General features: G+C 41.6%; 1 protein-coding gene, 1 long non-coding RNA gene, 2 other non-coding genes and 1 pseudogene across 4 annotated transcripts; 3 read left to right on the top strand and 2 right to left on the bottom strand.

The window, feature by feature from the left end:
* Positions 1-10817: 10817 nt before the first annotated feature.
* On the bottom strand, positions 10818-12197 carry LOC130471544 (uncharacterized). Its single transcript, XM_056841740.1, has 2 exons — positions 11718-12197; positions 10818-11621 (listed from the first exon to the last, which is right to left on the bottom strand). The coding sequence occupies exons 1-2, from the start codon at positions 12195-12197 to the stop codon at positions 10818-10820; spliced, it is 1284 nt and encodes a 427-aa protein (XP_056697718.1).
* Positions 12198-13257: 1060 nt separating this feature from the next.
* LOC130460448 (uncharacterized) lies at positions 13258-13358 on the top strand (annotated as a pseudogene).
* A 27940-nt stretch (positions 13359-41298) lies between these two features.
* TRNAF-GAA (transfer RNA phenylalanine (anticodon GAA)) lies at positions 41299-41371 on the top strand. The gene has a single exon. It is a non-coding gene; the product is annotated as a tRNA-Phe (tRNA).
* Positions 41372-41590: 219 nt separating this feature from the next.
* On the bottom strand, positions 41591-41664 carry TRNAT-AGU (transfer RNA threonine (anticodon AGU)). Its single transcript has one exon. It is a non-coding gene; the product is annotated as a tRNA-Thr (tRNA).
* Positions 41665-59555: 17891 nt separating this feature from the next.
* LOC110775337 (uncharacterized) lies at positions 59556-61408 on the top strand. Its single transcript, XR_002529716.2, has 2 exons — positions 59556-60419; positions 61152-61408. It is a non-coding gene; the product is annotated as an uncharacterized lncRNA (long non-coding RNA).
* The last annotated feature ends 10681 nt before the right edge of the window (positions 61409-72089 follow it).

Raw genomic sequence — 72089 nt, forward strand, 5'->3', positions numbered from 1 at the left:
TTAAGACACGTAGGTCTTGCTTGTTGAACATGACATAAGAATGGACTATTGTTAGAAGTTTCTAGACAATGAAGTTCATGGGCCAAAGATGGATTTTATGACCTACCTATTTCACAAGAATTTGAGGAAATATGGCTATATTTACTCAAAGTGAAATATGTGAAATGCTTTAATGCGATTCACAAAAGGGTATAAAATCAACTTGGCAAGAATTTTGGAACATCTAGGCTGGGTCAAGGTGATGTTTGCATAAGCCAAGAAAGATTATCTAGATTGTTTATATGGAAATATGACAATTGAAGCTCCATAAGAATATGGTATGTCCAAATGGAGAAATCGGAATCTATTTCGATTAACGATAATCACGACTATTTTCCTATATAGTTTCTAAATGATACTCTCAAGTGACTTTCACACTAAACAAAGTTGTCAAAGCTAAGGACAAGATGTCATAAGGATTGAACTTCAGTCCAGTACATCTTTTCAGTACATATATATCTAGGGTTGTCGAACCCAGTGGGAGTTAGTGTTTACATCAAACAAACTCAAGGATAGATATATGTTTCTTTATGAGGGACTCATAGAAACAAAAGGTATTGATTCTACCACAAATCTGAGAACATATGGTTGTTGCTTAAGATAATGTCTTTTAGGAAACCATTATATTTCCAAAAAGGCAAGTGGGAGAAAAATGACCTCGAATGGACTTCGAGTCTAGCAACAAACAAATGTAGGATACTTAGGAGTCTTTGGAAAAGCTCCGTACTTAGAAGCCTTTGGAAGTGCTTCAGGAAGACTTTAGAAGTGCTTCAAGAGAATCCTAATACTCAAAGGACTTGAGTAATGTCTTTATAGACACTAACGTTTGATGTTCAATACCTAGGTAAATCGTATAAGGAATAGAATTCAACCAAGATAGATACGTAGTTATCTTGAGGAATGAAAACTATGAAGACTTTGGAAAGTGCTTCAAAAACATACGACTTACAGGTTAGCTACGACGAATTAAAAATTCCCAAGTATGGTTTGAGGCCATCAGAAACATAAGTATGGTTCGAGGCCATACAAAATGGTTTGAGGCCATTTCATCCAAAGTACCTTCATCTTGAAGAATCAAATCTATGATTTGGTTGATTTCCATAAAGGGTTCACTCCCATTGGTTGCAAACATGTTTTCTAAACATGCAACGTTGATTTTCATAAAGGGTTTACTCCCATTGGTTGCAAACATGGTTTTAAAACATACAAAGATGATATTGTATACACACACAAAACAGAAGCTAGATTGGTGGTTAAAGATTGTAAACAACTTCACGGCGTTGATAATGTTGAAATCTTTTTCACCAAGTCGGAATGCTTGAACTATTTTGGATAAATCTAGCAATCATTGCATATGGCATGGCAATTGGAAAACGAAACACCTTATTCAATTGGACTTGTAGAAAGGAATTGTGTACATCACACAATGTAAAAGTTTTGGATGCTAGATAAAAGAGCAAGCTTAAGAAATCTAATCGTAGATTAAAGCATGCAAGTGGGAATTGGACCATATTTGTCTAAAAGGCTATTGAGCAATCATAGCTTTATGAAAATATGGATCATCTTATAGATGAGGAGTTTAGTGGGAGATAAGTCCAGTTTATTGGTTCTATATATGAGATACATATCTCTGTATTGAAAATGACATTCAAATTCTAAATGGTTAGATTTGAAAGTATTTTATTAGAACCATGGCGAAACTTAGAACATACTGGGTTAAAGATCTATTGGATAGGATCTAAAGCGTTGTTTGGATTCGGTAAAAGTAATTACTAAAACAAACACAATGGAGAGACTCAAAAGAGACTCTCATCCTATATGATTAAGTCTAAGTTATGAATGCTTTAACTAAGTATAAAGCTAGGCTGTTATCACTAAAGTTAAGCATGAAGGACCTTGAAGAGGTGCCTTCACCTTGTATCACATGGCGATTCCAAGATTTTAGCAAGATTCAGTGTCTCTTAAAACAGAATGAAGCTAAAAGTTATATGTATGGATTTTAAAATGCGAATGGTTTTTGCATTACTATCAATCATGTATAATGTGATATATAGATCGCCAAGATAATTCGTGAACATTGGATCGTGACGAGTTTATACCAATCTCTATTGATCTGGGTCAAAGATCATTGGAACAGTATCAAGAACATCCAATACATTTGGATATGTAGGATGAGCACTTTATAAGAGGAAGTGAAGATAACTAAAGTTTTGATGCTACATGCATTTGCCTAAGCAAAAGTTGAATCTTGTTGTTAGGCAAACCACAAACATACACGGGCAATTAGGCGTCGTGATTAAAAGGTGGTAATATAGGTTCTAAACCATATGTGATGCATGGGAAACTGAATCAATGATTAGTTTCCAAGTTCTCAGTTGAAAGATGTATCTCCCACATCTATGTGAACTGGTTGGAGTATTCCAAAAAGGAAGCATCATTTGAAATTCTACATAATTGAAATAAATTCATTATTGCCTAAGAAGCAATAAAAGGGAATTGTTTTTAGTGGGAGTTATTCAATGAACTCAGGTTGATCACAAGTCTGCTACCTGGATGATTTTCTAATTTAGATATGATTATCATTCTAAACAGCAACGAAAGACTAGATCATTCTAGAAACATATTCAAAGATCTTTTCATCTTACATCGAAAGGCTTTCGATAGAAAAGATGCTAAGGATAGCAAAGTATGATAAACTAAACCTCTGCATTGAATGATACACAACATTTATATGCAGATATGGAATCAAGTTTGAGTTCCATGAATGTTTTAAGTATTGGTTGAAAGGCCTATATCTGTAAAACATTAAATGCTTGATTTTGGGTTAGAGGCCCACAAATTGGTAAGCATTTGGTTTAAACATTTATCATTTATGAAATTATATTTCATAGTTCATTTAATCTTGGTTTAGTATTAAATGATAAGTCCATGTGGTTCAAATCATTTAAATGGGATGTCAAGATGGATTCTTCGACAAAGAAACACCCATAAGTGAACTTGAATATTGAAATCACAAAAGGATCCCTAATCCAGGTCATTGAAAGGTGGACGACCAATGACTAATGAAGATTAGATTTCAAGTAGATTACTTAGTTCTGTTTCTTGAACTAGAGTGACTGGATGTCAGAATCTTTTGCATAGATACTTATTGGATCTTGTATCGGATTGACCATGAGAACACTTTAAGAGATTAAAGTCATGTCATAGGTAGTTCTCATTAATGGTGATTGGAAACCGTTCCTCAGAACATGAGCGATTATGTCTGCTCGTTTGAGAATTAGTTCGCTTTGATACTAGCTAAACGTCGCACCGTAAAAGGAGGCTATAAAAGCAGTTATTGGGCGTACTATGAATCAAAGTGAGTGTTCATAGATTACAAGAATGGATTGTCCTCCTATCTTTGATAGGATATGGTGTTGTTGTGTAACAAGGCCTCTCGGAGAGTTAGATACTGTAAAATGCATGGCCGTGCTCAGAATGGTTAGGCTTAACCTTCTGCAAAAGTTTGACAGTTGAACTCTGTAATCCGAGAAACACTTCTGGACCTAATAAGGATGGCTTGGATCTTACCTTATGTTCAGTAAGTAACACTAAGTGACAAAGGAATGTGGATGCACACTTGTCTGAATGACAAGTGGGAGATTGAAAGAAATATGTCCTTCACCCAAGGTGCATTAAGTCTAATACCAAAGGTTCAGATTAATTGCGAACAATTAATTCAGTGAGATCAAGTGATCGGAACAGCTAGCTGGAGCAATGCTTCCGATCAGTGAGTTCTAATGGATATTGAACTCACAACTTACTCTTGACTAAACCTACAAGGTCACACCAATGACACGTAACAGATCACTGGATTAAATGAATCGGAAATTCATTTAATAGCCTTTCGGGAGTTAAGTTGGAAACGTATTATACGATACGACCTTGCATCAGAATCGTATATCGTATCGCGAATATTCGTAAGCTAGGCGAGACGAATAAATCGTATCGTACGACGATGATTCGTCGTATACGAAACGATAAATAATATATCGGAAATATATTTAATCGCGAATACGAGGAGCGGCCCACGAGCCGAGTGCACGAAGCACTCAAGGCCCATGGGCGCGCGCACGACTAGGCGAGCAAGCAAAACAAATGCAGCAGCAACGAGGCCCTTGTGGCGCGGAGCTGTGCGCGTGCGTGGGGGCCAAGACCACGACACAGCAGCAGCGCGGCCCACGGCCCACTGGCTGTGCGTGTCCGTGTGTTTGGCGTGCGGGCTTGCTAGCCGGCCTTGCCTCATGGCTTGGTCGGTTAGTAAGGTGAGAGGTGTATTTTCCGTCGTTGATAGAAAACAACCTATGCAAACAATATTTATAAAATCACTCAACTAACCGGCTAGCGGTAAGCGAAGGGATCGTCCCAATGAAACGGTGGTTAATGAGCTTTAAAGTCAATCTAGTTCGAACAAGGATTTGGTTTTGAATTGTCACTTTTAAGAATCTAAAAACAAAGAATTATGCTAAATTGAATCAAGAAAGGGAAACGTTAGGGAGTCGGGGATAGGCTAGGGAAACCGGGGGAAATGAACTCAACTATTTAGCAATGGTGATCATGCAACGAAATGGTGATTAGGCAAATGGCATCTAAAGACGAACCCGCCACCTCTCGGATAGGGAACGCTAAGCGTGTAATCCACAGAAGAGCTTTCGCCTAATCCTAGATTAAACTAACTAGCATATAATAGGCACCTCCATTTGATCACACAAGATGGGACCACAATCTCTTGCCAAACCTATCCTATGGTTCCACGTGACTCTAATCGAATAGCATTTCCAACTACCACTCAACTAGCATGGATATCCTATCATCAAATCATATTTAATCACATGAATCAACCAACAATCAATCAACAATTTCCCCTAATTAAGCCCCTACATTCTCCCCTTACCCTAACCTAATTCTACTCACTAGTCATTCTAGAAATCAAGCAATCCATTAAGAATAAGCTAGCAAGCATGATATTGAAGGAGTAGGAGAAGAGAATTAAGAGTTCAATTGCACAATCAAATCACAAATTGAAAATCAAAGTAACTTCAATCAATGAAATCAAGAATTCAAGAAATTAAGGAATTGAAGAACAATCAACAACAAAGCAAGAGCAAGAATTAAGAAACTAAGAATTAAATTGCAAAATTGAAGAAGAGTTAAGAAGGATTACAAATTGAAGCTTGAATGGAGGAGAGTTTCTCTCTGTAGAATTGCTGAAAATCTACTTTTTAGAATCTCTAATTATCAACTAAAATTCTACACTTAACAAAATAATCAAAAAATCTATTTATAAGTTTCCCCAAATAGAAGCCAAAATTCGAATAAGAGCAGCCCGCGCAAGCATTCGGTCGCACAGAACTTTTGTGCGACCGAACGTAAAAGATTCATTCGAGCACATGTTGGGTCCTGTGCGAGCGAAGGCAGCGAAGAACATTTCCTTCGTCATGTGTGACCGAACGAAGAACCCTGTTCGGTCGAATGGGGTTTCTTGGCTCATAATTCCTCTGCAGCACGATTCGCTCGAACGAAATGCCTTGTGTGGGCGCACAACTCCTGTGCGGTCGAACAACAGAGCACGTTCGATCGCACAAAACCTGTGTTGTCGAATTACCAGGGTTGTGAGGTCGTTTTACAATCTTGGGACATTCTGTCTCAGAAATCCATTTTGTGCGACCGAACAACAAGGGCATTCGATCGCACAAAACTGGAAATTCCATGAACTCCATTTGCACTACTCTATTCGGGCGCACAAAACGCCACTCGACCGCACAAGCCCTGTTTTGGCTCGAATTCACTTGTTTTCCATCATTTTTCATCAAGATCACCTATAAAGCACAAGATGGAACAAAACTTATAAATCTCACACAAAAAGCTATAAAAACTATAAAAAAAAGCATAAAAACTAACATAGAATCCGAAGCTAAGAGCGACATAAATGTCGCTCATCAAACTCCCCCAAGCTAAGCGTTTGCTAGTCTCTAGCAAACTAAACGCAACTAAGGAAGAATGAGCAACTAATCAGATTCTAAAAATTTACCAAAATCAAAATCTAGCAAATCTAATCAAGGCAAGACTAAAATGGAAAACACAAACCAAGAAAAGAAAGAAAGAAAAGAAGAAGAAAAGAAAAGAGAAGAAAAGAAATTAAACTACAAAATTCAAGATGGGCTTTATTATGGAACAAGTATAGAAGAACGCTAATATTACTAATCAAATAAATGAGTACACGCTAACTAATGTCCTAAACCGAGTGAAAGATTCGAGCATCAAGCAAAGTGAACTAAGGGCAAACACTAGTCAATCCCCCTACATCCGGGCATACCACGTCAAATCTCTAGATCTTATCCACCCTTGAGAATAGCGTCTCAAGACACCGCGAAGGCGCCAGAAAATCACCATTAGGCTACCCGACATCTTAGCATGACAACCTTGTTCCTTAAGCTTGACCAAATCCTCCCTCCACCGACAATGACTCAACTCTAAAGGGTCAAGAGGGCTTTTAGGGCGTAACGTAGGCTAGGGGTAAGGCGCGAAACAAATTTGGCCATTTGGTGCTCATACCTAAAGTGAAGCGCAATGATAGAACTAAACTCAAGCATTTTGAACCAAACACAAACTCGTACCACTTATTTGGGGTACCCCCAAGTTTATTCAACAACAATTCTAAACTACAACTCTTTTTGCACTTTTCTTGATTTGATTTTCTCTTTTTTTTTGTGTTTCAAATGAAACTTTTCTCATGCCTTGTTTTTTTTCTCTATTTTTGGCTTTTTCAAAACTTTTGCTTTTGCTTATTTATTCACTATATACAACATACTTCACAAACTTTTCCATTCATGCCAATAACAATCATTCCTCATCTTTGCATATTCATTCAAAACCAACAAACATCATAACACAAAGCTTCACTATCACTTCTAAGGGTTAAAACAAAACAAAGGCTATTAGGCTTGTAATGTGCTTATAAGAAATGAAGGGTCAAGGCTCAAATGGCTAGCAAAGGGGCAAATAAACAAAAACATATGAGAAAAATAAGAAAATAGAGTCCTAAACTAAAAAGAAAAATAGTCACCGAAAGAAATGCCTCTATCGTCCCCTAAAGTAGTTCGGTCGCGGTCTTGGGAAGGAAATGGTCAAACTCGGGAGACAAGAAAGTCAATGCTAAGGATCCATGCCACTCAATATATGAAAATGTGTTTGGGCTTAGTTTTGAGCATGAACCTCAGAAGGGAGCAAATACCATTCTCTCCGGCTTCAAATCACTAGAGAAATCGACACCATCTTACCACAAGACAAGAGTACATGACGCATGCTACCCATAGTTCAACCAACTTTCTTGACACCAAGTCCTAGACTCGACCCAAGACATTAAGAACCGTGTAAAAATCTACCAATTAGGAATAAAAGCATTCTAATCTACAAGTTCCAATTTTATATGCCCCAATCAAGAATTTTGCCTAAGAAAACCTAGAAAAACTTGCCTTGACAAAAAGGAAATCAAAACAAAAGAAAAAGGAAGAAAATAAGAAAACACACCAAAAAGGGAAACAAAAAGAAACAAACAAAACAAACAAAAAGAAAAGAAACTAAAATCAAACTAAATCAATCTAAAAACAAAGAAACAAGCACATAATGGTATGATTCATAGCAATGAGCATCTACAAGTAGCCAACCACACAACAAAACTCCCCCCAAGATAGAATTAGGCCATGTCCTCACGGCCTAAAACCAAGCAAGGAGGGGCACAACTACCCATCCAACCAAAAGCCCCAACATGATGTATGCCCGTCCCCCAAAGTATGCAATAGAGTTAGAAGGATGTTACCGGAATTGTCGTGGGAGCAAGTCCCGCAAAGAGCCGTTAAAACCTGAACAAACTCACCAAAATAAAGACGGGTAAGGCAAAAGGTGGAAAGTGTGAACCCACCGCAATGTAACATACCAAAACAATGCATAGAAGCCTTGGGGTGCCTCCCTGGAGCGCTCGTTTAACGTCATTAGCTTGACGAATCCCCCCCAAATTCATTGGGGGGTCCTTGAGATCCAAGGAAGCAAAAGATCCAATAGAGTCTCCCAAGAAATAGTGTTGGAGCCGATGCCCATTCACTTTGAAGGACCCGGAATCATCATTCCGAATCTCGATAACACCATGGGAGAAAACCCGAACAACATCGAACGAACCGCTCCACTGGGACTTTAGTTTTCCCGGAAACAACTTCAAACGAGAGTTATAAAGGAGGACCTTCTCCCCCTCCTTGAACTCTCTCTTCTCAATCTTGGCGTCATGATATTGTTTAGAACGCGCCTTGTAGATGCTTGCCGAGTCATAGGCATTCATGCCGAGTTCTTCTAACTCATGGAGATCGAGCAAGCGCCGCTCACCCGCACTAGTGAGCTCAAAATTCAAAGTTTTGATGGCCCACATGGCCTTGTGCTCATGCTCCACCGGCAAGTGGCAATTCTTGACATAAACAAGTTTGTAGGGAGTCATCCCAATTGGCGTCTTGAAAGCTGTTCTATACGCCCATAAGGCGTCATCAAGTTTGATTGACCAATCCTTGCGGTTTTTGGCAACCGACTTCTCCAAGATAGACTTGATCTCCCTATTGGTGACTTCCACTTGACCGCTAGTTTGAGGGTGATAGCCCACACCAACTTTGTGACGGACACCATACTTCCGCAAGAGAGCCTTGAACTTACCATGGGCAAAATGGGACCCTCCATCACTAATCAAAGCCCGAGGAACCCCAAAACGCGGAAAGATGATCTTTTTGAAGAGGTTGACTACCACTTTATGATCATTAGTGGGAGATGCAATGGCTTCCGCCCACTTGGAAACATAGTCAACCGCTACAAGAATGTAGAGGTTGCCATAAGAAGAAGGGAAGGGACCCATGAAGTCGATTCCCCACACATCGAACACTTCCAACTCTAGGATGGATTTTGTGGCATTTCATGTCTCTTGGAAATATTACCCGATCTTTGATAACGATCACAAGATTTGACAAATGCCCAAGCACCCCGAAAAAGGGTAGGCCACCACAACATGCTTTGAAGAATCTTGGAAGCGGTTCTATCACCTCCCATATGGCCACCACAAGGGGGAGTGACACATACGAAGGACACTAGGGAACTCTTCATCCGGAACACATCTCCTTAAGAGGCCATCCGGGCACCGCCTCAACGAAGTGGGCTCATCCCAAATATAGCGCCTAGAATCATACTTCAACTTGTGGCGCTCTTGAGTGGTGAGATCTTCCGGGATCGCCCCACAAGCCAAGTAATTAACGATGTCTACAAACCAAGGGAGTTAGGAACTCCCAACCATATACAAAGTATCATCTCTCAAAGCATCCTCGATTGGGACATCATCCGGAGCAACACTCCCAAGTTTTAGCCTAGATAGGTGGTCGGCCACCACATTCTCGGCTCCTTTCTTATCTCTTATCTCAATATCGAATTCTTGAAGGAGTAGAACCCAACGAATGAGTCTCGGTTTGGCCTCCTTATTCGCCATAAGATAGCGAATAGCCGCATGATCCGTGTATACAATTGTCCTTGACCCAACTAAATAGGTCCAAAACTTCTCAAATGCATGCACAATGGCGAGAAATTCTTTCTCGGTAGTGGTGTAGTTGGCTTGAGCTTGATTGAGAGTCTTTGACATATAATAGATCACATGGAGCTTTTTGTCCTTTCGTTGACCAAGAACTCCCCCAACCGAGAAATCACTTGCGTTGCACATCAATTCGAAAGGTAGAGACCAATCCGGAGCTTGAACTATGGGAGTAGAAATAAGGGCACTCTTGATTGTGTTAAAGGCCTTGAGACATGCGGAATCAAAGTGAAAATCACACTCTTTTTGGAGGAGGTTAGTAAGAGGTCGAGCAATTGAGGAAAAATATTTAATGAATCGCCTATAGAATCCGTCATGCCCAAGAAAGGACCGGATCCCCTTAACATTCACTGGGGAAGGCAACTTCTCTATGACTTCGATTTTTGCTCTATCAACCTCGATCCCATGGTGAGAGACTTTGTGCTCTAGAACAATTCCTTCCTCCACCATGAAGTGGCATTTTCCCCAATTGAGCACCAAGTTAACTTTCTCACACCTCGCAAGGCACTTCCCAAGATTGATAAGGCATTCATCATAGGTGGATCCTCCCACCGAAAAGTCATCCATGAACACCTTCATTTCTTCTTCAAGCATATCACCAAAAATACTCATCATACACCTTTGGAACGTCCCTGGGGCATTGCAAAGCCCAAATGGCATCCTTCTATAGGCAAAAGTCCCATAAGGGCAAGTAAATGTAGTTTTCTCTTGGTCTTCCGGGTTTATGGGGATTTGAAAGAACCCGGAATAACCATCAAGAAAGCTAAAATACTTGTGTTTGGTTAGACGTTCAAGCATTTGATCAATAATTGGTAGAGGAAAGTGGTCCTTCTTAGTGGATAGATTGAGTTGGCGATAGTCAATACACATGCGCCACCCGGTTACCGTCCGGGTGGAAATGAGTTCTCCATGTGAATTTTTGACTACCGTCATCCCTCCCTTTTTTGGAACCACATGGACCGGGGATACCCATCGACTATTAGAAATAGGATAGATAATCCCGGCCGCCAAAAGCTTCATTATTTCCTTCTTAACCACCTCTCCCATAGGTGGATTAAGTTTTCTTTGCCTCTCAAGATGTGGTACGGCGTTGTCCTCAAGCTCTATATGATGCATGCAAAGGGTTGGGCTAACACCTTTCAAATCTCCAATAGTGTAGCCCAAAGCCCTTTGATGACTTCAAGACATGAGTGAGCTTGAGCACTTGCTCGTCATCTAAAGAGGAATTGATAATCACGGGGTAAGAAGAGTTGGGTCCGAGAAATGCGTACCTCAAGCTCGAAGGTAGAGGTTTTAGCTCTACCTTGGGAGATTCCTTACCAATTTCGGCTTCATCCAAAGCTTCTTTCCCATCCAACACAAGCATGCATTGCTCGGGTTGAGCGCAAGGTGGTGGGGCATCCAAGAGCTCCTTGTAGTTAGCCACTTCGACCCCTAAAGTACCTAAACCATGTCTATTCAAAAGAACAAGCTCAAGTGGATCATTAGTGGTGAGCAAGTGCTCGTGCATGTCATTCACAATGGGATCAAAAGATTCAACAAAGAGACATTTCTCGTTAGTGGAACTAGGATAACGCATGGCTTTGTTCAAGTCAAAAAATAAGCTATCCTTCCCAACTTTCAAGGTAATGTTCCCTTGCTTGACATCAATAATTTCCCCGGCCGTAGCCAAGAATGGGCGGCCTAGAATAATAGGGACATGCACGTCCTCATCTATGTCTAGGACTACAAAGTCGACGGGGATCACTAATCCACCAACCCTCAAGGGTACATCCTCAACCTTGCCAATAGGGTACTTGACCGAACGGTCGGCAAGTTGCAAAGTGATGTTAGTTGGGACAAGATCACCAACTTCAAGCTTGGCGAACACCGAGTAAGGCATTAGACTAACGCTAGCACCCAAATCACACAAGGCATTGCTTATTTCAAGCTCCTTAATAGCACAAGGGATAGAAAAACTACCCGGGTCCTTGAGTTTGGGTGGCATTTGGTTGAGAATGATAGCACTACAATTCTCGGTGAGGTTCACCATCTCCTTTACGTCGCAATCCCGCTTCCCACTCAAGATTTCCTTGAGAAATATTGAGTAGGTAGGCATTTGTTTCAATGCTTCCGTAAAGGGGAGGGTGATGTGAAAATTTCGAAGAACATCAAGGAATTTTGAGAATTGCACGTCCAACTTGTGCCTTATGAATCTTTGGGGATAGGGAAGTTTAGGAGTGGGGAGAGGTAGGAGAGTTGCCTCCTTTGGTATAGGAGTTTCACCTACATCATTGATGGGAGGCTCCTCTTCTACCACATCATTGTCACTAGACTCAATGACTCCCCCTTGATCCTTCCCATTAGGCTTAGAAACCTTATTAGCTCGAGGAACATCATCTAAGATTTTCCCACTCCTTGTCACTATGGCATTCATTTTCCTTGGAGTATGACTTTGGGGTGGGAGACTAGCATGCGCATGATGTTCCCTAAAGGTATTTGCAAGTTGAGCTGGTTGGGTCTCAATCATCTTCAAGTGAGTGTTGGATTGTTTGAATCCATCCTCAAACTCGACATTCTTCTTGGCTTGCGCCCCCACAAACGACTCCATGAGAGCCTCAAGATTAGACTTGAGAGGCGGGAGTGGTGGAGGTGCAACTCCATAACCACTAAGGTTTGCTTGATATTGGTTGCCAAAGGTCCTCGGTCCATTGAATCCGGGAGGTGGCAATTGAGATGCACCATAAGGAACTCCCGAGTTCAAAGGATAACCCCCACTTGAGGCACCCCTAAATTGCCCATAAGAGTAGTTATAACCCCCTCCACCTTGATGGTTGGGATTATAACCCCCTTGGTTGTATTGGCCTTGATTGCCAAAACCTTGAGCTTGACCATAGGGCGCTTGGCTTTGATAGCCTTGTGCTCTATAGCCACCTCGGTTTTGGCTATCATACCCACTTCCTTGGCCATAGCCTTGGTGGGAACCATACATGGAGGGCCCTCTAGGTTGCCTAGCAAAATTAGGGTTGTTAGGGTTATCATTCCTAGACCTCTCATTGATGGCATTAGCATACTCTACATCAAACTCTCCTTCATACGAAGGGCCATAATCCACAAATGACAAGTTATGAACTAAGGGGCATGCATCGGGGGAATGACTATAGTCTTGGCAATTTTCACAAAAGAATGTGCTCGGAGGCATTGAGCCATAAGAACTAACCTTGCCCTTCCCTTTAGAGAGAAGAGTGGCTGAGGGAGGAGGGATTGTAGACGGTGATGGCGGTTGGCTCGAAGCTCTCCCCGCGAATGGTGTGTTTTCAAGCTTCTCCAAGCGCGAGGTAAGCTTCTCTATCATCCGTGCTTGCTCTATGGCGTACACCGAACCCTTACCATCTTCACTCCTACCTTTCCCATCATAATCCCTTGTGCCTACATGCCAAGATTGGTAGTTTTGAACTACATCCTCAATGATTTCCTCTATTTGATCCTCAGTTTTATTCATAATGGGGCCTCCCGCATCCGCATCAAGACTTGTCTTCGAACTTGGACTCAACCCCAAGTAAAATGTTTGGAGAAACAACCATTTAGGAATCCCATGGTGTGGGAATTCCCTTTGGTACTCCTTGAAACGACCCCAAGCTTCGAAGAGTGACTCATCTCGCTTTTGCTTAAAGGATTGGATCTTGTGGCGACACTCCGCCGTCTTCCCATGCGAGTAGAACTTGTTTAAGAATGCACTTGTCACTTCGGTCCAAGTGCGAAGTGAGTTGGGCTTGACCTCCTTGTCAAGCCAATCACTTGCTCGCCCAAGGAGAGAGAACCGAAACAATGTCAACCTCACGTAATCCGATGTGACACCATTGTGCTTGATTGTGTCACAATAGTGCTCGAACTGTTTGAGATGTTCGTGAGGTTATTCATTACTCTTCCCACAAAAGGGGTGGCTTTGCACCAAATTAATCAAGGCGGGCTTGATTTCGAAGTTGTTAGCACTTGTTGTGGGTGCTTGGATACCGCATGTAGCTGCAAACGCGCCCGGTACTCCCAAGTTCTTAACCGGGAGAGCCATAGTCTCAAAATCCTGCTCACTCTCTTCTTGCTCCGTGTCAACACTCAAAGCTTCAAACCGATTATGACTTGATGAGCTAGTTCGAGCACGCCTAAGTCTCCTTAGAGTCCTTTCCAATTGAAGGTCAAGAGGATGGAGGATCCTTTGACGAGCACGTCCCCTATCAAGCATGAACACTCAAGAAAAACCGTAAGCAATGCCAAGGAAAAAGAAAGCTAAGCGAAATTGCAATGTTTTTGTATTTTCTAATGATGAACTAGTCTCGACTAAAACTCAAAAACAACAATCGTTCCTCGGCAACGACGCCATTTTGATAGGTGTATTTTCCGTCGTTGATAGAAAACAACCTATGCAAACAATATTTATAAAACCACTCAACTAACCGGCTAGCGGTAAGCAAAGGGATCGTCCCAAAGAAACGGTGGTTAATGAGCTTTAAAGTCAATCTAGTTCGAACAAGGATTTGGTTTTGAATTGTCACTTTTAAGAATCTAAAAATGAAGAATTATGCCAAATTGAATCAAGAAAGGGAAACGTTAGGGAGTCGGGGATAGGCTAGGGAAACCGGGGGAAATGAACTCAACTATTTAGCAATGGTGATCATGCAACGAAATGGTGATTAGGCAAATGGCATCTAAAGACGAACCCGCCACCTCTCGGATAGGGAATGCTAAGCGTCTAATCCACGGAAGAGCTTTCGCCTAATCCTAGATTAAACTAACTAGCATATAATAGGCACCGCCATTTGATCACACAAGATGGGCCCACAATCTCTTGCCAAACCTATCCTATGGTTCCACGTGACTCTAATCGAATAGCATTTGCAACTACCACTCAACTAGCATGGATATCCTATTATCAAATCATATTTAATCACATGAATCAACTAACAATCAATCAACAATTTCCCCTAATTAAGCCCCTAGATTCTCCCCTTACCCTAACCTAATTCTACTCACTAGTCATTCTAGAAATCAAGCAATCCATTAAGAATAAGCTAGCAAGCATGATATTGAAGGAGTAGGAGAAGAGAATTAAGAGTTCAATTGCATAATCAAATCACAAATTGAAAATCAAAGAAACTTCAATCAATGAAATCAAAAATTCAACAAATTAAGGAATTGAAGAACAATCAACAACAAAGCAAGAGCAAGAATTAAGAAACTAAGAATTAAATTGCAAAATTGGGAGCGAAGGCAGCGAAGAACATTTCCTTCGTCATGTGCGACCGAACGAAGAACCCTGTTCGGTCGAATGGGGTTTCTTTGGCTCATAATTCCTCTGCAGCACGATTCGCTCGAACGAAATGCCTTGTGTGGGCGCACAACTCCTGTGCGGTCGAACAACAGAGCACGTTCGATCGCAAAAAACATGTGCTGTCGAATTACCAGGGTTGTGAGGTCGTTTTACAATCGTGGGACATTCTGTCTCAGAAATCCATTCTGTGCGACCGAACAACAGAGGGCATTCGATCGCACAAAACTGGAAATTCCATGAACTCCATTTGCACTACTCTATTCAGGCGCACAAAACGCCACTCGACCGCACAAGCCCTGTTTTGGCTCGAATTCACTTGTTTTCCATCATTTTTCATAAAGATCACCTATAAAGCACAAGATGGTACAAAACTTATAAATCTCACACAAAAAGCTATAAAAACTATAAAAAAAAGCATAAAAACTAACATAAAATGCTAAACTAAGAGCGACATAAATGTCGCTCATCATAAGGTTATGTAAATAACCTTATAACCTATTTTCCAACTTAGCACAATCGTAACACAATACACACAACCCTAGGAGAAAACAGAGAACCCTAATTCTCTCTGTGCCTCCATAGTGTGTTCATCCCAAAAGGCAAAGTATCTTGATCGATTGTCTAAGCTACGATAATCAAGACGGATCTGAACGTGTCGGTGAACCAAGTAAAGGAACGACAAGTGGAGTTCTTTGTTCGTGTTCGTTGACATATTATTGTGGAAAACACGCTTCGAATGTAAGTTTGCTTAATCTGTGCTTTATACATGTTTCCTGGCTTTGGGGATTGTTCCGCACATGTTATTATGTTTATCTGTATTCCCCTACAATAAAAAAAGAGAGAGAATAGGCAGTAAAACAAAATGTACATCAAAAAGCCCAATAAGGCAAGAAAGCAAAAGAAGGAGCGAGGCACATACCTCAATCAAGCGCGGCACCCCCGCCAAGGCAATGACGAAATGACGTCTACGGGGAGCCGAGTCTCGCACCGCCAAGCTCATCTGTCCTACGAGCGTCGCATACCCCAAGTCGCCCCAGCAGTATGCGCCTAGAGAAGACACGTGCTCCACCAGGTCTATCCACCTCGGGTCAAAGGTGTCAGTAGGACCCGACAGAAAAGTAGAAGTGATGAAGTGGAGGTAAAACAACCGGGCCTGTCTCAAAGGCGACTCCTCCACCCCATGCTCCAGGCCCCACATCAAATCAGCATAGGGTATCCCACGGGCCTAGTACGAAGGCAATCTCTGACCCAGCCACGAGCCCATGAGCCTGGTACCCTCAACAACAGTCGGCAGCGGGCCACCAGACCTCAGTCGAACGGGAATCCCCGTAAAGGTCAAGCCCGTCAAAGCGGTGTAGTCCTCGGGAGTAATCGTCATCTCGCCCCAAGGAAAATGGAAGGTATTGGTAGTGTCCCACCACCATCTCATAAATGACCGCAAGAAAGATAGGGAGATGTTTAGTCGCAGTATCTCCCAGGAAGTCTTAACTACCGGGAACAACGAACTCGCCCTCACCAAAGCCTGGGCGTCCAAACTCAGATAGCAAAAAACGGTCTCGCTCATCGCCGCACCGTAACCGCGGACTGAAGTATCCCTCCTCGCGTGAAGACGGGTAGTCACGTGGTGCTCCAGATCGTAATGTAAGTCCGACCGTCGTAATACACAGGACCCACCCATAGGGGTCCCGCACCGATGGACTGACGTGTCATACCGCGCTCCGCGTGGTCGCCAGAAGATGGTGATGACTCGCAAGACATGCTGGTCAACGACACAACAACAAGGCATTATACCTTTAACAAGATGGCACTTACCATCTCTAAAAGAGTGCATTCCGCTCATAAAATGGAGTCATACAATTTTGTTCCCTAAAAACATGGTACTAAGTTCAAATTGAGCAAATACCTCCCTAAACAAAATTAACTCCAACAAAATCAAAATTCTTTCATGATTTGTCACTCATGAATTATGAAGAACGCAAGTAGTATACCAAGAACACCTACATTGCAAGAAAACACTAGAATCGTAGGTGCACTTGGGGGCTAGTATAAATATGTCCAAATTTAACAAAAACCAACATACTTGCAAAAATCGACGTGCACAAACTAATTAACATGTCATATAGAACATTTTCAGCTATCTAATTGAAAGAAAGGGGCACGAAATCAAATACCCCCAAATCAATTTCAAGTTCAAGAACACTCAACAAAAAATACTCAAATTTGACAAAAGCTTAACATTACTGAAAATTACTTACATTGGGAGGATTAGGAAGTGATTTGGAGTAGAATTCGTGAAGAAAAATGAAGGAAACGAGTGAAAAATGAGTAAGTTGAGAAGGAAGTTCGAACGAAAATGGCGAAAGAATGGGGGAAGAAGGAGACGGGTCGCGCTTTTTAAAGACCAGCCTCCCCTTGCAATTTCAACGCCCAACTCTGGGCGTTAGAAATTCTCGCGCCCAGTGCTGGGCGCTGAAAATGCTTCCCTAGACAGCGAATATTCACTGTCGGGGCATGCGGGAGTTTTCTTTTGTGAGATTATCCGTTGTCTTAATATTCCTTTCCCGCGAAAAACAACGGTATTGCAAAAATCTCGTTATTTATTAACGAGAGACATACACAGTGTTGGCCCACTTATAGGACACAACCAATTGGGAAATATTGCGACCCACCAACAGGTTGGAATCATAAAAGCCTTTTATTAAAAAAAATATATAGGCAAAATGAAAAGAAAATAAAATCTTCAAAATAAAAACAGGCTCGCCATCTTCAGCCGGCGGGGATCTACGTCACAAACCGCGTAGTTCCTTATTTTCAAAAAAACATCAAAACAGATTCGTCCACTTCTATCGGACGGGGCGTCCACCCTCAGCGGACAGACTCGCCCACCTTCAGCGGGCGGGGTCTGCGCGCAGGTCCTTAGTCGCTGCAGCGATAACTTTTCCTGGTTTCCCTTTTCCAAAAATCAAAGGATGGTTTCCCTTTTCCAAAAATCAAAGGATGGTTTCCCTTTTCCAAAAATCAAAGGATGGTTTCCCTTTTCCAAAAATCAAAAGATCGGTTTTCCGTTTTTTCCAAAAATGAGCGATGTGCTGGATTTTCCTTCGTTTTACGTCCTATAAAAACAAGGGGGTTTTCTCGTTTAGATAACCCTGAAAATGAGAATGTTTAAAATGTTTTACCTCGTGATTGGGCTTGTCCAGGCCTATTTACACTTTATATCTTTGATTCCGAAAACATCTTTAGACACTTCCAATTACAAAGTGAGGGAGTTTCTATACTATCAGTTAACAAATTCCAATGACGCGTGAGGAATGTGTTAACACTTCAAGTGATGACCCTTAAGTCAAATGTTATCACTCGGGGACTCGTGAGACCCTCGCAAAACAGGTCACATACGCCATGGCTTGTATGACACACTCCGTCTAGTACTTTGACCACCGTCTTATCTCGAGACTCAGTCAAAGTGGGGGCTAACTGTAGACACCTACTTTTGTCCCCATTCCCGAAAGGGAAGGTTCGATGATGAGAACATAAATCTCCACTTGGCAACGCATCTCCTATAAAATAACTAATCACCCTTTTATTTCAGCCAAAGCTGCTATTTATAGAAACCTGCTAAGAATAGTGACTGCCGTAAAAGGTAGTTGTTAAAAGTGGCAAAGTCATAAAAGGTAGAAACCTGTCAAAATTAGTTGTTGCACTTCAACATAAATCCTAAAAGAGATAGAATTTGCATTCCTGGTATAATTCGAAAAAAGAGTTACGTATTAATTAAATTCCTAACGAACCTAGAGTTCGTAACGGGCCCAGGTGCATTCCGTCATAAGTTAATACGCACTAAAAGACTCGGATAAATCTCAAAAGCTCCGTGTTCTAAGAGTCCAAATCTAGCAAAGAACTCGGCCCAAATCCCATTTTCAACGCCTGGATCTGGGCGCCGAAATCTTCGGCGCCCAGCCCTAGGCGCTGAAAGTGCCTGGGGCCGTTTTATCTCCGGATTCTTTTTGGATTCGTATCTTAAAATCTATCTTTCCACACACTCTTTTCCTATAAATACAACCTAAAACCGACGTGAAAATAAAACACAATTCCATAATATGAGAATTGACTCTAGCCTTAAGCCTAAGCCTCACGCTGCGAAATTGATCCAGCGTTCTGTCGCAATCGACCCAAAAGTCGAACAGAACGCACCCTGCCCCTTGTAGCTTGATGAATTAAGCCTAAATACTGGAACATTGCTTGGAAACCCAAGATTCGTTAAATAAAAGGAGGAATAGCAAAGCCAAGTGGTTAATTTTCTGAGAACCACAACGCACCTCTCAAGGGTGCGTTGTAATGTGTCCCTCATATGATTTAATCGCTTTCATCACCCTTTTTATAAAATTGTCAAACTATTAATTTGATTGATCTATCACGCCTAGTAAGATAATACCCTGGACAATTGAATTATCATGCTAGGTACCTTAAATCAATCTAAATAAGATAATCAGGATCGATTTAGTATTATGTGTTGCATATTGCTAAAATCAATTTAGAATAGTTTAATAGTTTAACGCATGTCCCTTCAATTATTTATGCTAAGCTAGTAAGGATAACCTGCCTCTGGAGTATTATCGATGAGCACTCCTCTCGGTAGTTACAGTCCCCCGAACTCTCAATCTCTGCCCTGTGGGTGTACGTTGAGCGATCCCCACACCAGGGATCACAAGGGAACCTATGGCCGTCGTGGTCGAACATAATGGCACTCCCTTTATGTCACGATAACCGAGTTTTGTCAGTTTTTCTCATTGTCGTTAAAAACTGAATGACGACTCCTATATTACTAGTCTATTGGGTATAAACTCACAGGAAATCCAATTACACTTGATCTGACAACGTCACGCCCACGAGGGACGAGGTCACGCATTAGCCTCGTGCTTTTTCGACCCCCTCACAATATTTCATACAATTTGATTGGTGAACGAGGGTATTATAGACTATTTTATAGGGAACACCAAAAAGTAATTTACTATAATGACCTTAAAATTTGAAGGAAATATGTCCTTCACCCAAGGTGCATTAAGTCTAATAACAAGGTTCAGATTAATTGCGAACAATTAAATCAGTGAGATCAAGTGATCGGAAAAGCTAGCTGGAGCAATGCTTCCGATCAGTGAGTTCTAATGGATATTGAACTCACAACTTACTCTTGACTGAACCTACAAGGTCACACCAATGACACGTAACAGATCACCGGATTAAATGAATCGGAAATTCATTTAATAGCTTTTCGGAAATTAGTTGGAAATGTATTATACGATACGACCTTTGTCGGAATCGTATATCGTATCGCGAATATTCGTAAGCTGGGCGACACAAATATATCGTATCGTACGACGGTGATTCGTCGTATACGAAACGATAAATAATATATCGGAAATATATTAAATCGCGAATACGAAAGGCATCGGAGTTGCCGGCCCGTCGAGCCAAGCACGTAAGCGTGCAAGGCCCAACGAGCCAGCAAGCTCGCGAGCAAAGGCGAGCAAGGCCAGCCCATTGGGCGCGAGCACGCTACAGCACGCAACAGCGCATCGCAGCAACGAGCGAGCAGGCCCACGGCCCAGCTGCTCGGCGCGCGCTGTGGGCTTCGGCCTGCAGTGTGTCGCTGGGCGCGGGCGTGCGGTCCGTGTTGCTTGGCGTGCACGGCTTGCTAGCCGGCCTTGCTTCTTAGCTTGGTCGGTTAGTAAGGTTATGTAAACAACCTTACAACCTAATTTCCAACTTAACACAATTGATATTACTCAAACCCTAGAGACACAGAGAACCCTAATTCTCTCTGTGCCTCCAAAGTGAGTTCTTCCCAAAAGCAAAGTATCTTGATCAATTGTCTAAGCTACGATTATCAAGACGGATCTGGTCGTTTCGGTGAACCAAGTAGAGGAACGACAGGTGGAGTTCTTTGTTCGTGTTCGTTGACAGATTATTGTGGAAAACACGCTTCGAATGTAAGTTTGCTTAATCTGTGCTTTATACATGTTTCCTGGCTTTGGGGATTTTTCCGCACATGTTATTATGTTTAACTGTATTCCCCTACAGTGGTATCAGAGCCTTATGTATTCAAAGCATGAATTAGCATGATTATTATTGTTTTTGCATATGTCGAAATTTTAGATTTTTTTTGTTGATTTTTCGGAATTTTTTACGAATTATTGGATGAATTGCGTATAATCAGGTCCGAAATCAAAAATCATCGCTTTTTCGATTTTTAAAACCCTAATCTGATGGAAAACGATTTTCTAAGATCAAGTCATGGGAATAGAATTGCGAAAACAGGCCTCGAAGTATCGTTTTTTGGGCGTTCTTGTTAATTTTTCATTAAAAATTAAAAGTGTCGGACAGTAATTCAATTAAAAGGTCGACCTAAATTACTCGGAATTGCTTGAAATTTTGACACAATGTTTCTGGGTAATGCTTGATCTATGGTAAAAATTTCAGATTTTTCCGATAAGTATAAAACCCTAAATTTGCCTTTCCCCAATTCGTAAAATTTGAAACCCTAATTGAATTTTAATTAATTTTGGTTTAATAATTCGGTTAATTGGGAAAGGGGATATAATGGGTCAGTGGATAATTTTAAAAATTATTGGATTAAAATTTTGAATGGTTTCGTTAATTTTAATCGCACTTAAACCAAATTATTAATAATCTGAAATTTAATTGTTTATGAACGATTTAAAGCTTCGGATTTTATTAATTAAAAGTTCAAACTTTAAATGTTGATTCGTTCGTTCTTAAAAGTTTGAATATTGTTAGCCCTTGATTTAATAATTTTACGAAATTGGATTGTCGTTATAGTTTATTAAATCGTTAAAAATCGTTGTTTTTCGAAAATAAAAATCGTAACTTTTTGAAAAATAAAATTAATGCAAGTTCGTGAATTAAATTTAATTTTAATTAAGTTGTTCCGTATTACGAACCAAAAACACGAACATGAGCATGATGGAAGTATGGCTCGTCGAGCCATACGAGGCCATTGCGCTAAGGCCGAGCCATACGACACAGGCAGCAGCAGTTGTGCTGCGTGCCTCGTGCGCGCTAGGCGAGGAAGGGGCAGGCGAGGGAGCATGCGGGGGTGCGACGAAGCGAGGCGCAAGCCTTGCGACGTCTAGCACACGCAGCGCAGGGGCAGCATGGCTGCGGGGACGCGGTGCGCGCGCGCGCGATGGGGCTGGGGGTGCGCGAGCTTTGCTCGTGTGCTCTTGGGCCTCACGCAAGGCGGGGCTGGGCGCAAGCCTAGCCCGATTTAGCAATTGGACTTTTTTTTTATTAAAAATCATTTAATTCGTTGGGCTTCGTATATTTGCATTAATTTGGGCTAACGGGATATTTAATTTAATATTTTATTTGCTTGGGCCGGGCCGCGAGTTTTAATTTAATATTTCATAATTAATTATCCGGAATAATTATTGGTTTGAGTGGGAGCCACTAATTAAAATAAAATAAAATAATTATTTTTTAATTATTTTCGTAGGTCGCATTATTTTAATTATTTTCGTAGGTCGCATTATTTTAATTAAATTCAATTTTAATTAGAATAAAGTCTAAGGATTAATAATTTGGAAATTGATTAATCTTTTAGGACGCGTTTATGTGAACGTGAATTTTAATTCACGTAAATACATGCATATTAACATGGGCCATTCGTTTTAGCATACGAATGGGTGAATGCATAGAATATATATTTTATGCAATGCAGGTACTCCAAGTGACTAGTATGGCCAATTTAGGATAGTTAAATACGGTCTCCGTACCGTTCTATCTTTGAATGTAAAGTTTTAAATATGGTCTGCGTACCATGGAAATTTTGATGTAATTTATTATTTTCAAGTATTTCTAAGTTTAGAACTTTAAGTTAGCATTTGAACGAAGATTCAAGACGATGCCAAGCTAACAAGGAGGTGACGAAGATTGGATGCTTCAAGACAAGATGTTTTGGGCCATACTAGATCACCATTTATTTATGCAATTTAATATATATATATATATATATATATATATATATATATGTATATATATATATATATATATATATATATATATATATATATATATGTATATATATATATATATATATATGTATATATATATATATATATATATATATACATATATATATATATATATATATATTTATATATATATTATGCGTGAATGTATGAATGTATGTATGCTTTGCATGAACAGGTTGTTTCCTATGAATTGATTAGCTTTAAGTTCACTTAATAATCGAACCAACATAGAAACAACTAGGTCCAAGTAATATTGAGTTTAAAAATTGCCTTCCAAATCAACACTTACAAAAATCTAGGGATCTAAGATAGTAGCTTTACGCTAAAGCGAGGTGCTATTTTAGTTGACTTAGGTGGTAAGGCGTCCTAAAGGAGCACGTTGATTGTGGTTACAACTCAAACAACAATGGCATTAAGTTGTGGCAATGGGATAAATTATGGCATTAATTTATTAACCAAGAGTAATTTTGAGATTACTAGCAATAGGTTTTGCTTACCTAAAATCTTAAACTACTTAAGACATGCTAAAGCTGCTTAAGGATTTAGGACTTTTGGGGTCTTGGAATCGTTTCATTCATTTTGGACCATGTTTTTGCTTTTTGCATGAATGAAATGTTTTAATAGCTTTAATGATTGCATGTTTTTCTTTTATTTCAAAGTTATTGAATTTTATGAATGGTTATTTATTGCAAATTCTTTTCGATTGTAGTAATCAAAATGGTCGCAAACATAACAACAATCATATCAGCTGAAATTCTGGATGTCGAGTTAGACTTGACTAATTTTCTTGAATGGAAAGAGAAACTTGTCGAAGTTTTGAAATTTAATGGCATACACTATGTCATTGAACAACCGTTCCCTAGCTATGATGCGCGAGGCATGACTCCTGAAAGGTACAGAAGTTGGGCACTTCACAAGTACCTTGTCACACAAGTCTATCCCTGAGAGTTGGAGAGGGAGGTTCATTACTTTTGAACCTCAAGCTATCCTAAGTAGCCTCGAGGATAAGTGTGCGGGTTTTCGACCCTTGTGCCAAACTGGTGGCAATGGGGTTGACGAATTGACTAATTCGATGAGCGATCTCAAGCTCATAACCCCACGCAAGTCGTGCCTAGAAATCGAATTCTGGAGGCACACAGGCGTATCTACTCTGTCAAGATGGACAAAAACACATCAATTCGGTCTCATGTGGATATGATGTCTGGATTATTTTTCACAATTGAGAGACTTGGTGGTTCCATCAAAGAGTCTGTAGCTATTGCACTAGTGCTGAATTCTCTTCATAAGGATTAAGAAGGTTTTAAGATGCTCTATCTCTTTCATCAGAAAGAGAGCACATTCTATGAACTTGTGGAATTACTCATGAAATGCCAGAAAATCCTTAAGTTAAATCAAGACCCTTTGAATGTGAGGTGCAATAAATTCAAGAAAGTTGGCAAGGGGAAGAAAAGCAAGGTTGCATCTTCGTCCACTCCCGGAGGGCATCTGGCGCCTTCCAAGAGCAAGATGAAGAGGAATGCTTCTCCTTCCACATCGCAATGCTTCAATTGTAATGAAATTGGTCATTACAAGCGAGATTGCCCCAAACTAAAGGAAGAGAAGAAGGACGGAAACGTTGCTTCTCCTTTAGGTATGTATGTTATACATTGTAATCTTGATAGTTCTACTTCTTGGATATTAGATACTGGTTGTGGCTCACACTTATATTCCAATTCACATGGACTAAGGAGAAGTAGAAGGCTTGATAAAGGCGAGATGGATCTACGCGTGGGAAATGGAGCACGGATTGCTGCATTAGCCGTAGGATCTTATTTTATTTCTTTGCCTAGTGGGTTTGTTTTGGAACTAGAAAACTGTTACTATGTTCCTAGTATCACCAGAAACATCATTTCCGTTTCAAGTTTGGACTCTAAAGGTTTTAGTTTTCAATTTAAAGACAATAGTTGTTCTTTTTCTTTGAATGGAATGTTTTATGGTTCAGCACAACAAGAAAACGGTCTTTATGTGCTAGATACGAGCAAACACATTTATAACATAAATACCAAAAAGGCTAAAACTGGTGATTCGGATTTCACATTTCTGTGGCATTGTCGATTAGGCCATATAAACATAAATCACATGGAATTACTTCAACGGAAAGGAATTCTAGAATCATTCGACTTAGAGAAGATTGATCAATGCGAATCTTGTTTACTTGGCAAAATGACAAAGCAACCTTTCTCAAAGGTGGGAGAAAGAGCAAGCGAACTACTAGAGCTAATACATACGGACGTATGTGGGCCTATGAGTACGAAAGCTAGAGGTGAGTTCAGCTATTTCATAACGTTTACGGACGACTTCAGTAGATATGGCTATATTTACTTAATGAAGCACAAGTCTGAATCGTATGAGAAATTCCGAGAATTTCAAAATGAAGTAGAGAATCAACATGGCAAGAAAATCAAAGCTCTAAGATAGGATCGAGGAGGTGAATATCTTAGCCACGAGTTTGATGACCATCTAAAAGAATGCGGTATTCTTTCTGAATTGACTGCTCCAGGGACACCTCAATGGAATGGAGTGTCGGAACGGAGAAATAGGACCTTACTCGATATGGTCAGGTCAATGATGGGTCAGGCCGAACTTCCTTTACAGTTATGGGGACATGCGTTGCAAACTACAGCACTCACACTGAATCGTGCTCCGTCAAAAGCTGTTGAAAAGACTCCATACGAATTATGGACTGGGAAACTTCCAAAGATTCTTTTCTGAAGATTTGGGGTTGCGAAGCATATGTCAAGCGATTAATTTCGGACAAGCTACAACCTAAATCTGACAAATGTTTCTTCGTTGGTTATCCAAAAGAAACTATGGGGTATTATTTCTACAACAAGTCATACAACAAGGTATTCGTTGCTCGTGACGGTGTCTTTTTGGAAAGAAATCATATTTCCAAATTGACAAGTGGGAGAATAATAGACCTCGAAGAGATTCGAGACGAACAACGAACTCAGAACTCTTTAGAAGCAGTTCAAGTTGATGAACCTCCAAGGTCTTTAGAAGAGCCAGTGGGAGTAATTCCTCAAAACGTTGTTGCCCCTCATAGGTCAAATAGAACTATTTTTCAGCCGGACAGATGGACAGGCGTCCTCTTGACTGAAAACTTAGACGTTCTCATAATGGATAGTGATGAACCTTTGACTTACAAGCAAGCTATGACGAGCCCAAGCTCCATTAAATGGTTAGAGGCCATGCAATCTGAAATAGACTCCATGTCTGAAAATCAAGTCTGGGATTTGGTTGATTTGCCGGATGGGTTCACACCTATCGGATGCAAATGGGTCTTCAAGTTGAAGGAAGACAAAGATGGAATTGTATACATATACAAGGCTAGATTGGTAGCAAAAGGTTATAGGTAAGTTCACGGCGTTGGCTACGATGAAACCTTTTCTCCAGTCGCGATGCTTAAGTCTATTCGGATAATCCTTGCGATTGCCGCTTTTCATGACTATGAAATATGGCAAATGGATGTCAAAACTGCCTTCTTGAATGGTGTTCTTGAAGAGACTGTGTTTATGACACAGCCGGAGAGTTTTGTCGATCAAAAGAACCAAGGAAAGGTATGCAAGCTTAAGAAGTCCATCTACGGACTAAAGCAGGCATCAAGGAGTTGGAATAAACGATTTGATGAAGCAGTCAATGAGTTTGGCTTCATCAAGAATCAGGACGAATCTTGTGTATACAAGAAGGTCAGTGGGAGTAAAATTGCATTCCTAGTCTTGTATGTTGACGACATACTGCTTATTGGAAACGACATTCCTATGTTGGAGTCTGTAAAGGCTTGGCTCGGGAAGTGTTTCTCAATGAAGGACTTAGGAGAGGCACAATACATATTGGGCATCAAGATCTATAGGGATAGATCTAAGAGAATGATTGGACTAAGCCAAAGCACTTACATTGACAAAGTGCTAGCTAGGTTCAATATGATGGAAGCCAAGAGAGGCCATCTACCCATGTCACATGGCGTATATCTAAGCAAGAATCAGTGTCCTAAAACATCTGATGAGCGTAGAAAGATGAGTGGAATTCCATATGCTTCGGCTATTGGATCCATCACGTATGCTATGATTTGTACAAGGCCGGATGTTTCGTTTGCACTCAGTGCAACGAGCAGGTACCAATCAGAACCAGGTGAGGCGCATTGGACTGCTGCCAAGAACATCCTAAAGTACTTGAAAAGGACTAAGGATCAGTTTCTGGTTTATGGTGGTACAAATGAGTTGATTGTTAAGGGCTATACGGACGCAAGCTTTCAAACCGACAGAGATGATTTCAGATCACAGTCTGGATTTGTGTTCTGCCTCAACGGCGGAGCAGTAACCTGGAAAAGTGCTAAGCAAAGCACTATTGCGGATTCTACAACTGAAGTCGAGTACATTGCTGCCTCGGAAGCAGCAAAGGAAGCTGTTTGGATTCGGAAGTTCATCGAAGAACTTGGTGTTGTCCCCTCCATTAAAGGACCAGTGGCTTTGTATTGCGACAATAGCGGAGCCATTGCCCAAGCAAAGGAGCCTAGGAGCCACCAGAAGTCCAAGCACGTACTGCAGCGATTTTATATACTTCGAGAGATTGTTGAAAGAAAGGAAATCGAGATTTGCAAGGTTGGAACTGGCGACAAAGTCACAAATCCATTGGCTAAACCGTTGCCACAAGTGAAAGACAACGCACATGTAGCAACCATGGGAATCAAGCATGTTGGAGAATGGCTTTGATTTTCTAAGTATCGTTTTAGAACATATGTTAGATCTATGTTTAAAACAATTGTTTAACCATTTCATATTTATGAAATTTATTTATTTCATATTCATTTAATTGTGGTTTAGAATTAAATGATAAGTCCATGTGATTCAAATCATTCAAATGGGATGTCAGGATGGATTCTTCGACAAAGAAACACCCATAAGTGAACTTGAATATTGAAGTCACAAAGGATCCCTAATCCAGGTCATTGAAAGGTGGACGACCAATGACTAATGAAGATTAGATTGCAAGTAGATTACTTAGTTCTGTTTCTTGAACTAGAGTGACTGGATGTCAGAATCTTTTGCATAGATACTTATTGGATCCTGTATCGGATTGACCATGAGAACGCTTTAAGAGATTAAAGTCATGTTATAGGTAGTTCTCATTAATGGTGATTAGAAACCGTTCCTTAGAACATGAGCGATTATGTTTGCTCGTTTGAGAATTAGTTCGCTTTGATACTAGCTAAACGTCGCACCGTAAAAGGAGGCTATAAAAGAAGTTATTGGGGGTACTATGAATCAAAGTGAGTGTTCATAGATTGCAAGAATAGATTGTCCTCCTATCTTTGATAGGATATGGTGTTGTTGTGTAACAAGGCCTCTCGGAGAGTTAGATACTGTAAAATACATGGCCGTGCTCAGAATGGTTAGGCTTAACCTTCTGCAAAAGTTTGACAGTTTAACTCTGTAATCCGAGAAACACTTCTGGACCTAATAAGGATGGCTTGGATCTTACCTTATGTTCAGTAAGTAACACTAAGTGACAAAGGAATGTGGATGCACACTTGTCTGAATGACAAGTGGGAGATTGAAGGAAATATATCCTTCACCCAAGGTGCATTAAGTCTAATACCAAGGTTCAGATTAATTGCGAACAATTAATTCAGTGAGATCAAGTGATCGGAACAGCTAGGTGGAGCAATGCTTCCGATCAGTGAGTTCTAATGGATATTGAACTCACAACTTACTCTTGACTGAACCTACAAGGTCACACCAATGACACGTAACAGATCACCGGATTAAATGAATCGGAAATTCATTTAATAACTTTTCGGGAATTAGTTGGAAACGTATTATACGATACGACCTTTGTCGGAATCGTATATCGTATCGCGAATATTCGTAAGCTGGGCGTCACGAATAAATCGTATTGTACGACGGTGATTCGTCGTATACGAAACGATAAATAATATATCGGAAATATATTAAATCGCGAATACGAAAGGAATCGGAGTTGCCGGCCCGTCGAGCCAAGCACGTAAGCGTGCAAGGCCCAACGAGCCAGCAAGCTCGCGAGCAAAGGCGAGCAAGGCCAGCCCATTGGGCGCGAGCACGTAACAGCACGCAACAGCGCATCGCAGCAACGAGCGAGCAGGCCCACGGCCCAGCTGCTCGGCGCGCGCGCTGTGGGCTTCGGCCTGCAGTGTGTCAATGGGCGCGGGCGTGCGGTCCGTGTTGCTTGGCGTGCACGGCTTGCTAGCCGGCCTTGCTTCTTAGCTTGGTCGGTTAGTAAGGTTATATAAACAACCTTACAACCTAATTTCCAACTTAACACAATTGATATTACTCAAACCCTAGAGGCACAGAGAACCCTAATTCTCTATGTGCCTCCAAAGTGAGTTCTTCCCAAAAGAAAAGTATCTTGATCAATTGTCTAAGCTACGATTATCAAGACGGATCTGATCGTGTCGGTGAACCAACTAGAGGAACGACAAGTGGAGTTCTTTGTTCGTGTTCGTTGACAGATTATTGTGGAAAACACGCTTCGAATGTAAGTTTGCTTAATCTGTGCTTTATACATGTTTCCTGGCTTTGGGGATTGTTCCGCACATGTTATTATGTTTAACTGTATTCCCCTACAAAATTTCCCTTATAAAATAGAGATACATATTTATACGCATTCCTATATGTTAAATCACTTTTAAAATGTGAAGTTTCACTAAAGGTTACATTTCCGGTTGCGGGCTTGGAACAGGAAAGGCTTGACTTGTGTTCGATGGTAAATGCTGACTGTATCCTGCACAGTGAAACCGTTAACTAGCCTCGGGGGTTGCCCAAGAATTACCCCTCCGATGCTTAAGTCAGATTACGCTGATAGCTCTGTAATAAATGCTTGTAAGAATGATTGGGGTTGAATTGCGTACCTTTGGCATTGATGGGGGTCCATATATATAGACGGGTTACTTCTACGGAGGATCCGAGTTATTATCCTTTGGTTTCGGATCCTCCTCGTCGGGTCTGACTGAAGGATGCTGTCAGAGGAATGCCGACTGCGAGTCGTATGCCTAGGGTACCGAAGGTAGTGTTGGTGTCTCCTTTGTGACTATGCATTCGTCGTAGCTGTTATGGGATGTCCTACCAGCTTGCCGGTAGGGCTACCTGTACAATTAGCCCCCTGAGAGTGATTACAGCTGTCTTGGCAGTTGTAGTTGCTCTGACAAAGAAAAAAGAAAAAAGAGAGGGGAGGAGCCCCCCATACAACTAGCCCCCTCAGGGACGATCAACACCCCATAGGTGTGGTTGTCCTAAAAATGATGGTTATAGTGAATAATTTGTTTTCAATCCTTGTTCTGATGCCACGACTAGCCCCCATTAGGACAAGGCTTGGTCGCGCTATATGAGTTATAGCTTGCAAGCCGGCTGGACTTCTCCGGGTTTGGCTGATAGCCTTCTTGACTTTTTAGGCTGACTAGCTCCCTTGACGTTTTAGGCTGACTAGCCCCCTTGATTTTTAGGCTGACTAGCCCCCTTGGTTTTTTAGGCTGACTAGCCCCCTATGGGATTTTTGGGCCGACTAGCCCCCTTGACTTTTTAGGCTGACTAGCCCCCTTGACTATTTAGGCTGACTAGCCCCCTTGATTTTTTAGGCTGACTAGCCCCCTTGATTTTTTAGGCTGACTAGCCCCATTGATTTTTTAGGCTGACTAGCCCCCTTTGGGATTTTTGGGCCGACTAGCCCCCTTGGGGATACGTGGCGACGGTTCAGCTTCCATGCCACGCGTGGCGGGAGATTTGAAATCTAATTTCTGACATGTGTCAGCCATCCTAGGTGTCTTGGAAGTTGGGGGATTTTTCAACCGCCCAGATCTGTTCCCTGTCGCTTCAACTTCTCGTTAACTCTCCTTAAGTACCCGTTATCTCCCATTTCTCTTGACTTTCAATCTCTCTCCTCACTCTTTTCAATTGCTCTTTTTTCGCTCTCTGTTGCCAACCTTTTCTCTCTCCTGCTTTCTTTTCTCCTTCGTGTTCGCTCTTTCTTTCGCCTCTCTTCCGTTGGAATTCGGTTTCTTCTCTTCGGTAAGTTTAGATCGTGTTCTAGATGCTTTTTGGTTTGGCTGGCTTATTTTGGGTTCGCTTGTCTGACATTCCCACTATTTTGTTTTCAGTTGGGTTGATTGTAAGCTTCGCGGCTGTTGAGGGTAGGTTTTGCTGCGAATTTCTCTAATTAGGTACGGTTTCTGGCTTAACTTTCTCTTTTGTCGAGTTTTTTCTACTTTTGTTTGCATGCTTGTGAGTGGGGATAGCCACCATATGAATAGCGGGGCTGGGTATGATGATGTTATAAATCTGTCTGATAGTAGTAGTCCGTCTGGGATTAAGTTAAACACGGATGGGAATACGGCTGCCTGCAGTGCTAAGAATACTGGGTGGGGGGTAAAGTCCGACAAGCCACTTCCTTTCTCTCAGTTCATGGGTGGGAACCCTGTTACTGGTCCTATCATACCGGTGACTGCGGCTGAATTTACCCGTTCACAACAGTTGCACTCCCTTCGGGCTCGAATGGAGAGGGAACTTAGGCCGGATGAGCATAACGTGCCAACTAGAGAGCCGATTTTAGATGTAGAGCCGATTGCGGTTAGGTACCACTTGCGTTCTTACCGGGAATTTACTCAGCCTGGCGGTTCGGGTCTTGGGGAGTATGGTACTAACATCAGCAATATATATGATTCTAAGGCCATACCGTCAGATGCGGAACCGTCTACCAGTAATCGGAGGGCTATGAAGGAGCCTGCCATACATGATGCGAATGAGGCTGAGTCCGCCGGAAGTGATGACAGATCTCCCTCTCCCGGCGATTCCATCCTAGAGTCCTCTATTTCTAGGTCGCCTGGGCTAAGATCTCCACCCATCGCCGACTCTGATGAAGATGAGGAGGATGCTGCAATTTTGCAGCAAGTGTTTGAAGAGGAGGCTTTGGATGCCGACGTAAATTTTGAAGGTGAGGCTGCTACATTTTTGGTTCCAACTCCTCCTCCGAATGACTCTCCTGCCTTAATCACTTAGATAGATGGTGACTTTGTGGACGAGGCTAATGCCAATTGGCATTCTGAAGTTGGTGGTCGCTTCTTGGGTTTGCCTGAGGGGTATCGGTTGGTTGTGCCGAAGAAGAAGCAGGCGGTGGCCGACTGCCCTGAGGGGCATGTTGTCTTTTGTACGAAAATGTTTGATTATTGGTTGTGTTTTCCCTTGCACCCGTTTATTGAGAAGGTTCTGCGAGCTTGGAATGTCGGCCTTGTTTAGCTATCTCCTATAGTCATCTGAAATTTGGTGGCCTATACTTGGATGTTCTCCGTCAAGCAGTGGCCTTTGACGTTGAATTTGTTGAAAAGACTCCATTGGTTGAAGCGTGACGGTAAGGAGACTGGCTGGTGGACGATCTTTACCAAATCGCAGAGGCAGACTGTGAATCCACGACTTTCTAGGTGCAAGGGCTGGAAGGATCATTTCTATTTCATGGTTGTTCCTGAGGAGTATCCTCTTCGTCGCACTTTCTTCCAGCCTAAACCCGGGATGGAGTAGTTTGACTAGGCTGACCTTGGTGTTCGTGAGCAACGCGCCTATGATAGGCTGCTAGTTGAGTATGTGAATGTGGGTCTCTCTAAGCCGAAGACTCTGCCGGCGTTTTGGCTACCCCCCGCCGGTTATATTCTTAGCCCTGTTGCGCTGGGTGCAGTTGGTCTCGCACCCACACATCCCCTTGGTAAATCTAGTTACTTGCTTGTGTTCCCATATCGTTGCATGTTTTACTTTCCTATGTTTCTTTTTTGGTATTGTGTTGTTCGAAAAATCTTCTCCCTGTGTTGCTTTATTTATTAACATTGTTTCTGTTCCTTAGGGAATCATCTATTGAACAAGGCTGCACTCGGCCTTGACAAGAATTGGAAAGTGATTGAAGGGTGCCGTGACGCCCCTTCCGAGAAATATTACACGGTTGCCACCTTCTGTGCAAAAGCTTGTCGTGGTTGACATCCGACTTTTGTTACTCCTGCCGTTATTGTGGACAGAGGTGTTGTTCCTCGGGTTACTCGAACAAAAGTTCCTGCTGCAGCTGAAGCTACTTCCTCCGATCAGCCTGAGATGTCTACTGGTAATAGGTTCGTTTCTCTTCCTACCGGCCGCGGGGGGCACACTACTCGAAAGAGGTCTTTGCTTCAGACCAACGCTAATTCTCCCAAACGGTCTAAAAATGATACTGAGAAGCCGGTTCAGGAGAAGGTTAAGGATGTTTATGCTAGCGTTGATAAGCCCTTGCAGACCTCGGGTGCTGGCGCGAAGGTTACTGAACAACCTGCTAAGTCGGTCGAGAATTTAGATGTTGATCTGATGTCTAAGCTGAACCGGAAGCAGGTGATGAGTGATCTAATTAGTCATCCGTGCCACCCTGTGCCCATCTCGAGGCATAGTCCGAGTATAAACAGGTATGCCAGCTAGGCGTCTAAGTATGGGGTCATAGTTCGTTCTGGGGACTTCATCGAGGATAAGACGGGTATACTGTCTCCGGATACTCTTGCCGGTCTTTCTTTTCCTCCTGGTCACGCTAACGAGCACTGGCAACCGTCCACTGATGTGCTGAGGGGCGAGTCTATTCTGTTTGACCGTCCCAAAGATGGGGGTACACTGGGCTATCGGTCTTTGCGTCAAGTTGTCACACATGTCGATGGTGCGCCACAAGAGATTGAGACGCCGGCTGCACAATTGATGCATGACTTGTATTCGGTACTTACTTCTATCCTTGGTTAGGTTATTCCACCTGATTTCCATACTTGCTTCAATTTTCCAGTTCTGAACATTTTATCTTCTAGGTGACGCAATCTGCGACCAAGCTTGTGGAGTGCTATCGGAGTTATTCTTTTATTATATCGTTTCTTGCATCATCGCCGACTGAGCCAATGTGCTCAACCTTATTCTTTTATTATATCGTATCTTGCATCATTGCCGAGTGAGGCAATGAGCTCAACCTTATTCTTTTATTATATCGTATCTTGCATCATTGCTGAGTGAGCCAATGTGCTCAACCTTATTATTTCATTATATCGTATCTTGCATCATCGCTGACTGAGCCAATGTGCTCAACCTTTTTCTTTTATTATATCGTATCTTGCATCATTGCTGAGTGAGCCAATGTGCTCAACCTTATTCTTTTATTATATCGTATCTTGCATCATTGCTGAGTGAGCCAATGTGCTCAACCTTATTATTTCATTATATCGTATCGTATCTGAACATACTTGCAGTTTATATATTAGCTTAAAAATATGGCTATGTCGGCCTTGTTACATTATGTTTTCATACAAATTTTCATACGTGGAATTTTCTTAGGGTATCTGCATTCCATGAATTCTTCAACGGTGTTCCATCCATCTCCATTAGCCTATATGATCCAGCTACCACCTCTTCCCATATTTGGTATGGCCCTTCCCAGTTTGCAGTCAGCTTGCCTTGCTTTTGTGCCTTTCTGGTTGTTGTCGTCCTGCGAAGTACTAGGTCGCTTACTTCTAGTTTTCTATGTTTCACTCGTTTTTTGTAGGCTCTGCTCATCTTGTTCTTGTAGGTTGCCGACTTGATTTCTGCTTGTAGTCTAACTTCTGGCAAGAAGTCTAGCTGGTGCCTGAGTAAGTTGTCGTTTTCGTACTCCTCGTAGTGCTGGATGCGAAAGGTGGGCAGTGCTATTTCAGCCGGTATGACTGCTTCTGATCCGAAGCATAACTTGAAAGGACTTTCTCCCGTTGCTTCCTTAACCGTCGTTCGGTTTCCCCATAGAACTTCTGGTACTGTGTCTGCCCATTTACCTTTGAATTCGTCCAGCTTTTTTTTAGGGCCGTGAGTATCTGCTTGTTTGCGGCATCTGCCTGTCCGTTGCTCTGGGGGTGGCAGACTGAGGTGTAGGCGAACTTGACTCGATAGTCTGCCAGGAAAGCTCGGATAGGCGTGAAGTCGAATTGGCATCCATGGTCGAACACTATTGTTGTCGGTATTCCGAACCTTGTTATTATATTTTTCCAGATGAATTTCCGAACCTTGTTATCTTTGCTACCGGCTCGGCCTCAATCCACTTCGTGAAGTAATCTACGGTGACAATTAAGAATTTCCTGCCTCCAGAGGCTGTTGTGAAGGGTCCTACAATATCCATCCCCCACTGGGCGAACGGAATTGGATTCAGAATGGGCATTAGGTCATTTGCTGGCATACGTATCACTGGAGCGAACAACTGGCATTTTTCACATTTTTTGACATAATTCTGTGCATCTTCCAGCATAGTTGGCCAGTAGTATCCTTGTCTTTGGCAGATCAGGGAGAGTGTCTTTCCTCCTACATGGTTCCCGCATATCCCTCGTGCATTTCCTCGATTAGTCTTGCGGACTCGTATGCCGTAAGGAATCGTAGCAAGGGGAGGCTGAATGCTCTCTTGTAAAGTTGTCCCTGATATATGACGTACCAGAAGTCGTTTTTTTTTAACTTTCTTTGCCTCGTTGATGTCGGCTGGCAACAATCATGTTGTTTTGTACGCCCAGATACTGTCGTACCATTCTTTCTTTGCCGTGATGACCATTATTTCTTTCCCTTTCTCCTCTGTGCTTCTTCTGTGCATGATCTCTATCATTACTGATCTATTGAGTTCGATTGCTTTCGAGCTAGCCAGTTTGGCTAGGCTGTCCGCGGCAGTGTTCAACGCTCTGGGGACCAATATGATTTCAAAAGCTTCCAGTCTTGCTGTGAGTGTTTTCAGTTTCTCTTGGTACCGCCGCATTGACGGCTCTTTGGTTTCATATTCTCCTGAAAATTAATTCGCCACCAGCTGCGAATCGGTTGTCATTATTACTCTCTTGGCATCTGCCAGCAAACACAACTGCACCCCTGCAATAGCTGCCTCATACTCTGCCTCATTGTTCGAAGCTGTGAAATTGAATCTAATTGCATATTCAAATTTATCTCCCGCCGGGGAAGTCATGACAATGCCGGCTCCCGCGCCTGACTGAGCGGCTGATCCGTCCAATGAAATTTTCCATGATTCTGTTTTGGTTTCATCCTCCTGATAGGATGCTTCGACTACGAAGTCGGCTAAGGTTTGGGCTTTTATTGCATTGCGCGGGTGGAATTCCATATCATATTCTGACAACTCTATGGCCCATCGTAACAGTCTGCCGGCTGTATCCATTTTCTGCAAGGCCTTTTCCAACGGGAAGTTTGTAAGGACTTCTATGGTGTGTGCATCAAAGTACGGTCTGAGCTTTCTAGCTGCTATTAAGACTACGTACGCTAGCTTTTCTATCAGTGAGTATCTTGTTTCTGCCAGGTTCATAACATGGCTGACAAAGTATACCGACTGCTGGATCTTGTCTTTCTCAATGATTAGTACGGCAACGATGGTTTGAGGTGAGGCGGATACATATAATTGTAGTTTGTCTCCCTCTTCCGGCCTGGCTATTGTTGGCATGGTTCGAAGGTGGTCTTTAATCTTCTCAAAGGCTCTTTCCTCCATCTCTCCCCATTGAAACTTCCCGTTCTACTTCAGAGTATTGAAGAATGGGATCAACCTGTCTGCCGACTTGCTAACGAACCTTGTCAGGGCTGCCATTCTTCCTGTCAGCCTTTGTACATCCTTGATGTTTTTTGGTTGAGGCAGACTGAATATTGCCTCTACCTTGTCTGGGTTCGCGTCGATACCCCTCTCGCTGACTAAGAAACCTAAGAATTTCCCCGATTTCACTCCGAACACACATTTCTTGGGGTTCAGCTTCATCTGGTAGCGGCGTAGAGTTTCGAATGTTTCCCTGAGGTCGTCCACATGGTCGCTCTCTAGTCTGCTTTTTACTATAAAGTCATCTACATATACCTCAATGTTGCGACCTTTCTGTTCTGCGAAAACTGTGTCGACTAGCTTTTGGTATGTCGCTCCGGCATTCTTTAGCCCAAATGGCATGGCTTTGTAACTGAATACCCCCCCCCCCCTTCGGTGATGAACGCCGCTTTTTTCCTATCGGCCTTCGCAAGGCTGACTTGGTGGTATCCGGAAAATGCATCTAGGAAGCTGAGAAGTGTATGGCCGGACGTTGAGTCGACTAGCCTGTCGATTCTCGAAAGTGGGTAGCAATCTTTTGGGCATGCTCTGTTTAGGTTTGTGAAATCTACACACATTCTCCAGGAGCCATTGGACTTTTTAACCATTACGACGTTGGCCAACCATTCTAGGTAGTCGCATGGTTCAATGAATCCTGCTGCTAGTAAGTTTTCCACTTCTTCCTGTATTGCATGATTTTTTTCAGTTGAGAAATTTCTTTTCTTTTGTTTTACCGGCCTTATTGATCTATCGACGTTCAGTCGGTGCTCGATTACATCCGGGCTTATACTCGACATTTCGTCGGCCGAAAATGGAAACACGTCAGCGTGTTCAACCGATCATGTTCACCCGCAGCACTGGGTCAATGTCGGTTCTTATCTTTACTGTTATGCCCGGCTCTCCTTCCACCAGCTCAATTTCCCCAACTTCTCCTCCGGCCTCTAGCCTGGGCCCGGTAGCCCCCTCCTCAACGCTTTCAATTTTCGTTGTTTCCTGTTTCTGTCTTTTCTCCTTCTTTGGCAACAAAGATTGTTCACCCTCTGATTTCGAGCTTTGGTTTTTTGCAGGTCTTTTCATTGTCGTTTCCCTTGCTATGTTCATAGATGGGGCCAGTCGTCCTGGTGTTTTTAATGCCGTCAAGTAGCATGATCTTGCTGATTCTTGACTGCCTCGGATTCTCTCTGCCTTCTCAAAGTTAGACATGTATATCATGGTTAAGTGGTACGTTAATATTATTGCTTGTGCGTCATGGATGAATGGCCGACCAACGATGACGTTGTACGCAGCCGACACTTTGATTACCAAGAAGTCTACCATTAGGTCCCTTACTGCCCTACCTTCTCCGATCTGTACCGGCAGCCGGATACTTCGCTCTAGAAAGACAGTGGCCCCGGAAAATCCTATTACCGGGTAGTTGACTCTCGTGAGTTCCTTCTCATCTATTTGGAGTTGAATGAAGGCTTCCCAGAAGATAATGTTCGCTGAACTTCCGACATCTACCAGTATTCTTTTTACCGGAAAATTTGCTATTCCGAGGCCCAAGACCAATGGGTCGTCATGGAGATATATGATTCTGCGGCAGTCTGCGGGGGTGAATGAGATTTCTGGCATGACTGGGGGTGATGGCCACTTTTTGGTGCTGTGGTAGTTTATCAGGTGGCGGTGTTCCGCTAGGCTCCTGTCTGCTCCACTAATTGTTCCTCCGTGGCATGGCCCGCCGGATATGACCCATATTGTTGGCCCCTTCTGGCCGGTATTTCTAGCCTCTGCATCACGGCTGGTTTCTGGTGCCTTTTGTTCTATTCTGAGTGGTGCTTGGGTTGCTGGCAATCTGTTGTTTGGGTTATTGTTTTGTTGGATGTGACTTTGTTGATTGTTGTTGTTTTGTCGGGCTCTATATTGTGTCTGGTAGCCTCTCCTGATCATATCTTCGATGTTATCTTTCAAATCTCTGCACTCTTCCGTATAGTGCCCACAGTCCTCATGGAAAGCACAGTATTTCGAATGTGGTATGGGTTTGTTGCTCATTGGAGGTGGTCTTTTCCAGTTCTCGTTTTTGTTGATGTTGTAGATGGAAGCTCTTGGGGCGTTCAGTGGAGTGTATTCGTGGAATGCGGGGTAGGTGTTGTTTGTTTGTTTTTGGTGATCCCTCCCTTGATAATCTCTTCTCTGACCGTCTCTCCTGAATCCCCTATTTTGTTGCTGTTGTGCTTGCTGAATGGGCCTGGGCGTGGCATTTCTAGTCGGTGCCGACTAGAAATGGTTTGGGATTGTCATCAGTTCATCGCTTTTGATGTATTCGTGGGCTTTTACCAGCGCACTTCCCAAGTCTGTAAAGGATTTCCTTCCCAGATATTTCTTGAACTCGCAGGTGTTCATTCCTCTCATCATGGCCACTACGGCTATTTCTTGCTGCAAGTTTGGTATGCTTGTAGACTCGTTATTGAACCTGGTGAGGTAATCTCTCAAGGATTCTCCGCTCCTTTGTGTGATTGCCATTAGTTCTCCTGACGTTTTCTTTGCTGCCGACTGGTAAATCGGAGCATGAACTCCGCCTCTAATTGCCGGTAATTGTACACTGATCCTTTTGGCAATACCTTGTACCACCCTGATGCTACTCCTAGGAGTGTAGAGGGAAACACTTTGCACCACATGGCATCGGAGTCTGTATACAGCATCATATGTTGCTCGAACATGTTGCAATGGACCTCCTAGTCGATGGATCCGTCGTACTTGCAGAGCGGGAACTTTAATTTCTCCATGGGTTCTTCTAGAATGTCTGCACAGAGGGGTGAGTTCGCAGGTTGGATGGTGTAACGACATGGTGAGTATCTTTGAGGTGCCTCTCTTGCTTTCTCGATGACCATATTTTCGGGCTGACTGCGCAAAGCAATCACTTGGTGTGTGTTGGGGCGGGGCTCTTGTTCTATGCTCTGTTCTCCGAACAAGATTCTTATAGGTAATCTCTTCCTCTTTGTGCCGACTGGGGTTTCAGTCGTTTGATTTATGATTGTCATGGTTGGGGGTGCGGGTTCTGTTTGTTTTTCTTCCTGATTTCAGGGCCGACAGCGCGGCCATCACCGCTTGTGCCGTGGCCAGTTGTTCTTCTGAGAACTGGTTAGTGAGTTCTGACGGCATTTGAGTAATGTTTCTTGTTGGGATTTCGGGTTCTTCTTCTGAGTCATCGTCCTCCACTGAGTATCCCAGGACGTATAGGGGTGTTTCGTTGCTTTTGTTGTTTTCCGCAGTCGTAGTTTTGCTGACTACCGACTGGCTTCCTTGGTGGGGGTGGGTTGGGCATCGACGGGTGTTATGATTGGATCTTCTGCCAACTGTGTGGGTTTCAGGGGGGTCATTGTTTTCGCCGTTTGTGTACTCTGTGGGGTTATTTTTGAGGCCTGTTTCTTGCTTTTCTTATACGAATCCGACTGTGTTCTTTCCATTCTTTTCGGTGATCTCTTTTTTTTTTTTTTTTTTTTTATGTGTGTGGCTGTGGGTTCTGTTTGCAAGTGGGGGCTCCCCTCCTTCTAGCGCCAATTATTCCGGAATTGGAACAGGAAAGGGTTGACTTGTCTTCTATGGTAAATGCTGACTGTATCCTACACAGTGAAACCGTTAACTAGCCTCGGGGGTGTTCCGAGAATTACCCCTCCGATGCTTAAGTCAGATTACGCTGATAGCTCTATAATAAATGCTTGTAAGAATGATTGGGGTTGAATTGCGTACCTTTGGCATTGATGAGGGTCCATATTTATAGACGGGTTACTTGTGTGGAGGATCCGGGTTATTATCCTTTGGTTCCGGATCCTCCTCGTCGGGTCTGACTGAAGGATGCTGTCAGAGGAATGCCGACTGCGGGACGTATACCTAGGGTACCGACGGCAGTGTTGGTGTCTCCTTTGTGACTATGCATTCGTCGTAGCTGTTACGGGATGTCCTACCGGCTTGCCAGTAGGGCTACCCGTACAGTTACTATGACATATTTTTCTTTAGAGGTGATCAAAATTCGGGCAGGGCCGAACTTAAACACAAAAACTCATGCTCAAACCCATAAATTTGGTGCGGGCTATCCGGGCCGAAACGGGTTTATTCCGTGTTTGGTCTAAAAGCGTATTTGAGGTTTCCCAAACTCGCACTTTTTCGGAGAGGACCAGGTCTAATTTATTCCCCTTTGAATGTAATTTTAGTATTAGTCCTCAAATTTTTGGGTTTAAATTGGATATTACACTATGAATTGTGTTGCCAAATTTTAAATGTATCTAATGTACAATATTAAAAATATCGTTAAAAAAACTAGTTATTTTAACTTTTCAAACCCATACTACAAATTTCAAGGTACCGCCACTGGTAGGAGGGGTTTTATGAACAAAAGTTTTTATAATCTCATACCGCGTATTAGTAATGTTATTAAGCCTAGTTGTAAATGTTTATGATGAGTTTAAACCATCTGATCATAAGTTTGTCGATTTATTATTAAAAAAAAAAATAAAAAAAAATGTCAACCTTTTAGGTAACAAATGCGATAAAGAACTCAGTTTTTCATGGTGAAGATTGTCAACGTTAGTTAAGAGTGCTGCTTTGAAAGTAAGATTTATAATCAAAATCGTCAAACAAAGAATTTATAACAGCAGGCGGGGATAGCTCAGTTGGGAGAGCGTCAGACTGAAGATCTGAAGGTCGCGTGTTCGATCCACGCTCACCGCATTTTGAGGGAATTTTTATACATCCGAAATTAACAATGAAGATTTTAATTCTTTTTTATCTAATATTTATTTTAAAAAAAACGTCTAATTATTATTATTATTATTATGGGAAACCACCAAAACGTTACAAGCTTAACAAGCTACAAAGATCAAGTAAACTACAAGAAGTTGGTGGGGAGCCGAGATACAATCTGGGCCCCCACTCCTAAACTATATCTATTGCTCTCGTTGAGAGTCGAACTCAAGACCTCCCGCTTACTAAACGGGTGCTCTAACCAACTGAGCTACGAGAGCTTGTTATTATTATTATTATTATTATTATTATTATGGGAAAGCACCAAAACGTTACAAGCTTAACAAGCTACAAAGATCAAGTGAACTACAAGAAGTTGGAGGGGATCCGAGATACAATCTGGGACCCCACTCCTCTAGCTATGGCGAACCCGATCCTGCTGAAAATGTGGGCAGTTGCCCGTGCCCCAATGTCTTGAGCCCTGGAGTACGTCTAGACCCGCTTCAGCAAAGAAACAGCTCCTTTCTCTAATTCCCCAAAAGAAGAGAATGAAAAAGGAAAGAAACCGTAACCCAAAGCCCTACAACGTGCCGCATACTTATCCTGCTTCCGCTGCGCTGCAACCGCCACAATCCGACCCGGAACGAAGCCTGACAACCCAGATTGCGTCATAGGAGAAGACCCAGTCAAGTCAACACACACATCTAGACCGCCATCCCATGAGTAAAGCAATATATCTGCAGGACGAAGAGCTCCATCACTCTCACTAGTCAGCCCAACATCAACCTCCTTGCGAGCAGAAATCCCCGACCGATAGCAAATATCCAAAAGGGTATCACGAACAACATTATGTCGATGTTTGATACCCACAATCCCAGCACAAGACATGGCATGATCCCCATAAATTTCCCGTCGAAAACCCGAGAGCAAGCAGAACACGGCGTCGAATCAGAAAACAACGGAATACCCAACCGATAGCAAAGAACCGAACGATAAGTCTTACCGTTCATAGTCTGGCCTAACCCCGAGATGGGGACTGCCCGCAACCAAGCTGAGGAGTGATCCCCCTGCTGTGATTTCCATAGGGCAACAAGACGTGAAGATAAGGAGTAGGCGGATTCCGCATCAGCAGTAACCTTCGTGAAATATATGTCTGCCAATTTCTTCATGAGTCTGGGGGCAGCGATCTCACTAGGGATACGCATAAGGTCGGTCTCCACGGTCCTATTGAAAAGACCAAGAGCATCATCAAAGGTCGGTCCCGGTGTTAGGTTATGATACATATGACAATTCATAAATCATGCGGAAAAACCATAAAGCCAGGAAAGCATATTATATTCACATAATCATTTAGCATAGAATTGATGCATACATGTTGTAGCGTGCCTTCCCTAGCTGCGCCCGAACCGAACAAGAACAAGTCTTTAGGACTCCAAATGTCTTCCCTCCGTAGATAGTCCACAGTACGTCCGGATCCGCCTCAAGTTAGACCAACTAGAATCGCCCTTAAGGTTACTAGGAATTTCGGCTAGTGTTTGCAAGTGTATGGCTAATTTTATTTCAAAAACTTACCCTTTGAATACTTCAATCGTACCTGCAAATAATGACCCTAGGCCCTTATTTATAGAGGTATGGAAAAGGAACTGGAATCCTATTAGGATACTAATTAGTTAAACTAGAATCCTAGTAGGACTCTAATTAATTAATTTTATCCTTTTAGGATTAGGAATTTAATCATCAAACAAATCCTACACAATTTAGGTTTCGTATGTGAACACAAACTCTACACGAGCATGACCCACGAGCGTGCAGGCCATGCCCGCGCACAACCCACACGGCCGCTCGGCCCACGCGAGCCGCTAGCCCACGCGAGCAGCAGCACAGCTCGCAGCCCATTGCTGCGCGCGCTGCGCGCGCTGCCATGGCCTGCTGGGCCTGGCCTTGCGCTGGGCCTGGCGTGGCCTTGGCTGTTCGTGTGGCGCGCTTGGCTTGCTGGGCGATGGCCTGGCTTCGTGCTGGGCCTTCGTCCGGCAGGCCTCGTCCGATGCTTATTCGTACGATACGCTTCCGATTAAATTCCCGGTTCCGGAATTCATTTCCGATACGAACAATATTTAATATTTCCGATTCCGGAATTAATTTCCGTTTCGAACAAATATTTAATATTTCCGTTTCCGGAATTATTTTCTGATTCCGATAATATTTCCGATTCTGACAATATTTCCGTTTCCGGCAATATTTCCGATTCCGGCAATATTTCCATTTCCGATAATATTTTCCGATACGTACCATGTTTCCGTTTCCGGCAATATCATCCTTTCCGGAGTATTCATTTCTTGCTTGTGACGATCTCAGCTCCCACTGAAACCAAGATCCGTCGATTCCGAATATCCATAGATAGAGTATTTAATGCCATTAAATACTTGATCCGTTTACGTACTATTTGTGTGACCCTACGGGTTCAGTCAAGAGTAAGCTGTGGATTAATATCATTAATTCCACTTGAACTGAAGCGGCCTCTAGCTAGGCATTCAGCTCACTTGATCTCACTGAATTATTAACTTGTTAATTAATACTGAACCGCACTTATTAGACTTAACATACAATGCATACTTGGACCAAGGGCATTATTTCCTTCAGTCTCCCACTTGTCCTTAGGGACAAGTGTGCATTTCCTAATTCCTTTGTCGCTCGATGCTTGCTCTTGAACATAAGGTAAGAGTTGTCATCCTTATTATGTCCAGAGGTGTTTCTCGGTTTCAGAGTTCAACTGATCAAATAAGCAGATAATCATAGCCTATGATTCATCTGAGCACGGCCATGCATTTCACAGTTTCTAGCTCTCCGAGTGGCCTTGTACAACTTTTAAGCATCTCATCCCGATTTATGGGAGGACAATCCCAATCTTGCGATCTTGAGATTAGACTTCGTTTGATAGGTGATTACCTGAGCGTTGCCTTTATAGCCTCCTTTTACGGTGCGACGGTTGGTCAACGTCAAAGCAACCAGTTCTCAAACAAGTAATCTCAAATCAGTCAGGTATTGAGGATTTAGTGTCTAATAATTTTAATGAAATTTATTTATGACAGATTTTCATCTCTTACAGTAAAGTTTCATAGGTCTGTTCCGATACTAGTCTTCCCAAAGTAAGTATCTATGCAAATGATTATGACATTGCCATGTCCACATAGTTCAAGAAACAGAACTACTAGTCATCTTGCATTCTAGTCGTCTAACGTTTTCTATGCGTCCAATTTTATAGAAAACTCCGACCAGGGACCATTTTCAACTTTTGACATTCAAGTTCACTTGATAGACATTTCTTAGTCACAAGACTGGTCCTGACAGTCTATCTTGAATATCTCGTCAAATTGAAGGGACTCATCATTTAATACTAAACCAAGATTAAATGGAATATGAAAATACATTTCATATATGATAAATGTTCAACCCCTAATGTTTTACAAACATGGGCCTCAAACCCATCTTTAAAACAGTTCATGGAATTCAAAGCTATGCTTGATTTCCAGTGCTACAACGTGAGTTTTGCTTCTCACTTGTTGCATAGGTTTAGTTATCATGCTTTGCCAATCTTAATATCCTTTTCATCGAATGTTCTTCGAGATAGATGATAAGATCTTTTGAGTATGTTTACTTTGTGATCTAATCTTTTCTTGCTTCAAGAGTGGTTCTACGCATTTTTCAATGAAGAACCATCAAGCCAGCAGACATGTGATCTATCCAAGTTCAGTGAAGAACTCTTTAACATAAACAACCCTGTTTTATTGCTTCTTAGGCAATAAGTATTTTTACTTCAACTTTATAGGTTGCTAGTGATGCTTTGTTTGGAATTACTTATCCAAGCAGTTCACAGATATGTGGAATACTTTCCAACTGTATCTTAGAACATAGAAATTAATATTTTAATATCCCACGTGACAACTCATGGTCTCCAATCCATGTTGCCATTTCAAAACACGATGCTCTATAGCTCGTCCTTATCAATGGTTAACTCCTAAGGGTCTTGCTTAATCCTTTGCCAGTGTTTATGCGTGTAGCATCAATATTTAGCATATCTTTATTTCCTTGAATCAAGAACTATTCCTATGTACCTTTTCAAGTACCATAAGTATTCTTGATCTCAATCTAGTTGATCTTCACTTAGATCAATAGAGATGGGTATATGTTCGTTATGCCTAAAGCCATACGATACATTTTGGCGATCCTTAGATTATATCATACATGATAAATTCTTTTGAAGAATAATTCCCAATTGAATTCTATTCATATAACTTTAGCTCATCTAGTTTCAGTTGATACTAAATCCAGCTAAATTCTTTGACATATAATATAGGTTAAGAATCTTACTTAGATTCTTTGATGTTTAACTTAGTAAATGCTTATACATAGTTCAAACATCCTTTACTTAGATTTATTCATATGGGTCGAATATCTCCAATGGAGTCTTTCGTGTTTGATTTGGTAAATGCCATCACTTAATCCAAAACAATATCATAAGATCTTTGTAAATAGATCTTAATACCCAGTATGTACTAAGTTTCGCCATGGTCCATCATTGATGAATAATTTCAAATCTAAGTCATTAGCATTTGAATTTTATTTCACAATAGAGAGATATGTGTGATACACATAGGACCAATTGAGTTTTACGTACTCCCACTAAACTTCTTATATATCTATAAGAATCATGTACATTTTATGAAACTAAAATACTTATTAGCTTTACTAAAATACATTTTCAATTTCCCAGTTGCTTGCTTAAATCCATACTTAGATTTCATAAGCTAGCATTCATTTCAAGCATTATTTGGATCCACAAATCCTATGACATGCCATGTACATAGTTTTCTTCCAACATTTGATTGAGGAATATGTTTTGTCATCCAATTGCCATATGTACCAATATGCAATCATTGCTTGAATTTATAGACTTGAGCATTACGATTATGCATGAGGTTTCAACATAATCCATGCCATGAATTTGCTTGTAACCTTTAGCAACTAATCTAGCTTTGTGTGTTAACACAATTTCATGTTTGATGGTTTTTATCCTTAAAATAAACTTGCAACCAATAGGTGTGAAACTATTCTTGCAAATCAACAAAATTTCAATTTTGTCATCAAAACATTGAGTATGTTTTATGGCCTCTAACCATTTAAAACATTTGAGTCTATATATGGCCTCTAACCATTATAGGGAATCTGGGTTTCATCATAGCTTTCTTACAGGTCACAAACTCATAAATAGTTTGACTGCAAGTTGTAGGTTTCTTTACTATCTAGTAGAAGAATTGCATAGCTTCAGTGACCTGAACTCCATGTTTCTTCACTATCTAATAGAAGAATCTCATAGTTTCAGTGACTTGAACTCTATGCCTACTTGGGTATAGAACATCAAACAATAGAATATCAATAGCCACTTAAAAGTCCTTTGAATATTCTGTTCTCCTTGAAGCACTTGTAAAGTCTTCTAAGAGATGTCTATTCTTTAAAGCCACTTCTAAAGTCCTTAAAGAATACATGTTCGGATTTTCTAAAGAACTTCGAAAAGCCTCCTGAATGTCCGTTTATGTTTGTTGTTCGCCTCGAAGACTTTCGAGGTCTATTTTCTCCCACTTGTCATTTTGGAAACGAATCTCTAAAAGGACATTATTTCGAGCAAACAAACATTATGTTCTCAAAAATTCGTGGTAGAAACAATACCCTTGTGTCTCATTTGAATAAATCACAATGAAACATATATCTAGACTTGGGCCTTAGTTTGTTGAATAACAAACACTAAGCTCCCACTGAGTTTAGCAACTCTTTAGATATATATTTATAAAAAGATATTCTGAAATTACTTTTCAATAGCTTTGACGAATTTGGTTTAGTTTGGTGGTAGTTGAGCATTTTGTTTTAGAAATTATAGGAAAAGTCTTTATGATTCATCATTGATCGAATCAAGTACTAATTGACTTCGATTATTCCAACGTAGATATGATATATCTTATGGAGCTAGATCGTGAATTTACAACACACAATCATTGATGATCATTCTTGACTTAAGTAATCATCAACATGATCTGACCTAGATCTTTATGATTCCTTGCCAAGTGGATTTTATACTCCTGAATCTTTGAACTAGCCAAACAGATTCAACTTATATCACATTTGAGTAAATAAACCTATATTCACTCAAGTCCATGTGAAATAATAAAGTCATAAAATCTTTAGCTTTGATTCTATTGTCTAGGCGTTCTAACAATAGTTCATATCTTTTGTTACTTTCAACAAGTAAGACTAGTTGTCTTAAATTGATCTAGAAATCAATCAACTTTCAAAAGTCCATAAAAATAGAGCTTTTGAATGTTAACTTGTTGATATGGTCTAAGCAACAATGCCAAAGATTAGTGGAACTCAAATCAAGGGGTTGATTTGAACCTAGTAAAGTTCTTTAAAGAGTCGTTTGTTTTAATCAAGCATATTGACTCAACCCGTAATTGACCATTTCATTCAAATAAACAAACAAACATTGTTTTTGTTTTTCTTGAATGTGAGTCTTTCTGTGTTTGAAAACAGAAATTTAGGTATGCTGATTATGGAACAAAATAGCCATTAAGTTCCAGCCTTTGAAAGGACTTAAAACAAACTAGATGACCCTACAACTAATGTAGCATTGCCATGCTTCATACCCCACTTGTAGGCCATTAGTGTAGCCTAGCTTCCATTGTTTGAGCTATTACCGAAGTAAGAACCTCAAGCGGTATATGATACCAAGGAAGTTTGATTGCTAGGTCACTTCTCTTTAAACATAAACTTATAGGTAGAAACGGAATCGTAAATTCCTTTCATTTGTTCCTTGTTTTCCTATTTCTTGTACCCTTTCTTATAGTCTTAAGAATTGAATTCTTTAGTGTTGACTTTTATACTTTGTTAGACATGTCCAATGTCACTCCAACAAGGTTTTTACCATTTAATTTATGTTGAATAATTTGTTTCAACTAGATGATCTTACCAGAAGCTTCTAAAGTTCTCTAAGCATCGATCTATTTGAATGTCTAGGGACTAGACTCATTCGAGAATTAAATGGACAAAGATATTAGGTTGTTAACCATTGGTAAAGCTGAGCGTTTTAAACTCAATGCTTTATGATCTCAAAACTACAGTGTATTTTGAATTCACAAGCACCAATTGGCTTGCCATTCGATTTTGATATTCGAAAACAACCATAAAAGTCGATATAAGAAACGTATATTTTAAATTGCTCACTTTCTCTCATTCTCGTGAATCGTTCTTGGATTCATTACCAATCGAGGAAATTTACTGTTAGCTTTCTAAAAGGATTTACTGCAGTGCAAGATATTTAATTATAAACAATAATTAAAACATACAGTGAAGCATGCAAAGTCTAAACATTTATCATGAGTAATAACTTGAAAATTAAAGCAATCATGCAATTTAAACAAGTTATTGGCATTTTATTCGATTTTATTGTTCCGGCAGGTGTGAATAAAATGATTCCAAGATCCTAAAACCATTGAAGAATTAAGCACAGTTTGTCGACTCAATCCTAAAATATCTTAGGTAAGCAAAAACCTTTTGCTAATAGTCTAGAAACTATTCTTGGTTGATAGGCACGTCTAAGAACTTATTAGGTAAACCTATCGATTTTGCCACGACATAAAAGGACTCCTTACTTATATCGTTGAGTTTCACCAAAACTAACATGTACTCACAATTATTTGTGTACCTTGCCCCTTTAGGACCAATAAGTAACACCTCGCTGAGCGAAAACTATTACTAGATTGATGTAAAGGATATCCAAGCAAGTGTATATTTTGGCATGGCACCTTTTAACTCAATTTTTAAGTTTGAAACTTAAGGCTTTTACTATGTTGGTTAGATTTTAAGTGAACTAAAATCCTTAATCATGCAACATAATCAAGCTTTGATCTCATGCATATTTAAGACATATTTAAAAGCAATAAATAACTTAAAACATGCATAAGATAAATGTGATCTAGTATGGCCCGACTTCATCTTGAAGCTTTAACTTCAAAGTCCGTCTTGAAAATCTCCGTGGGAGGCACCATTTTCTTCAAATAGGATAAGCTATAATTAAAACTAATTACAACTATTTGATGGTACGCAGACCATATTTGAATTGAAAAACAACTTTGGTACTTTAGACCAATTATATTCAAATTAATGGTACGCAGACCATATTTTCTATCCTATTTGGGCCATACTAGTCACTTCATAACCTGCAAAACAGTACATATACAATATATACCATTCACCCATTCATTATCATGAATGGCCCACATAGCTGGTTAGTAAAACACATTATGCATCACATAAACATTTGCAGCAATTAATCAAGGGCACCAATAATCTACAAATTATTCAGTCCTTATTAATTCTAATCAAGTTGTTTTAACCTTAAGGATTTGTAGACCTAATCAAGAGTTTATGACTAAAAAGGGCTCCCACTTAAACCAATAAATTCATATGCTTTACTAATTTTAAACATAAAAATGTATTTCTAGTCTAACCGGAAACATACAAATTTAATTAAAATTTAAAGCTAATATAAATTTATAATTGAATCCACAAAGTTTAATTTAATTTCAGTCGTATTTAAATTAATTCATGATTTTAATTTTAGTAAAATAATTAGAATAAATAAAATTTATTATAATTACAATATTCAAAATTAAAATCCAAGAAAATAATTTTAATTATCAATTTTAAAATTAATTAAAATTACGTAAACTGAAAATTTCAAATTAAAATTTCAAAACGATCTAATCGCAACGCAACAACCTCGCGCATCGCACGCCCATGGGCTACACTCACACAGCCATCGCTGGCCATGTGCACGCAGCCCATGCGCTGCGTCGCATCGCTGCTGCTCACCATCGCAAGGCATCAATCGAACACGCGAGCCAGTGCTCGCTGCGCGCGCCAGCGCTCGACGCAACAAGCATGCTGCCGCAGCCCATCGCTGGGCGCAACGCTCGTCGCACGTCACAACAAGCAAGCTGCTCGCCATCGCTGGGCGCAGCGCTCGTCGCACGTCGCAACAAGCACGCTGCACGCCATCGCTAGGCGCAGCGCTCGTCGCACGCACACTAGCGCTCGCTGCGCGCGAGGCTCTGCATGCTTGCGCGAGGCAGTGCGCGATGTGGCGCAGCACGCTTGCTGCCCACACGCGACTGCTCGTGCCTTGCTCTCGCCCTTGCGCATGCGCCCATTGCTCACAGCCCACGATACAAGGCAGGGCTGCTGCCTTGTGCTCGTGCACCATGCCCTTGCTCGCTACATTCGTACCGCATGGGCGACGAGCTCCCTTGCTCGTCGTCGCATGCCCGCACTATACAACACCCCTTAAGGGTAGCACGTAGCGTCCATTGCTTTGTGCGTGCAAGTTATATGAGCGAATCGCATAAAAAATTAAAAATTTATATTCAAAATTAATGACAAATTAATAAATAATATTAATTTCATAATTTTAGCGCGAAAAATCGAAAATTTATTATTTAATTGATTTCCGATTAACATGGATTCAAGTCTAGGTCATAAAAATTTAAAATTTAACATAAATTTACAATTTTTATGGTGGTTTTTAATCATAGGTATCTAATTAAATTATAACTAATTATGAAAATAAAATTAATTCTAAATTATTCCAATTTTCAACAAATTAATCATAATTACAAATTAGATTGCATAATTAACAAGGCTAGGCATTCAAACTTGTTAAACATATACAGTAGGTCAATCAAAAATTCAAGATTTATCAACAAGAATCGCAAATATTTAATTTAACATCTTAAATTTACGAAATTTTGCATTCGAAAAACTAAAGCACCAAGAATGGGTGATTTGTATCTCACAGTTTGCCCAAACTGGTGCTTTACCACCAATCTAAGTTGTCATTATAATGGTAGGATTATTCTTGCCTGGGACCCTGATGTGTTCAAAATGGATATCATCCATATGGGAAGTCAGTTGATCCACACATACATCACTGTAAGAAGCTCCGATAAGGGGTTTTTTTGTTCATTCATTTATGGTTTCAACACTCCTGCTGAGAGAGAACCTTTATGGTCCACCTTGTCTTCTTTTGCCTCCCTTAACCAGCATGCATGGTTGATTATGGGAGATTTCAATTCCATCATGGAAATGGAGGACAGAATTGGCTCACCTGTGAGGTTGGCTGATATCAAACCAATGAGGAACTGCATGGCCACTTGCAAACTCTCACAAGTCAAGACAGTTGGAAGGCATTTCACTTGGAATAACAAGCAGGAAGGGGAGGCTAGGGTTTTCTCCAGAATAGATAGAGTGTTGTCCAATACTGCTTGGGATGACATGTTTGCTACTGCTGAAGCAATGTATCTGCCTGAAGGGACCTATGATCATTGCCCTATGATATTGAATACCTTCACTACCAATCAGTCAAAGAAACCCTTCAGGTTTTATAACATGTGGACTTCATCTCCTGACTTTCTTCCACTGGTGGAAAGACACTGGCACAGGTTTGTCTATGGATGCCACATGTTTAGAATCACTCAGAAACTCAAATGGATCAAACAGGATCTAAGGGTCCTGAATAAATCTGGTTATAGTAATCTTGAAGCAACCAAAACTCAACTGCAACACCAACTTGCTGCTATTCAAAACAAGCTCCATAATGACCCTACCAATTTCACTCTAGCAACAGAAGAAAAAACAATTGCTGCTGCATACAGAACTGCAAATGAGAACCATCTTTCTTTCCTTCACCAAATTTCTAAAGCTCACTGGCTTCAACAAGGTGATGAGAATAGCAGAGCTTTCCACCAGAGTATCAGACAGAGAAGAAAACACAACAACATCCACTCTATTCAGAATTCCACTGGTGAATGGGTGAATTCAGTGGAAAAAGTTCAGGAAGCCTTTATGGATTTTTACAGAAACTTATTTGAGGCAAGAATGGATACTAGATCTCCTATCAAGAAGGCAATCATGGATAGAGGGCCAAGACTGACTGAGGATCATGTTAATATGTTGAATTGCAATTTCTCCATGGAGGATATTAAAAGAGTGTTAGATGATATCCCAAGCACTAAGGCACCAGGATTGGATGGGTTCAATAGTCACTTTTTTAAATGCACTTGGGATCTCATTAAGAATGATATGCATGCTGCCATTAATGATTTCTTCAGAACTGGAAAAATGTTGAAGGAGATTAATGTGACTTCCATCACTTTGATCCCCAAAGTCAGTGTCCCTTCTTCAGTTGGTGATTTTAGACCCATAGCATGTTGTTCAGTGCTTTACAAATGCATTTCTAAGCTTCTTTGTAGGAAGCTAGGTGGAGTTCTCCCTGACATTATCTCCCATAACCAAGGAGCATTTGTTTCTGGCAGATCCATTCTTCACAATGTTCTTGTGTGTCAAGACATTGTCAAGATCTATAGGAAAGGGCAACAGCAGGCTAACTGTCTTATGAAGCTGGATCTTAAAAAGGCTTATGATACTGTTGAGTGGGATTTCATTGAGGAGATTATGCTTGATCTTGGTTTCCCTAGCCATTTTGTTAAACTCATTATGACTTGCCTCACCACCACTCAGTATTCCATCTTGATTAATGGTACCCCTTCTGCATTGATTCATCCTAGAAGAGGGTTAAGACAAGGGGACCCCTTGTCTCCCTTGCTCTTCACCCTATGCATGGAGTACTTTTCAAGGGCTATGCAAACAGTAGGTGAACACCCCTCTTTCAAGTTTCATTCCAGGTGTAGACCTATGAAACTTAATCATTTATGCTTTGCTGATGACCTCCTCATGTTCTGTAAAGGAGAAAAGGAAACAGTTCAACTCATGATGGATGGGTTTGGTGTGTTTTCTAACACCACTGGACTCATGGTCAACCCTCACAAGTCTTCCCTGTACTGCTGTGGAATTCCAGATCATCAACTCCCCTCTTTTACTGAGTTGACTGGTTTTGGCATGGGTTCTCTCCCATTCAAATATCTGGGTGTTCCTGTCTCCCCTCTGAAGTTGAAAGCTAGTGACTGTGATTCTCTCATTGTTAAAATGACCTCCAAAATAAAAACTTGGAGTTCAAGACATCTTTCCTTTGCTGGGAGAGCTCTATTGGTTAATACTGTGCTTATGAGTGTGACTGTCTATTGGTCACAAATGTTTATTTTCCCCAAAACTGTCCTGAAAAGAATCAACTCCATTTGCAGATCCTTCCTTTGGTATGGGAACTATGATGATTCCAGACCTGGCCCTGTGGCATGGGATAAACTTTGTCTTCCAAAAAATCAGGGTGGTTTGGGATTCAGAAATCTGCTCCTGTGGAACCAAGCTGCAGTGGGAAAACTAGCATGGGCTATTTCTAGAAAACAAGACAATTTATGGGTGAAATGGATTCATTCTGTTTATGTGAAAAATAAGAATTGGGATGACTTCATTGCCCCTACTGCAGCAAGCTGGGTGGTGAAGTATGTTTGCTTGGTGAAGAACAGTTGCAACACTCTTTTGCATTCTCACCAGTGGCTGAGAACATCTAAGTACTCTATCAAAGAAACCTACACTACTCTATGTCATCAAACTGATAAGGTTCATTGGCAACAATATGTGTGGAACAGACTTTCTGTGCCAAAACACAGATTCATTCTTTGGCTTACTATTCTTGATAGACTGAAAACAAAAGACAGGTTGTATAAGTTAATGGTAGGGTCTGATGACCTTTGCCCCCTTTGTGGTACACATTCTGAAACAGCAAACCATCTCTTCTTTGATTGCCATTTCAGTGTCAACTGTAAGAACCAGATTATGAGTTGGCTGGGTTTCCAACACAGCAGGAATTCTGTTGCTATCCTCCTCAAACATATTCAAAGATATGCCAAGAGCAAGGTACAGAAGACAGTTATGTACACAGCTGTAGCTGGCCTAGTTTATCACATCTGGAAAGCTAGGAACTCAGCTGTTTGGAGAGCTCAAGTACCAGTGATTAAGAGCACTGTCAAAATCATCCAAACTGAAGTTAAGAGTAGAGTGACAAACTTGCTTAGTCAGAAAACTTGTAATAGAGATAAGGATTGGTTTTTTAGCCTTTGAGGAGCTAGGGTCTTGTTTGGCTTGGTGTTCCTAGCCTTTTGTTGTCCTGTTGCCTGTTTGGTCTGTTGGGACCATTCAGGGGACTGTTTGTAATGGTTGAGTTGGTTGATCAATAAAATTATTACTTGCTTGCCAAAAAAAAAAAAAAAAAAAAAAAAACTAAAACATCCGAAAAGTCATAGTTAGGCTTCGAATTTGAGAATTCTGGGTTCGGCCGAAAAACACTATTTTTGTCAAAATTTTAGAATGCCTTTTACATGCGGAATTGACACAAAAATCACTCGATTAGGATGAGTAACGAAGAAACTGCCAAAAAACTGCGTACGTATAATTAAATAAACGCAATTTGCAATTAATTAACAATTACGAAAATTAATCACCCCTTTTAATTCTTGCAAATTTGTAATATTTAACCATTTTCATGCAATTTAGATTATGAAAATAATAAGAGGCTCGTGATACCACTGTTAGGTTATGATACATATGACAATTCATAAATCATGCGGAAAAACCATAAAGCCAGGAAAGCATATTATATTCACATAATCATTTAGCATAGAATTGATGCATACATGTTGTAGCGTGCCTTCCCTAGCTGCGCCCGAACCGAACAAGAACAAGTCTTTAGGACTCCAAATGTCGTCCCTCCGTAGATAGTCCACAGTACGTCCGGATCCGCCTCAAGTTAGACCAACTAGAATCGCCCTTAAGGTTACTAGGAATTTCGGCTAGTGTTTGCAAGTGTATGGCTAATTTTATTTCAAAAACTTACCCTTTGAATACTTCAATCGTACCTGCAAATAATGACCCTAGGCCCTTATTTATAGAGGTATGGAAAAGGAAGTGGAATCCTATTAGGATACTAATTAGTTAAACTAGAATCCTAGTAGGACTCTAATTAATTAATTTTATCCTTTTAGGATTAGGAATTTAATCATCAAACAAATCCTACACAATTTAGGTTTCGTATGTGAACACAAACTCTACATGAGCATGACCCACGAGCGTGCAGGCCATGCCCGCGCACAACCCACACGGCCGCTCGGCCCACGCGAGCCGCAAGCCCACGCGAGCAGCAGCACAGCTCGCAGCCCATTGCTACGCGCGCTGCGCGCGCTGCCATGGCCTGCTGGGCCTGGCCTTGCGCTGGGCCTGGCGTGGCCTTGGCTGTTCGTGTGGCGCGCTTGGCTTGCTGGGCGATGGCCTGGCTTCGTGCTGGGCCTTCATCCGGCAGGCCTCGTCCGATGCTTATTCGTACGATACGCTTCCGATTAAATTCCCGGTTCCGGAATTCATTTCCGATACGAACAATATTTAATATTTCCGATTCCGGAATTAATTTCCGTTTCGAACAAATATTTAATATTTCCGTTTCCGGAATTATTTTCCGATTCCGATAATATTTCCGATTCTGACAATATTTCCGTTTCCGGCAATATTTCCGATTCCGGCAATATTTCCATTTCCGATAATATTTTCCGATACGTACCATGTTTCCGTTTCCGGCAACATCTACGACTTGGATAATATTTATATTTCCGATACGATCCATATTTCCGTTTCCGGCATTATCATCGTTTCCGGAGTATTCATTTCTTGCTTGTGACGATCTCAGCTCCCACTGAAACCAAGATCCGTCGATTCCGAATATCCATAGATAGAGTATTTAATGCCATTAAATACTTGATCCGTTTACGTACTATTTGTGTGACCCTACGGGTTCAGTCAAGAGTAAGCTGTGGATTAATATCATTAATTCCACTTGAACTGAAGCGGCCTCTAGCTAGGCATTCAGCTCACTTGATCTCACTGAATTATTAACTTGTTAATTAATACTGAACCGCACTTATTAGACTTAACATAGAATGCATACTTGGACCAAGGGCATTATTTCCTTCACCCGGACCATCAACACCTGAAAGCCTAAGAAGCGAATCCTGCAAACCAGAAGACTGCAAACGGGATGCAAGAAAAGCATAATGCCGAACATCACCAGTTGAATAAACACCCAATCCTCCATAAGAATAAGGCAAGGTGGAAAGGCGCCATTGCCAGTCACCGAACCCAGGTCCCGAAGCAGTCACGATGCGCTCTAAAGAAGCCCGCAGAGCCACATCAAAAGATAATTGGGCCGCTTCGAAAAGATGAGGCGGACAAGTGCGCATAGCAAAGTAGAGTTTAGAAACTCCAGTACACGCACGAAGAAGCAACAACTCACACTGGGGATCATTAAGCTGTGATACAGCATCCATCAACCTAACAGTCTTCGACACACGCTGCGAAACCAACTCCTTACAAAAAGAGGAATCCGTACTGACTGGGCCACCAAGCAACTTAACACCAAGCACAGGACGAGCAATATCCGTAGGAAAGACACCCTCTAGACAACTGTGTGGGTCCTCTGAAGGCCAGAAAACCTTCGTCTTCTCAACATTAACATGGAGACCTAAATGAGGACCCTCCTCCAAAATCAACTCCAAAACCTGTCCAACCACCAAAGTGTCACCAACGATAGTGCCATCGTCCAAGTACCAAGCCTGAAGAGATAGATCAAATGAGTCTCTGATTCGACACACCAATGGATGTAGAACCAGAGAAAAAAGAAAAGGGCCGAGAAGATCCCCTTGCTGCACACCCTGACAAGACCACAAGATATGCTCCCCATAATACAGCCGCGCTGGAGAAGAGTAGCAGAATTCAACCCAACGCGAAAGAGCAGGACAATGTAGTCGTACCTCACGCAACAAAGCCGATCGATCAACTAAATTGAACGCATTCCGAAAATCCACCAATAACATAGAGAGGCCAACATCGGCCCTACGAGCCTCAACCAACCGATTGACAGCATGGAGAATGGCCTCACCACCTGCTGGAACCCCAACTCCAAACTGAAGACCTCCAAAGTAGTTTCCTAAACGCGGACCAATCAAAGGTGCCCCGACCTTAGAAACAAGGCGCCTCCAAATAGTGCCCACAGCAATAGGCCGAATACCCCCACCAGGCTTAACAAGTGGCGTAAGAGGAGCACTAGCAATGTATCCTCCAAGCTCAGCAGGACACTTTCCAGCAAGAAAGAGATTAACTACCTGAGTGATAGCATCCACCAACTCATTAGAAACAGCTACAGCAGCACCACCTAAGCAATCCAAAAGGTGTTGAGCACGCAAGCCATCTCTACCGCACGAAGTACCACGCGGAAAGCCCTTAATCTGCTCCAAAACAACAGCGGAGGAAGCAGTAAGGTGATGATCAACAGGGATATCCGGTAAGGTAGGGACCGGAACGGAAGGGTGCTTTGCTTGCAAATCTGCAAGAGTAGCATCATTGTAAGGGGCAAGACCTGAGGAAGAAAGAACCCTAACGGCAGCAATGTAGTGACCGTCAGAAATCTTTCTCTTGCATTGCTTAATATTACGCTCCGCCAAATCATGGTCGTCGTCAACATCCAATAGAGGGGGAGACACGCTAGCCAATGTGTCTATGACAAGTTGCTCAGAACCACCAGGCACACCCCAAGAACGAATAGCAGAGGTGATACTCTCTTCCTGTTGTCGCCGCCTAACACCGGAGGAACACTCACGATTACTTCGTGGAGAAAAAGTCTTGAGGACACAAAGAGGTAACACGAGCAACTGAACCCAACAAGCGATGTCATCTGGTCTGCAAATCACCTTATCAAGCGTCCCTTTGAGAACTCGCGAAAAACCCAAACGACATTTGGGAGGGATGGATTTCACAGAACGCAACCGCTTAGACAATAAAGTGTCTAGAAGAGCAACATCAAAAGAAAAATGATGTTCTCGAGGCGCATCAGAAGAAGACAGCTCGGAAGTAGGAGCTTGAGGTTTTTGAATGCCGTAGAGAATAAACCGAATAATACCATCCCCAGAATCAGGGGGGTCCACAAAAGAAGTACTAGAACCACTGCCATGTCGACACCTAATACGATGAGTATGTGTCTTGAAACAATCTCCACATAGCCAAATTCCCATACGACGAAAGGTCACCTCAGCCGAAAAAAACACCTGCGAATTAGTAGTAAGGGAATGACGGGTTACATCCCGCACACCAGTGCCACAATGACGATCCCGTAAGTGAGTGATCAGAGAGCTCCTCACCAAACCTCACCCGCCTCCATCCTGACACCCGCTAAGACCCACAAAAGGGCAATGAAACTTCTCCACGGGAGCCGCCAAAAACTGATCGGAAACTGCCCAAGAAACACGACTGAAACCTTACCAAGAATGACCCAAAACAGCTGTCCAACCCACCGCCTGAACCACAACGAACACTTGCCGGAAACTGAACAACAACTGCCGAGAAAACAAAACTGCCGTGGAAACCAAACCAAAAACCGCCGAGAATACCCAACCAAAACAGCCGTGGAACTGAACGAACACCGGAATGCTGTACCGCACCACCTCAGGACACCGCAAATTCTGCCGGAATAGAACTGACGGGAACACACCTCGCATCCCAACTCGCAAACACACCTCGCAACCGAAAACTACTCAGGAACCCTGCAAACTGCCCCTGAAACCGCCGACCAAATATGAACAACAACACCGGAAACCGATCAAAAGCACGCCTGAAAGAACTTAGAAACTACCGCAACCCACACTGCCGTCGCAACAATCCCACACTGTCGGCGAAACAACTTAGAAAACGAGCCCTGCAAACTGCCCTAAAGCACGCCTGAAACCGCCGACCAAATGCGATCAATAACCACCGAAAACCTGAGAAAAACCCGCCGGGAAAAAAACCCTGAGCCCTACCCAAAAGCCGCCGTAATAAGCCGCCTGAATCTGCACCGAAAACCGTGGAAACCGCAATGAAACTGCACCCAAAATTCGCACGAAACCACCTGAAAATGCCGCCTGAAAATGCCATGCCCACAAATGCCTGATGCCGCCGTGAACTGCCTGAATGGCCGCCGGAAAAGCCACCGGATTATGGACGTAGGAGGTGCCCTAAACACCCACCCATAATCGCCTCTTACTGCTACACCGGATTATTATTATTATTATTATTATTATTATTATTGTTATTATTATTATAAATCAAATGCTAACAAAGTCAAATATTTTACAAATAGTTAGTGGGAAGCCGAGATACAATCTGGGCCCCCACTCCTCTGGCTATAGCAAAACCTATCCTGGTGAAAATATGAGCAGCAGCACGAGCTCCAATGTCCTGTGTCCTAGAAAACTTCTGAATCTGCTTCAACAACGCACCAGCATCCTTATCCAGCTCCCCCAAAGAAGAGAAAGAGAAAGAGAACGGAAGAAAGCCATAACCAATGGCCCGGCAACGTGCTTCGTACTTGACCCGCTTCCTGTAGACACCTACTTTTGTCCCCATTCCCGAAAGGGAAAGGTTCGATGATGAAAACATAAATCTCCACTTGACAACGCATCTCCTATAAAATAACGAATCTCATTACCCCTTTTCATTTCACCTGAAACCTGCTATTTATGAAAACCTGCTAAAAATAGTAACTGCCGTAAAGAGTAGCTTCTAAAAGTGGCAAGTCATAAAAGATAGAAACCTGTCAGAATTAGGTGTTGCACTCCAATGTAAATCCTAAGGGGGCGTTTGGTTGGGGGTATTCTGGAAAGGGAATGGGAATGGGATACTATCATTCCCTTTGTTATTGTTTGTTAGGCATATTTGACCATTCCCTTTACCCAATTTCCTTTTTGGGTTACCCAAAATCCTTCCAACCTGATTCCCCCCACCCCCCAGACTTTGGCATTCCCTTTCCCTCCTTCATTTCCCCACTCCCTCTCTCTCCTCTAACCCTAGATTTTCAACAACCCAACTTGCAGACATTGGAGTCTCCCACTGGACGACCACCGGTGTGACACACGGGATCTTACCTCCGACTACTCACTTCACTCCGGCCGCCGTCGAGGTATGTCGTCCCTCTCTCTCTTCTCTTTTCTCTCTTTTTCTGTTGCTTTTGTATAATTTTCGTTTTTGAGGCTTATTTTTCTTCATCTGAGTTCCGACCTCCGACCACAAAGCTCCGACATCCGAAACTTCCTGTAAATTTGGCTAGGTTTCTTTATTTTTTCCAGAATTTTTTCAAACTTCCTGTAATTTTTTTCCAGAATCAAAATCCCGATGGTTGAGAATTTTTTCCAGAATTTTTTTAGTAGAAAAAAGCCAGAATTAACTTGCTGGTATTAAGGGGGCTTGAACTTCAAAATTAGCTAAATTATTAATGGGTATTTTTTTCAGTTTTGCGTCACTTAAGGCTGAATCCCTGCTCATTTGGGCCACATAAAATATATTGTATCCACCTAAAATATCATAACTAGTAGCTTTTTAGTATGATTGATAACTTATATTTGGAATTTACCCATGGAAAATGGTCAATCAAGTCACTGCTTTTGACTCACTGTTTGAAAAATGTGCGGTGCAATTGGTTTTTTTGATTCAAATGTGGACTAAGCCAAGAAAGGAAAAATTTGTATACATATTCAATTTGTATTTATATATAAAGCTTGTACATATCAATTTGTGTTGATTTATGGATTTGATTTTGATAATTATACATATTCAATTTGTGTTTAATTGCTAATATATGTAGCTTGTACATATCAATGTTATGATATGGTTTTGTTGGTGTTCTTTTCTACAGAAATGGCTCGAATGGGTACTTCTATGAGAAGGTGAAGAAATTAGGACTTTATTCGTTTTATAGTTACCATGATAAATTGTGTTGTATTGCTACAATTGATGGCTATGGCCTAATTATCGAAAAATCCCTTGTTTTGTACTCCGTACTTGTTATCAATTAAGTTGAACAATTTGGATGGGTAAAAATATTTCTTATTTTTCCTTACTTATTTATTTTAAATAATGAAAATTTAAGGAAGAAAATTTAATTATATTACACTTTTTAAAGAGGTTATTCATAAGTACGTGTTTAGGGGAAAAAAAAACAGTTGATTCCCTGCTTTGAACCAAACAGCCACAAAGGGAATCAGGGTGCATTCCATTCCATTTCTGGGACATACCCAAACAGGTAGGGGGAATCAGGGTCATTCCATTCCTTTCTCCTTGATTCCCTTTCTCCATTCCATTCCGTTTACCCTGCGCGAACCAAACGCCCCCTAAATGAGATAGAAAACTGCGAGAATCCTATTCCTAATATGATTCGGAAATAAGAGTTACGTATTAATTAAAATCCTAACGAGCCTAGAGTTCGTAACGGGCCCAGACGCATTCCGTCATGAAATTGATACGCACTAAAAGACTCGAGTAAGTCTCAAACACTACGGATTTCAGGAATCCGAATCTGACTAAGAAAACAGCCCAGACCCTATTTTCAACGCCTGGCTCTGGGCGCCGAAATCTTCGGCGCCCAGGCCTGGGCGCTGAAAATACCTGGGTACGTGTTTTTTCCTAATTCTTTGGGGATTAGAACTCTACAATTCTATCTTTCCACGAACTCTTCCCTATAAATACAGCCCCAAATTCGACGTGAAAAGAACACAACACACAATTCATATTCTGAGTATTGACTCCAACCCCTAGCCTAAGCCTCACGCTGCGAAATTGTTCACGCGTTCTGTCGCAATCGATCCATAAATCGAACAGAACTTATCCTGTCCCATAATTGAGATTCGTTAAATAAAAAAGGAGAAATAGCAAAGTCAAAGTGGTTAGTTTTCTGAGAACCGTGACGCACCTCTCAAGGGTGCGTCGTAATGTGTTCCTTTTCGATGATTTATTTGCTTTCCTCGCCCTTTTATGAACTATTAAACTAACTAAATCTGATTGTTCTATCACGCCTAACAAATATAATATTTTTGGGAAATTGGATTATCATGCTAGGTCCCTTAATACTATTTAAATCAGATAATCACGATCGATCTAGTATTATATGTTGCATATTGCTAAAATCAACCCAGATTAGTTTAATAGTTAACGCATGTCCCTTCAATTATTTATGCTGAGCTAGTAAGGATATCCTGCCTCTGGAGTTATCGACAAGCGAAGTACTCCTCTCGGTAGTTACAGTCCCCCGAACCCTCAATCTCTACCTTACGGGTGTATGTTGAGAGATCCCCACACCAGGGATCACAAGGGAACCTACGGCCGTCGTGGTCAAACATAATTGCACTCCCTTTATGTCACGATAACCGGGTTTTGTCAGTTTTTCTCATTGTTGTTAAAAACTGAATGGCGACTCCTATATTACTAGTCAATTGGGTGTATACTCACAGGAAATCCAATTACACTTGATTGAATAAAAGAATCGTCACACCCATGAGGGACAAGGTCACGCATTAGCCTCGTGCTTTTTCGACCCCCTCACAGTGGCGACTCCACTGGGGATAGTGAAGGAAATACTCGTGCTTGTAGGTAATCAAAATAGCCGAAGGGTGAAACGATCCTACCCCGCGTTTATTTCCCAATCAAGTTGGGACGACCTGAAAATCAGCATATTAATGTGAACGGGCAGAACCGCATAACGAATCTTGGCTCCCTTGGTGTTTCATCTCGGGAGTTGGGACTAAGGATACCCATCGCCAACCGGGGGGTGCATACGCTTCGAATGTTGTCCACTCGGCACTTTCGCTAGTAGTACACCCGTCCCAAACCCAAACGCTCGCCCATTAGGTCCCTCTCGCCTGCATGCCCCCTTGGCTTGCACTTGCGGGTTGGCCTCTTTAGCGAAATTCGTCTGCTGAAGACACTACCTCGACCGGGGCATGTGTTGGATCTACGATAGAAGCGGTACCAAGCCAGGCGCAAATAAACTACCCATAGAAGCCTATCATAAACTACATGACATGTTATTATTGCGTCATGATGGAATGTTAGTTATGTGTAGCGAAATATATGATTGTGTGTGACAAACTGTCCTAGAAAAACCAACGACCTTAAAAATTGCCCAAACATTCATAAACAAATTTGCCAAAGAGTTATACCAAAATACGTGTTTCGCAAACCCGAACGATCGCCACAAAAATAAGCGACGCTCGGGATGGCCTGTAACGAATCCCACAAACGCTGCACAATGCGTAAGGACGTTATTAGGCAAGCACGCTAAATCAAAGTCGCATACACAAAAAGTAGACGCAAACAGAAAACGAGAACCAGCCAGGGACGCATTTTCAACGCCCCTGGCTGGGCGCCGGAATTTCACACGCCCTTCGCTGGGCGCTGAAGTTGGCGCAGCAGCCTCGGTGCCCACGTAAAAAACAATATATACGTAGCAAAAAAAAACTTTTCGTAAAAATTGTTGCAAGGACGTATGTAAAGGCACTTGATTCTAAAAGCGACTAAAAAATAAAATAAATAACTCTTTGTGTCGTTGATAGGCCTCCTACGACGACAATGCTCGGCACCAAAACCGAACATGCTAATAATTATGAATGTCACACGGGCAAAGTATTCAAAAAATAATGTTCAAATAGAGTCTTCAAGGAAAAATAAGGTTCGAATAAAAAATAAATAAATCCGAGTCTAGACTAGGCTATGCCAAAAGTACAATCTAAATCCTAAGTCTTAGTTGTCTTATCCATAGAATCGGTCCTAATGCTTGGCGTCGTTCTGCAAGTCAAAAGGTTAAACCATATTGAGTCTCCCTTCCTGACATTTAAATCAATAAGCACCCATATGTAATTGTCATTCCTTCCTAAGAATCTACGGCCTCAATACTCTCTCTCACCAATAAAAAGAATATATTATAGTATTTGCAAAATGGAAACAGTCACATTCTGAAAATCATTCCTCCATAGTCGCACAACCCCCAAAGTGAACCTAAGGTGTCAATACCATTGGCAAAGAAAAAATTAATGGCCTCAAGGCTTATAATCACATTGGGTCACGACTATCATAGTCCTCTCGAGTCACTCGCTCCTTGAAATACTACTAAGTACGGACTAAAAGATTTTCCATTAATGCAACATGACCAACCATGAAAATACCCAAATCGGCATACCATAAGGCTACCATTGGGGTAAAGCAACACACACTAAGAGAGAAGCCGTACTAATGATTCTAGTCTTGCAAAAATAAAAATTCGATATCCCCAACTAACTACCTTGCCAAAATTAAGCAAAATGGCGCATGACAAATGAACACCCAAGGGTTAAAATCTAAAGTGTCAACCAACAAAATTTATGGTCCAATTAGCCTAAGTCTGAGAGTTGCTTGGTCAAGTATTATAGGCTTACGCCACGTCATTATTTTGAGTCTAGGCCACCTCCTACACGGGTTATAATCAGAAAAATTAATGAAAGTTCGAGTCTAAATCACAACTTCCAATTAAATCCCGGAAACAGCAAAAAATTATTTTCGATGTAATTCTTTCGTTAAATTTCAATAAGCTAGGTAAAAACAACATTTTGAATCAACGCTATTTGCACATTTTAAGAAACGACTAAATACGCTTGCAAAGTAAGACAATTTAAAAGGTCCACCCTAGGCCTACTAAAGTTAAAGGTCCACTATAGGCCTACCAAACGAGGCTCACTCAGTCTCGCCTCGTGACTCAAAGACCACAACCATCTACCTTTTAGCCCAAACAAAAAATTGATTGAAGGATTTATGTTGGGGAGAAATCCCAAACAAAAAGAGAAAAAGAGAAAGAGAAAAGAAGGAGCGAAAAGAGCCATGAAATACTTAGCCCGTACCTCCCAAAGTGCGAAATCTACCCAAGTAAACGAAGGAAAAGAATTGAGTCAACCAATCCAAATCATAAAATTCTACGATGTCTACCCTTTCCAATCCTTATGCTCTTAGACGCCTTCGCTCTGGGGTCCCTGTTCAGCTCATTTAACCCATCCATGTTCTCATTGCCATAACCCAAGAAACCATTACCTCAACTCTTGTTTTTGAACTTGTTATCAACCGCAAACCACGCACGGCCATTGACACGTGCGTCATGTGTTAGGTTATGATACATATGACAATTCATAAATCATGCGGAAAAACCATAAAGCCAGGAAAACATATTATTTACACATAATCATTTAGCATAGTTTAGATGCATACTCTTTGTTGCGTGCCTTCCCTAGCTGCGCCCGAACCGAACAAGAACAAGTCTTTAGGACTCCAAGTGTCGTCCCTCCGTAGATAGTCCACAGCACGTCCGGATCCGCCTTAAGATTGACCAACTAGAATCGCCCTTAAGGTACTACTTATTTTCGGCTAAATGGGCAAGAGTTATGGCTGATTTTTCTGCTTAAAAATCCTAGTTTTGAATACTTGAAAACTTGTATATAAATTTATGACCCTAGGCATATATTTATAGAACCTTGGAAAGGATTTCGAATCCTGTTAGAATACTAATTAATTAATTAGAATCCTATTAGAACTCTAAATAATTAATTTAATCTTTTAGGATTAGGATTTAATCTATGCACGAATTCCAATAGCTTTAGGATTCGTATAGCACGTACACACGCACCGCACGAGCATCGCACGCCCATGCGCAAGCCTTGCAGCCCACGCTGTGCGCACGGCGCACAGGCCCACTGCCCGCAGCCCATTTGTGCGCGCGCCAGCCTTGGCTGGGACTGGCCTTGCGCTGGGCCTGGTCGAGGCATTGGCGTGTTGTTGGATGCGTGTGGCTTGCTGGGCGATGGCCTAGCTTCTTGCTGGGCCCTCGTCCGGCAGGCCTCGTCCGATGCTTATTCGTACGATACGCTTCCGATTAAATTCCCGGTTCGGGAATTCATTTTCGATACGAACAATATTTAATATTTCCGATTCCGGAATTAATTTCCGTTTCGAACAAATATTTAATATTTCCGTTTCTGGTATTATTTTCCGATTCCGATAATATTTCCGATTCTGACAATATTTTCGTTTCCGGCAATATTTCCGATTCCGGCAATATTTCCATTTCCGATAATATTTTCCGATACGTGCCATGTTTCCGTTTCCGGCAACATCTACGACTTGGATAATATTTATATTTCCGATACGATCCATATTTCCGTTTCCGGCAATATCATCGTTTCCGGAGTATTCATTTCTTGCCTGTGACGATCTCAGCTCCCACTGAAACCAAGATACGTCGATTCCGAATATCCATAGATGGAGTATTTAATGCCATTAAATATTTGATCCGTTTACGTACTATTTGTGTGACCCTACGGGTTCAGTCAAGAGTAAGCTGTGGATTAATATCATTAATTCCACTTGAACTGAAGCGGCCTCTAGCTAGGCATTCAGCTCACTTGATCTCACTGAATTATTAACTTGTTAATTAATACTGAACCGTATTTATTAGACTTAACATAGAATGCATACTTGGACCAAGGGCATTATTTCCTTCATCATGCCCATCATTTCCAAAATCCAAACCTGCTCTTACACCACCATTAGCATAATGACCATATAACTGGTTTGGATACGTCCTGTTGATATACCCTTGAGCCGTCCCTATGCTACTCATTGGCCTTGATTGATGTAAACTCGTGACACTAGCCTGAGGCCGTAAAATGTGAATCCTAGCAGATGTAATCCTTATGCTTGACCAATACCTATACAAATTACCCTATCCCATTCAACCCATCTTTCAAAACGTCTTGAGTCACAAAAAAAAAAAAAAGACAAATGAAAAGTACATTCTACGCTTAACGTAAAAAATATAATAATAAATAATAAAAAAGAAACTTTGCAAAGCGCCTCTAAAGTTAGTCTAAAAAGAAAAAGAAGCATTTAGCGCACCAAAAAAGATCCGCCCAGAAGTCATTTTCAGCGCCCAGAGCTGGGCGCCGAAATCTTTAGCGCCCCTGCCTGGGCGCCGAATCTCTCTGCCAGCTAAAATTTGTCCAGAAGTGCTCGTCATTTTATCCGCACATGCACGGAAAAATAACGAACACTTGGAGGGGTACAACACGTATTCAGATATACGTACCACCAAAATAAACATGTACTCAAAAAAAAATATAAAACAAATTTTTGGCTTACGGCAAAGCAACAGATTAAAATAATAATAAACTTCACTTATTCTACCGTTTCAAATAATATGTTTCCACCTCAGAACATACTTGTTTAAAATCGGCATTCTATGAAACCATTTTCTAGGCTAAGAACTACGCAAGACCTGATTCCAAATTAAATCTATTTAAGGCGAATACGTAGGCAATCCATGATTCGGTCCAACCAATTTGCAAAAATATTAAAGCCTATAGAAAAACAAGAATAAAAAATAGAAGTCCCTTATTGAAATTTAATTACTTGCAATCCAAGTCGAAAGAAAAATTTAAGTCAAAGGAAGAATCTAAGTCGTCAAGATGCCAAAATTAATGAGCACACATCGAAAAATAATAAGGGCACATACTCTCGCCGGAAGGAGCACTCACACTCCTAGGCACTTAGCCAAGACTCAAAAGATCGCTTTGCCTCAATTGAATGGGGGCTAGCGCAAGCGTCCATGACCTCTAAAGTACTCGACTTGACCCTCCCTAAAGCGAACTAACTCACTTAAAGACCTTCTTTCACCACTAGACATAGTCGCTCGCTTAAAGACCTTCTTTCACCCCTAGACACAGTCATAGTCGCCGACAAGTAGTAAAGGCAGTAAGCTTGCAATAAAGAGGATTGTTCTACGGCATCACCCCATCGTTCCTTCGAACTCAGGGCACCCGTTCATGGTAATTCAAATGCTTGCTAATCCCCTTTGGAAAAAATAAGAAATTGTCAATAGGACTTGGCACTTAACCAAGGCTTACCCTACTCAGACATATGACACGGGCATCTAAAATCGAATTCTGAAAGCATCATTGATGGGAAGACATAACAGCAACTGGGGGCTAAAAATTGAAATGGAAGAGCTAGGGAAAGAACTAAATATACCTTGACCTTTTGTACGGACATACACCAAGTAAATCTAAGTCAATTTAAAAACGGTTTATATTCCCGCAATTCTGGAAAAGATGGCCCTAAAAGCCTAAAGCATACGCCAAACGGGCACATGTATATCTTGACGCCTGCACCCTGGCTTCCAGCGAATCCTTAGACAGCATTCCAAAAATCGTAACAGTATTTTTACGAACCCTTCTATAAGTCAACCTACTTAGGACACCTCGGATTGTACACAATAGGATTCGGATTTTAAATAATTTTCAAATGATTTTCAAAGACTTCTTCGAACATAATAAAGTGTCGTTGGTTTAAGCTTAGTATGCGTCTATCTCAACGTTGCAAATGAGTCAAAAAGATTTCTAAATATGATTATGGGTAAAGAAAGGCACCTAGCTTTTGGTCAAAGGCACACTTCAACATGTGACTACCTTGACCATGGCAATGTCGCACAATACGACATTTACAGGAAAAGTAGCAGATCACTACTCGAACGTACCTCGCACTAAACGAGTCTGGTTCAAACTATTCATGATCCATGTCACCATGAATGCATAAAAACGTATGCAAGGCATTATAGCACCAAGCCAATCCCGTAGCTACAGTTGGAGGCTTGAGAAAAACACTCTAAAAATGCTCGAAATGACGATTTCATCGCAAATTCTCGACGCTAATGCTATGCATATGTCATAGGGGCACAATCCTAAGCTTTAATCGCGTAAAACGAACCTTAGAATGGCTACAACCCCTCCCAAATTCTAAAGCACTACTTAGAATATATAAAGTCACCCCACTAACAAGGGTAACTGAAAATCGCGAGTCACCAAAGCTCCGATCAAACTACTGCACATAACGCTCGCCCTACAAGCGCCCGTTACACAGTCTACCTCGTTCCAAAGCAAAAGCGAAAAAAAAAATTAAGGATAAGAACTGTCAAAATATACTCAGAAATCATTTTCAACGCCCAGAGATGGGCGCCGATATCTTTAACGCCCCAGCCTGGGCGCTGAATCTTTCTGCTAGCCGAGTTTTGCCCAGATATAAAAATAAAGAAACACCTATGAATCCTCGCATCGAACGAAGTAATAAGCCGTGCAAACCCACGCGGAAGGTGCTACACTTGTTCGAACACCTGAACAAGGCGTGATGAAGTACTCCAATGAAAAAAATAATAATATCCCAACACCTGGAGGAATGTTCTAAGACACGCCGTTAGGCCACACAAGCCTACGTCGCACCATAAGTTCAACCGTCCCACGGTACAAGTCTAAAAGAAGAGTAAGGCATATTGCACTAATGTAGGCACGACCAAAGAGCATGTGTAAAAGAGGCAAAGACTACTTATCGCCCAAAATGCAAGCCACACGACTTCTACATTAAGGATTAAAGGTAGCAAAATATTACCTACCACGAAAGGGATAGCTCGCACCTACACGAGCGGAACCCCAAGGCAACTTACTCGAAAGAACCTACAAAAGTCGTACGCCAAAAGGAAGCATCCCAACATACATACTTGGGGGCTCCAAGCTACGAAACAACCATAGCAAAATAAATAAATAAAATCTCGAAGCAAATGTTGAGCAATCGAAAGGGTACGATGTTTGAGCCCACTTCATGAATGGGCCTGAACCCTATCAAGCTTCTAAGCAAACTATTCAAAATCAGTCATCGCTCAAAAAAAATGATTCAAGCAAACTGATTAATGGACCGCACACAACGGCCATTCTATGAACGCTCGTTCGCACATACGTATCATCATTCTAAGTATCGAACATTTACGAACGCGTTCAAAAGGAAAAAATATACAACAACAAGAGCGGTCAAAGTCTTACGCCTCAAGGTATGTTCCTCGGGCCATATAGACTCGCCCAACTATCGCAATAACTGTAACAGTTCCTTAAAAATAATCGCCCCAAAGAGACAAGCACCGTAGTCCACCAATCGGCTACGGCTTCTCAAGAAAATTATCACGTTCTAAAAACAAAGAAAAAACAAAAGAAAAGAGAATACATAGAACTTCCAAGTGAAATAAACGAATGAACAAGAGGCCAACTGTGTCATCAAAAGACCAGCCCAAGCAACACTTTCAACGCCCCACCTAGGCGTGAATTATTTCAACGCCCAGGCCTGGGCGCCGAAAATGAACCCAGGCTCAAAAAAGGCCATAACTTCTATTGGGCCCTGCCGCATCCATTTGACTCGAAAATTGCCAATTTTCTTACTGAAAGTTGCACCTCACGACTTTGTCAAGAGTAGCACACCACTACGAAGATCACTCGCACTTACGAGCACGATCCCAAACACAATCAAGGACATTACAAAATGCGTATCCCCAAAGAACCTCTTTGACAAGAACTGACCGCCAAGCACGAGTACATGGTGGCTCGAAAGAAAAAAATATATCTCAAAAAAAGGTATGCAAAGTTAATTCCCAGACTACGCCATACACCATCTCATGTTTGGATATCTAAAAAAAAACAGGTTCGACCTCAGAGAAAGGTCGTCATTGACACTTGTGCATGGTCCTCTGATCAAAGACCAAGTAGTGGCAAAAAACGAGCCGTAAAAACTAGCTCAAAATCACGAAAGCAGGCGGTCGCAAGACAAAGGTCCATCTGAGCACGTTGTCAGCCCACGTTCAGGTTACAACTAAATTCGAGCATCCCTCGAAAGAATTCGCTCTTGCAAGAATGAATAAAAAGAAATTCTCAAAAAAAAATCACAAAGAACAAAAGAAATAGGAACTTGCCCATCTTCAGTTGGCAAGATCGCGTCACAAACCGCGCGAGTTCCCAAATCGAAAAAACGAATTCAGGGACGTCCACCCTTAGCGGACAGGGCTCGCCCATCTGCGTCACAAGCCGCGCAGGTCCTCAGTTTTCCAAAAATGAAGTCTTCAAAAACAAAATGAAACAGGCTCACCATCTTCAGCCGGCGGGGTCTACGGCGCAAACCACGTAGGTCCTTATTTTCAAAAAAATAAACACAAAACAAATTTCAAAATAGATTCGTCCACTTCTATCGGACGGGGTGTCCACCCTTAGCGGACAGGTTCGCCATCTTTAGCCGGCGGGGTCTACGTCACAAGTCGCGTAGGTCCTTATTTTCAAATATTCAAAAAACGAGATTCGTCCACTTTTTCGGACGGGGCGTCCACCCTTAGCGGACAGGCTCGCCATCTTTAGCCGGCGGGGTCTACGTCGCAAGTTGTGTAGGTCCTTAGTCGCTGCAGCGATAACATTTTCTGGTTTTCCCTTTTCCAAAAAAATTAAAAGGATTGGTTTTCCGTTTTTTCCAAAAAAAAGCGATGTGCTGGATTTTCCTTCGTTTTACGTCCCATAAAAACAACGGGGTTTTCTCGTTTAACTAGCCCTGAAAATGAGAATCTTTAAAAACATTTTTACCTCGTGATTGGGCTTGGCCAGGCCCAATTACACTTTATAGCTTTGATTTCGAAAACATCTGTAGCTACTCCCAATGACAAAGTGAGGGAGTTTCTACGCCTCTTTAGATACTTCCAATGACAAAGTGAGGGAGTATTCTATACTACCCGTTGACAAATCCCAATGACACGTGAGGGATATGTCGACATTTCAAGTGATGACCCTTAAGTCAAATGTTATCACTCGGGGGGCTCGTGAGACCCTCGCAAAACAGGTCACATACACCATGACTTGTGTGACGCACTCCGTCTAGTACTTTGACCATCGTCTTACTCCAAGACTCAGTCAAAGTGGGGGCTAACTGT

Source organism: Spinacia oleracea, chromosome 4, assembly GCF_020520425.1.
Source record: "Spinacia oleracea cultivar Varoflay chromosome 4, BTI_SOV_V1, whole genome shotgun sequence".
Taxonomy (NCBI): domain Eukaryota; kingdom Viridiplantae; phylum Streptophyta; class Magnoliopsida; order Caryophyllales; family Amaranthaceae; genus Spinacia; species Spinacia oleracea.

Coding starts and splice junctions, on each gene's coding strand:
- LOC130471544 (XM_056841740.1), bottom strand. CDS start 12,197: ATGATTGAGACCCAACCAGCTCAACTTGCAAATACCTTTAGGGAACAT. Junction 11,622..11,717: donor ATTGCGACGTAAAGGAGATG/GTGAACCTCACC, acceptor TGTGCTATTAAG/GAGCTTGAAATAAGCAATGC.